General features: G+C 43.2%; 2 protein-coding genes across 2 annotated transcripts; one reads left to right on the plus strand and one right to left on the minus strand.

The window, feature by feature from the left end:
* Positions 1-5,702: 5,702 nt before the first annotated feature.
* LOC129635594 (synapsin-2-like) lies at positions 5,703-43,921 on the minus strand. The gene is made up of 2 exons (XM_055558762.1): positions 43,357-43,921; positions 5,703-8,751 (listed from the first exon to the last, which is right to left on the minus strand). Coding segments are annotated over exons 1-2 (390 nt in total). The 5' UTR covers positions 43,746-43,921; the 3' UTR covers positions 5,703-8,750.
* LOC129635592 (40S ribosomal protein SA) lies at positions 10,158-11,223 on the plus strand. Its single transcript, XM_055558760.1, has one exon. It carries the CDS (start codon positions 10,236-10,238, stop codon positions 11,121-11,123), a length of 888 nt encoding a protein of 295 aa, XP_055414735.1. The 5' UTR covers positions 10,158-10,235; the 3' UTR covers positions 11,124-11,223.
* Positions 43,922-72,089: the final 28,168 nt, after the last annotated feature.

Consider the following 72,089-nt stretch of genomic DNA (forward strand, 5'->3'; position numbering starts at 1 on the left):
TTTGGAGGGAATGATGCTGAAGCTGAAACTCCAGTACTTTGGCCACCTCATGCAAAGAGTTGACTCACTGGAAAAGACTCTGATGCTGGGAGGGATTGGGGGCAGGAGGAGAAGGGGACGACAGAGGATGAGATGGCTGGATGGCATCACTGACTCGATGGATGTGAGTCTGAGTGAACTCCGGGAGTTAGTGATGGACAGGGAGGCCTGGCGTGCTGCGATTCATGGGGTCGCAAAGAGTCGGACATGACTGAGCAACTGATCTGATCTGATGAGAGCATGTAGCTAATATTCATAAACGTTTGCTAAATCTATATACTAAAATGTGTATAATATATATCTCATATAATTGGTGGGAGGATTAAATAAGGATGTGTCAACAATTTTAAAACTGAAACACCTCAAAGGCAAAGAATCATCATCATTAAAAAGTACAACATAAAGAAACAGAATGGAAGAGGAAACCAGCAGAAAGCCAGCCCAAAGGCAGTAACCCGTATGGGAAATAGAGAGTGAACTTCATAAGAAAATATAGAGTGGACAAAAAAGCTTCTTTCGCGGAGAAGTCAAATGAGTATCTGAGAAAGTTTTTGCCTGAAGACATGCTACCCTATCACCTCAGGCCAGATGCTGTTTCAGGGTGTGCTTCAAAAGAGGTTCTCTGCAACTGACCTATTTAAGGTATATTCCTCTGGTTCAGAAAAGATCTCTGGTAAGCCATTTCCAAGTAGGTCAATGAAAAACAAGCCTGAGTGTTCAATTTCAGAGCCCCTGAGATACACTTAAAGTTGGAGAAAAGCTCAGAACTAAAAGTACTCCATAAAATTAAGGAAGTAGACCTTAGGTAAGATCCTTCAGCTCTGACATTTGGGTATCTATTTGTACTAAGGAAACTTACTAGGGCAGCAGCAATGTGAAGAACAGACCACAACCACCCTACACTACAAGACCAGTGGCAGCTCTGCAGAAGAAATGATCAGAGCTTCTGCCTCTTCCAGTGGAAAAGGAAATGGCAACCCACTCCAGTGTTTTTCCTGGAGAATCCCAGGGATGGGGGAGCCTGGGGGGGCTGCCGTCTATGGGATCGCACAGAGTCGGACACGAATGAAGTGACTCAGCAGCAGCAGCAGTGCCTCTTCCAGAGATGTAGAACAATGCAGCAATTCACCTCTCACCATAATACCCTCTGTTTATGTTCCAGTAATAAAAAAGAATATTCTCCACTGAAAGACACCAAGAGTATCTAAAGAAACTGACACTATATATCCCTTTGCCGTAGTCCTATGAGGTCATCTTAAACCCTGGTTCACTCAGAAAACTATAAGTTCTTGCTACAAATACTGTGTAAGATTTACTACTTCCTTTATTCTTATAACCCGAACTGGTTTTATTAAGAGGACACTTAAAGACAGGTGGCTCCATCACCACACATGAAGCACTGGCCTGTGAGTCAAAAGACTGGATTCTTGTCCAGACCACTTATCCTTTTGCTGTTCTCATTCTGGGTCTCTGTTTTCTCTACATTTAAAATTAAGACGTTAGTGAGATAATACAAACCTATGAAATAAGTTCAAACTGGAGCCATCATTTTCAAGGAATCTATATTAAATGAAACTTCAGGATCTGTTAACGTTCTAAGGTTCTTGCAGAGAATTACCATCATTGACAGCCTAAGGACTGGTTTGTTTTCGGATCACATGCCCACTTGGAGCTCTCCAGGGTACTGATTCTACCTCTGGCTTATATCTGCCCTCCGGTCCTCTGCACACAAGCATGTTTCCAAATTGATCAGTCACCTAGGCAGAGGTGTGGAACAAACATATACACTGCCCAATGGGCCCAATGGATGTATGAATAAGCTAAAGAGAAGAATTTCATAATAGAAAATATCACAGAACTGTAAAACAAAATTAGTTCCAAATCATGGTTTTCATTCAGCAAGTTCTAGTCAGTTCACAGGAAGTACTGTACCATCCAATAAAACCCCCAACCCATCTATAGCACTCTGGTACCAGACTAGAACCTAGATCTCTCAAGCTTCAATCCAATCTTCTTCCCACAATTTATCTCTGCTTCTCTTTTGAGCTCCAATGTTAAAATCTCTAAGTTATGCTAAAGCAGTTAAGAATTCAGACTGTCTTCCTTAGAACATACTTAGCACAATGTCCTTACAAACCCTAAGTTTTCAATAAGTTTTTGTTGAATAAATGATAAAGATGGGGCCGTGAACATTTCTTAACTTCAAGTGCCTCCAGTCTCATCTGCATATTCATAAACCCTGACAATCCCATCTTATATAGAACTCAAAAGAATGACACACAAGCTCCTGGAGCTTAAGTCTGCCTGTGATTGCAAAATTAATAAGGCAGCTGACTCCATGACTAACAGAAGACACTACTACGTTGACTGCTGCAATTCTAGTCTAGTGATGATGAACAGGGGTATGGAATTGGATAACCCTGGATTTGAACCCTAGCTATCACACAGATGCTGCCTGACTTGGGCCTATTGCTTACCTAAGCCTTACTTAACTTATTTGTAAAATAGGGGGAATGTAGTGTATACCTTCCGACGACTACTGAAAGGATTAAGTGAAATATATAAAAACACTAAGTAGGCACTTCCTTGGATTGCCCTGTTTACTGTGTAACTGGGACAGTGACTGGCACACAATTAATGCTCAATAAATGTTAGCCATTGTCACCATTATAATAAATCACAAAATTCTATAACTAAAATGAAGACTTTTATTATATGTGAAAAAGTGTCAAAAGTACAAGAAAAAGTTTTTATTTAAAAAAAATAATGAAATCTCATACTCTCTTCATGGGGAAGCAAAACAATGCAAACATTGATTGACTCATTTTTAAAAGGCACAGAGAGGTTAAATCTTTCATTAGGGATCACAGAAAACGCTCGATCCACTAGAGACAAATAATGAGCACTTTGCCTGTAAGTCAGAGCAAAAGGCTGGAATACACAAAGTATGTAACCTGTATGTAATCAGGAACCTAGGAAACGAAAGTATTCTTATACCAAGAATTACTTGCTGATTTATTGAGCCACCTTAAATCTGAATGCCTTACAGCAAAAAAAAAAAAAAAAAAAAAAAAAGCATGTTAATAGCTCTCTTCAAATTAAAGAGAATGTTCACATGCTGCCTCCTTATACTCTACAACAATCAAATGAAAAAGGCATCAGAACTTATCCTCCTGTTTTACAAATGAATGCAACTTATGTCTTAACAAATCCTCCAAATGATTTTGATGCACACTAAAGTTTGAGTGCCACTCTCTCCCTCCATTGCTCCTTTCCTATCATCTTCTGCCTTTCCACTCAACTTGGATTCCATGACCCAGTATTTCAATAGCCTATATTTCCTTTGCCTTTCATCCTCTCTACCTGGTAAAACTTCAAAACCCCTTGCTTGATAAGCTCAATTACCCACCTTCTCCAAATATGTCCCCAAGTTGCTGAGGAATGCCAAAACACCCACATATAACAGAGCAGAAAGGACCTCAACAAAGTCTTCAACTGCCAATAAATCACGTGTTTGTCTGGTCAAAAGACAGTGGTGACTTCCAATCTTATTCATTCCCTTCAAATAGCATCCCTTCCTTCTCCCTTCTGCCATCTCAGTAGATGACCTAGCCTCCTACTTAACAAAGAAAATAGAATCCACCAGATGGATACGTCCTCAACTTCACACCATTCAGTCCACACAGCTTTCTGTATCTTCCCCTCCATCCCTCTGTACATTCTCCTCCATCCCTTCTGTTAAAATAATAAATCGGGTGGACCTCCTCTAATCTAAGACCAAAGCCACCTGCTGGGGGACCTCATTTCCCCTTTCTCTTAAAGGAAACTCACATTTTAAACTACTCTTCTCTCTCAACCAAGTAGGCCCCACCCTGCTGACCTTATGAGATTAGACAACTGTGGGGTCGTTAAGGGGGGGGCACATTCAGGGTGGAACTGTATTCAACATTTTGTAAAAACCTGTAACGAATAATAATCTGGAAAAGAAAATATATGTATAACAATCACTTTGCTGTGATCACACCTGTAATAACACCTAAAACTAATACAAAATTGTAAATCAACTATACTTCAATAAAAAAAACAATCTGGGCAAAAACATTTACTTCTTTCTCTCCATGTTATGTACATTTTCCTTAAGATAATTACACCACATAATTGGTACCTTAGTACTTAAACATGCAGTCATGAAAAAAAGAATAAGGTGGTTCTTTCTGTTCTCACAGTCATAGAATACAATACGCATTCCTGAAGTTCAAACCCATATACCTAACCCCCAGAGTCATCCTCCACTCAGATGTCTCACGGGCACTTGAAACACATGTCAGAAACGTGTCTAAAATAACACTCCTCCTCTCACTCTAAAACCTGTTACTTCAGGCTCCTCCAGTGTTCCTCACCTCTCAGGAAACAGCACCCCATCCACTCGGGTGCCTCATCAGAAACCTATTAGACATACTTGGCCACCTCCCTCTCCTTCATCTCACATCCAATTAATCAAGGCCTGATCATATTATCTAGCAAACATTATACTATTCCACCTCCTTCCATCCCCACTGCCACTGTCTTTGCCCAAGCTACCATCATCTCCCACGTGGGCTTCTGTGAGAGACTTCTAATGGTTTCCCAGGATCCACATTCCCCCTCCTCCAATCTAGTCCCCACTAGACAACTGCTAGGACAGCCATTTCAAAGGGAACACCTAATCACGGCTCTCCTCTACCAAAACTCCGAGAGCATCCCATTTCTATTAGAATCAAGCGCAAAAGCCTTAGCAAAGCCCATAGGCCTCCGCATGATCCGGCCTCTGCGCACTCCAGGCTCTCTTCATGGCGCTCCTCCTGCCCCTTCTACATTCCAATCACACAGGGATGTATTTCTTCAAATTAACCAGGCTCTTTCCCCTTCCCAGATGTTTTTTCCCTCAGAACAGTTTCCTCATTATTTGCCTTGCCAACTCCCCTTCACCCTTCAAGTCTCAATTTTAAATCTAACATCCTCAGTTAAAAAGTGTCCAACTCCTCAGATCCAGTCAAGCCAATTTTAATTCCCCTTGTCCCAGTTTACTGGGTTTTCATTCATTTATTCATTCAACAAATATTTATTAAGCACCTAAAATGTATCAGTTGCTGTGCTAGGTGCAGAGAATGCAATTGTGAAGAATACAGTAGTCTCTTCCCTGATCAAATTTATATACTAGTGGAAAATATAATCATTAAACAAATACTTATTTGATTACAACTGCAATAAATACTATAGAGGAGAAGAACAGGAGTGCTTTAAGCATGAATCAATGTCTAGTAAAATAGTGGAAGGAATTCAGATTCAGGTCTTCTGACTCCAAGTCTAAGCTTTTTTTCCTGCTACATTATGCTTGAAATAGAAGCTTCATTTTTATTTCTAAGCAAATTGATTTTAACTTTTTTCTTAACTCCAACAGATTCAAAGTTCATATAGTTCTGGGAGGCAGCTCTGAGCTCCCTACCACTCAACACGGCAATATTAACTCCATAGGACCCACAAACCAGTTCACTGGGAACACTGTTCTGGAGACTACAGTTGGTTGGGGAGTAAATAACACGTAAAACACAGTGAAGGGTCTGTGCAGAGGTCTATGGGAACACAAAAGACGGAAAGACTGATATGTACAATAACATAAGTGAAAGTGCTCTGTGAAGTGTGAAACATTACTCAAGTGTTATTAGTGGTGGTGTAATGTAATCCCCAAAGGACAAGAAAAAAAACAAAAACAAACCACCCATTCAAATAGAGAAACAGCACTGCCACTTACTTTTTTAACCCAGGAAAAAACCTGAAATATATTTTTCCTCGTTCATTCTTAGCATCTCATTTTAAATAATTTAAATCCAAAATTCTTACTTGCAGCAAAAGGAAAATTTATTTATGCATTTTGCTTTTTATCTACTCTTTTATTGCATCAGAAAAATCTTGAAAGGCTAACAGTCCTAATTTATTATAATCACATCTCAGTCATTAAGCAGTCACTGAAGTTAATATTTAAAAAAAATACTAAAATACTAAATGTGGTAAACTCCCTCTAAACTGCGTTTATAGCAGATTTTGCTACACCACAAGTACTGCCCCCTGGTGGTGCTACAGTGCAAAGACCCTGGAAGGGAAGGGGACTGTGACTCTAGATTACTAAGCATCAGGAGCCCAGGCTGCAAACCTCCAGACCACAGAAACTTTAAGGTATACAATTACAGATTTTTAATTATTCTGGCTTTGCCACTTCTTAGTTGCATGATCTAGAGGTACATTTTTAACCTGTTCATCTTTCAATCTCCTCATTGATAAAGTAGGAATGATTTATATACCTGAAACATTGTAAATAAACTATACTTCAATTTTTAAAAATAAGAGTGATATCTGTACCTATTTTATAGGGTACCTGTGAGAATTAAGCACATAGATGGTCCCCAAATTACGGTGGTTTGACTTACAATTTTTTTATTTTACAATAGTGCAAGAGCAATATACATTCGTCAAACCATACATCAAATTTTGAATTTTGATCTTTTCCCAGGCTAGCAACGTGTGGTAAGACAGTCTCCCATGATGCTGGGCAGCAGCCCTGGGCCACAGCTCCCCAAAACCTGTCAGCCACACAAACACGAGGGTAAACAAATGATGCACTTACAACCATTCTGCACCTAGACTATCATTCTGTTTTTACTTTCAGTATCGTATGCAGTTACATGAGAGATTCAACACTTGATTTTGCCCAACTGTAGGCAAATGTAAGTGTTCTGAGCACACTTAAGGTAGCCTCGGCTCAGCTGTGATGTTCAGGAGGTTAGGTGTATGAAGGGCATTTTCAGCTTACAATACTGTCCATTTGAGCTATTTTTGTCTGTGCTACACTCAGACACTCAGTCATGTCTGACTCTTTGCGACACTATGGACTGTAGCCTGCCAGGCTCCTCTGTCCACGGGATTCTCCCAGGAAGGATACTGGGGTAGAGTGCCATTTTCTCCTTCAGGGGATCTTCCTGACCCAGGGATTGAAACTCCATCTCACTGGTGCCACCTAGGGGCTCAGTTGGTAAAGAATCTGCTTACGATGCAGGAGACCGCCTATGATGCAGGAAAGGCAGGTTCAATCCCTGGGTTGGGAAGATTCCCTGGAGAAGGAAATGGCAACCCACTCCAGTATTCTTGCCTGGGAAATCCTGTGGACAGAGGAGTCTGGTGGGCTACAGTCCATAGCGTCGCAAAGAGTTGGACACGACTTAATGATTAAAACACCGGCAGGCTAAGCTGAGATGTGATTCAGGATGGCAAGTGTATTAAGTGCATTTTCAGCTTACAATATTCTCAACTTATAACAGATTTATAAAAATGTAATTCCATCATAAGCCGAGGAAGATATTTAATATATGTAAAGAAATCAGGGCAGTGGATAGCACACAATTAGAACTCAATAAATACTTGCTCTATTATTCTATCTCTTTCAGCTCTAAAGTTCCATGATTCTGTAAGCCTAATGCCACGGGGTACAATAAAATATAAAAAACTTATTTGAAGGTATTGTGCTTATTCCTCAATAACAGAAATATCTGTAGTTTACAACAAGAACCACGACCACATGGTTCTAATGGGGGATGCAAACTGTTCCTCTGGAAACCTCAGTGCCTCCACATACTTCTATAAAACTAGAGGACCATGACTCAAGATAAAGATTCCTCCTATTTTGAGGGGTTATAATGTTTAACCAAATGTCTTCATTAGATTCCAAATATCTCATATTAATTCCCCTAGTCCTCTCCTCTGAAAGAATGGAAAACAGTTGTTCAAACTGTTTCAACCACAGAGCAAGATAACTACAGACAGTTACTAAATTCTCGGTCATATTTCTGGAAGCCTTTACTTTCCCACAAAGATCTTATTTCAAATCTTTCAGTACCCTAATTATTCATGTAGTGGGAAAGACAGAATGAAACACAATATTCCATCAGGAATCTGAACAAATTTGACTTACAGACTTTGACTCACTCTTTTTTGCCTTTGCTCACATCATTCATGTTCATGCCTTACCTTACCTTTCCTCTCCTCATCTGAACCCTACCTATCCTGTACCATCAAAATTACACTTTTCTTCTGACCCTCTGATTTCATTCCATCATTTGACTTTGTGAGTTTAACAAGACACCATCAGCATCACATCCTAAAAGAGGAAATTAAACCTCAGAGGCTAAAAGATGTGGTCACGTTCACAGATCTGATCAACGACAAGGTTATAACTTTATAAATTCACTGAAACATCAGTGGTCAGATTTAACTACAGGGAAACACAATTTAGTGGCACCAAGAACACCTAGACTCTCAATCTGTATAATTCCAGTGTGAAAAAAAATCTATTTTATTTCAAACAGGTATCAACATAGAAGTAAATCTATCTCTTAATGAGCCCAGTCTACTCATTTTAAAGATACTAAAATACAGGCTCAAAAAAGTTTGTCGAAAGTCACCATTTCAGATGACTTGCAAAAGCAAACTAGGCAAAAACTTTTTTTTACTAATTCACATATATGAAACGTCCAGGTTTTGAGTTCAACAGACTTTAGGGGTTCAAAGGACCTGGTTGCTCTTCTCTCTGTTTTGGTTTCATTCCCAGGCAGAACTTCTCCTGAGGACCCCAATCTTACATCTTCCCAGGTTCATATCCAATATAAAAAGAATACATGCCTTCTGTAAAAAAGAAAAAATTGATCAAAAGTCAGTCATACATGATATTGTACATAGAAAACCCTAAAGATAGTATCAGAAAATTACTAGAGCTAATCAGTGAATTTAGCAAAGTTGCAGGATACAAAATCAACACACAGAAATCACTTGCATTTCTATATACTAACAATGAAAAATCAGAAAGAGAAATTAAGGAATCAATCCCATTCATCATTGCAACAAAAGGAATTAAATATCTAGGAATAAACTTAACCTATGGAGACAAAAGAACTGTACAAAGAAAATTATAAGACACTAATGAAAGAAATCAAAGATGACATAAACAGATGTCCTCCTGGGTAGGAAAAATCAATACTGTGAAAATGACGATACTACCAAATGCAATCTACAGATTCAATGCAATCCCTATCAAATTACCAATGGCATTTTTCACAGAACTAGAATAAAAAATTTCACAATTCATTTGGAAACACAAAAGAACCCGAATAGCCAGAGCAGTCCTGAGAAAGAAGAATGGAGCTGGAAGAATCAACCTTCCTGACTTCAGATTATATTACAAAGCTACAGTCATCAAGACAGTATGGTACTGGCACAAAAACAGAAATATAGACCAACAGAACAAGATAGAAAGCCCAGAAATTAACCCATGCACCTATGGGTACCTTATTTTTGACAAAGGAGGAAAGCATATATAATGGGGCAAAGACAGCTTCTTCAATAAATGGTACTGGGAAAAGTGGAGAGCTACATGTAAAAGAATGAAATTAGAACACTTCGTAACACCTACACAAAGATAAACTCAAAATGGGTTAAAGACCTAAATGTATGACCAGAAACTATAAAACTCTTAGAGGAAAACATAGGCAGAACACTTGATGACATGAATCAAGATCCTCTATGACCCACCTCCTAGAATAAGGGAAATAAAAACAAAAGTAAACAAGTGGGACCTGATTAAACTTAAAAGCTTTTTCACAGCAAAGGAAACTATAAGCAAGGTGAAAAGACTACCCTCAGAATGGGAGAAAATAATAGCAAATGAAACCAGTGACAAAAGATTAATTTCCAAAATATACAAGCAGCTCATACAATTCAATACCAGAAAGACAAACAACCCGATCAAAAAGTTGAAAAAATACCTAACAGACATTTCTCCAAAGAAGACATACAGATGGCTAACAAACACATGAAAAGATGTTCAACATGGCTCATTATTAGAGAAATGCAAATCAAAACTACAAGAGATACCACCTCACACCAGTCAGAACGGCCATTGTCAAAAAGCCTACAAACAATAAATGCTGGAGAGGGTGTGGAAAAAAGGAATGCTCTTGCACTGTTGGTGGGAATGTAAACTGATACAGCCACTATGGAAGGTGGTATGGAGATTCCTTAAAAAACTAGGCATACTTTTCGGCGCTACCCAGAGAGGGGTCCATACGGCGTTGTCCTGAATTCCCATCGTAACTTAAAGGGAAGCTTTCACAATGTCCGGAGCCCTTGATGTCCTGCAAATGAAGGAGGAGGACGTCCTCAAATTCCTTGCAGCAGGAACCCACTTAGGTGGCACCAACCTTGACTTCCAAATGGAACAGTACATCTACAAAAGGAAAAGTGATGGCATCTACATCATAAATCTGAAGAGGACCTGGGAGAAGCTTCTGTTGGCCGCTCGGGCCATCGTCGCCATTGAAAACCCGGCTGATGTCAGTGTCATATCCTCCAGGAATACTGGCCAGCGAGCTGTGCTGAAGTTTGCTGCTGCCACCGGAGCCACTCCTATCGCAGGCCGCTTCACTCCAGGAACCTTCACTAACCAGATCCAGGCCGCGTTCAGGGAGCCAAGGCTTCTGGTGGTCACCGATCCCAGGGCTGACCACCAGCCCCTCACGGAAGCCTCTTACGTGAACCTGCCAACCATTGCTCTGTGCAACACGGACTCTCCTCTGCGCTACGTGGACATTGCCATCCCGTGCAACAACAAGGGAGCACACTCGGTGGGTCTGATGTGGTGGATGCTCGCCCGGGAAGTCCTGCGCATGCGTGGCACCATCTCCCGAGAGCACCCGTGGGAGGTCATGCCGGACCTCTACTTCTACAGAGATCCTGAGGAGATTGAAAAGGAAGAGCAGGCAGCAGCTGAGAAGGCTGTGACCAAGGAGGAGTTTCAGGGTGAATGGACCGCTCCAGCTCCAGAGTTCACGGCTGCTCAGCCTGAGGTGGCAGACTGGTCTGAAGGCGTGCAGGTGCCTTCCGTGCCCATTCAGCAGTTCCCCACTGAAGACTGGAGTGCTCAGCCTTCCACTGAAGACTGGTCTGCAGCCCCCACCGCCCAGGCCACGGAATGGGTAGGAACCACCACCGAGTGGTCGTAAGCTCTTCTTCCAGACACTTGTAGAACTTCCACAAACTTCCACCAAAATGGAAATTTGGTTGATGGAAAATAAACTGTTTCTAAAAAAAAAAAAAAAAAAACTAGGCATAAAACCACCATATGACCCAGCAATGCCACTCCTGGGCATATACCCTGAGGAAACCAAAATTGAAAAAGACACATGTATCCCATTGCTCACTGCAGCACTATTTACAACAGCTAGAACATGGAAGCAACCTAGATGTCCACTGACAAATGAATGGATAAAGAAGTTGTGGTACATATACACAATGGAATATTACTCGGCCATAAAAAGGAATGCGTTTGAGTCAGTTCTAATGAAGTGGATGAACCTTGAATCTATTATACAGAGTGAAGTAAGTCAGAAAGAGAAAGATAAATATTGTATTCTAATGCATATATATGGAATCTAGAAAAATGGTACTGAAGAATTTATTTACAGGGCAGCAATGGAGAAACAGATACAGAGAATAGACTTATGGACATGGGGAGAGGGGAGGAGAGGGTGAGATGTATGGAAAGAGTATCATGGAAACTTACATTACCATATGTAAAATAGACAGCCAACAGGAATTTGCTATATGGCTCAGGAAACTCAAAGAGGGGCTCTGTATCAACCTAGAGGGGTGGGATGGGGACGGAGATAGGAGGGAGGTTCAAAAGGGAGGGGATATATATATATACCTGTGGCTGATTCATGTTGAGGTTTGACACAAAACAACAAAATTCTGTAAAGCAATTATCCTTCAAGTAAAAAATAAATTTTTTAAAAAAGTTAGGCATAGATCCAAACTGAGACCGCTGCCCGTTCTTAAGTAATCTACATCATCAGAAAGAATGCAATCCTCTTATTAGCAAGGCATGAGTCACATATGTATCCTTGGAGCCAGGGGTGAAGTGGGCTATGTCCAAAGCATAAGGCCTGAGTTCTAGGGAGGAGATGGAAAACCTGGGCACTGGTATCTAAAAGAAGGAGAAACAGACACTGGAAGCCAAAACCCACAAGAGTCCACTATAACCATGTAACTAATTACAGTCATATCTGGGAGAAGAACTTGCACTGTGACTCCCAGTTCGGTGTTCTCTCTCATACTATGCAACTCCCCTAGGGGAAGAAACTATAAAAGAGAATCTCAATCACCTTTAAGCCTTGAATTATCTGAAGCTTAAAATGCTTTGCTTTGCTTTTTAAAAGCTATTTTCATGAAAAGACAGCTTCACAAAACTCTCCAAGAAACACTTCTGCTTCATATGGAGGGTTTTGGCATCACTTTTCAAGATGACTTTGGCCTTATGATCTACTTCGCATCTATACCTGGCAAGACTAGCCATATAAAATAGAAAGTAACCTATAAGGTTGAATACTTGGGGAATCAAAAGGGTCCCAACTCAGACCTCTACCTCAATACTTGTTAATATGTTTAAAAAAATTCTACCACCAGATTCAACCAGATTTGGAAGGCCTATCAGGTTACCAGTTTTCCTAGAAAAATATAGACATCCTATGAAGTAAAACACCTTTAATTTACTCACTCAATCAACATTTAATGAATGTGAAGCAAAGAGCTAGGCATTTGGGTACTAGAATGAGCAAAGAAAGTAGTTTGGGAGGCAGACGACTAACGTGGCCATAACACTGTGACAGTGCTACGACAGGCCTCTTATAAAGTGATCTGGAGCAGAGCACAGTGGCACTTCACAAGAGAATTAAGTGACAGCCAGTGGACAGCAAGGCTCAGAGAAGGGAGGAGGCACACAGAAAAATGACGCCACGGGAAAGGAAGACAGAAGGAAGCCAAAGGTGAACTTTGCCTTCCAAAGGTTGGTACTAGAACCTGAAAACTGGGGAGGAGGAAGAAGAGGAAAGCAAAATTCAACTAATCATTAATTAACAGATGTGACAACTAAGGATTCCCAACAGGTAATATGGAAGACATAAAAATGAACGAGACAAGATCCTCATCTTAAGAAACTGTCAATACACCTGGAAGAGTTAGACAGGCACAAATCACATAATAAAAGATAGACAACGATAAGTGTAATAAAATTAAATAGATAAGCTGCTATGGAGTTTCAGATGAAAAAGAGAGAGAGAGAAACAGAGAATATTGGGTAAAGAAGAACCTAAGAAAGATTCAGGAAGGCTGTGTGAATATGTAGGTAAGGAAGTTGGGAGAGTGAGGTTGAAAGTCAGGCCCAGAAGAAAGGTTATATGAGACTTTCAGCCCTCGTTTGATTAATCCACCATTCACATCTTTGACCAATCTAATAAGGATAGACCATCACAGTTCAGTGCCCTGGCACTGTGAGGACCACAAAATAAGCTCCTCAGGCAATCAACAGGAAAAGGAAAAGTACGCAGCTGAAAACAGGATGACAGAATACTTTTAAAACATGAGCTTTCTATTTTACCTTTCAGAGTCTTATTTTCCTGACCATAAAATATGGATAAATCACCCTACCTACATAAAGTTGTTGAAAGATAAAGTAAAGTAACATATTATAGTACCTAGAACTAGCCTGGTATATAAGAGACTTTTTTTCTCCCCTTCTGTATTAGTTTCCTAAGGCTGCTGTAACAAATTAGCACAAACATAATGGCTGAAAACAAGCAAAATTTATTCTCTCATAGTTCTGGAGGCTAAGCCTAAAGTCAAGGTGATGGCAGGGCTATGTTTCCCCTGAAAGTGGAAAGGGCCCACCAGTTGCTTGCTTCTTGCAGCTTCGAGTGGCTGTCAGCAGCCCTCACTGCTCCCTGGCATGCAGCTGCCTTGCTCCAGTCTCTGCTTCTGTCCTCACAGGCCTTTTCCTCCCTGCTCCTCTCTGTGCTCTCTTCTCCTTAGAGAAGTCATTGACTTTAGAGCCCACCCTAAACTAGGATGATTTCATCTCAAGGTCCTTATCTTCTGCAAAGACTTCATTTCCCAAAAAGGTCACATTCTGAAGTGAAGGCTGGATATGAATTTTAGAGAGACCCTGTTCAATTCACTATACCTTTCCTCTTCAGATCTATTTGAGTCTGAAACATAACATCTTCTATAACTGTCTAGTTCACAGGAAGATAGTACTTTCTCATTGCACTCCCATATATTTCCATGGTATTGAATAACGAATATCTACAAACCCCTTAAAGAAAACTGGGATTTTAAGAAAACCTGAGGCAAGTCGGTATTTTCAACAGAAGTAAAAACTTGGACTCCAGTTCTGTCTACCAGTTAGCAACCATGAGATCTTGGAAAAATTATCTCTCTCTTAAGAGTCAATTTCTTCATCTCTAAATGGGAATATCATAAAATTTCTGGAAGAATTAAATGAAATAATAAATGTGAAAGCACTTGTGAACTCTAAAATTATTAATATACAGATACTAATTATTACAAAAATTACAGTGTTCAATAATTTAACAAAATGTATTTATAAGTGCCAGGTACCATCTTAAATACCATGGGGAAGAGGAGGAAACATCCATAGCTTCAAAGGGCTCTCACTCCAACACTCATACACAAATAAACATTATGTAACAATTTATCACTACATTATTTAGAAACTACTATATACGTTTGTTTGTTTATTTCCCCATGGAAAGAAATGCAAAAAAGCAAAATGGCTGTCTGGGGAGGCTTTACAAATAGCTGTGAAAAGAAGAGAAGCAAAAAGCAAAGGAGAAAAAGAAAGATATAAGCATCTGAATGCAGAGTCCAAAGAATAGCAAGAAGAGATAAGAAAGCCTTCCTCAGTGATCAATGCCAAGAAATAGAGGAAAACAACAGAATGGGAAAGACTAGAGATCTCTTCAAGAAAATTAGAGATACCAAGGGGACATTTCATGCAAAGATGGGCTCGATAAAGGACAGAAATGGTATGGACCTAACAGAAGCAGAAGATATTAAGAAGAGATGGCAAGAATACACAGAAGAACTATACAAAAAAGATCTTCATGACAGATAATCACGATGATGTGATCACTCACCTAGAGCCAGACATCCTGGAATGTGAAATCAAGTGGGCCTTAGAAAGCATGACTACGAACAAAGCTAGTGGAGGTGATGGAATTCCAGTTGAGCGCTTTCAAATCCTGAAAGATGATGCTGTGAAAGTGCTGCACTCAATATGCCAGCAAATTTGGAAAACTCAACAGTGGCCACAGGACTGGAAAAGGTCAGTTTTCATTCCAATCCCAAAGAAAGGCAATGCTAAAGAATGCTCAAACTACTGCACAATTGCACTCATCTCACATGCTAGTAAAGTGATGCTCAAAATTCTCCAGGCCAGGCTTCAGCAATACGTGAACTGTGAACTTCCTGATGTTCAAGCTGGTTTTCGAAAAGGCAGAGGAACCAGAGATCAAATTGCCAACATCCTCTGGATCATGGAAAAAGCAAGAGAGTTCCAGAAAAACATCTATTTCTGCTTTATTGACTATGCCAAAGTCTTTGACTGTGTGGATCACAATAAACTGTGGAAAATTCTGAAAGAGATGGGAATCCCAGACCACCTGACCTGCCTCTTGAGAAACCTGTATGCAGCTCAGGAAGCCACAGTTAGAACTGGACATGGAACAACAGACTGGTTCCAAATAGGAAAAGGAGTACGTCAAAGCTGTATATTGTCACACCGCTTATTTAACTTATATGCAGAGTACATCATGAGAAATGCTGGACTGGAAGAAACACAAGCTGGAATCAAGATTGCCGGGAGAAATATCAATAACCTCAGATATGCAGATGATACCACCCTTATGGCAGAAAGTGAAGAGGAACTAAAAAGCCTCTTGATGAAAGTGAAAGTGGAGAGTGAAAAACTTGGCTTAAAGCTCAACATTCAGCAAATGAAGATCATGGCATCCGGTCCCATCGCTTCATGGGAAATAGATGGGGAAACAGTGGAAACAGTGTCAGACTTTATTTTTTGGGGCTCCAAAATCACTTCAGGTGGTGACTGCAGCCATGAAATTAAAAGACGCTTACTCCTTGGAAGGAAAGTTATGACCAACCTAGATAGCATATTCAAAAGCAGAGACGTTACTTTGCCAACAAAGGTCCATCTAGTCAAGGCTATGGTTTTTCCTGTGGTCATGTATGGATGTGAGAGTTGGACTGTGAAGAAGGCTGAGTGCCAAAGAATTGATGCTTTTGAACTGTGGTGTTGGAGAAGACTCTTGAGAGTCCCTTAGTCTTCAAGGAGATCCAACCAGTCCATTCTAAAGGAGATCAGCCCTGGGATTTCTTTGGAGGGAATGATGCTGAAGCTGAAACTCCAGTACTTTGACCACCTCATGCGAAGAGTTGACTCATTGGAAAAGACTCTGATGCTGGGAGGGATTGGGGGCAGGGGGAGAAGGGGACGACAGAGGATGAGATGGCTGGATGGCATCACTGACTTGATGGACGTGGGTCTGGGTGAACTCCATGAGTTGGTGATGGACAGGGAGGCCTGGCGTGCTGCGATTCATGGGGTCGTGAAGCATCCGACATGACTGAGCGACTGAACTGAACTGAACTGATATACGTTTGTTAGAGCACAGAAGACAGTGATCAATGTTAGCCTGAAGGAGGAGGAAACTGAGCTAAGACTTACAGGACAGGTAGGTAGGTTTTAGATAGAGAAGAAGGCCAGATATAATACATCTCAAAGGCTTCCCCAGGTAGCTCAAACAGCAAAGAATCTCCCCGCAATGCGGGAGATGTGGATTCAATCCCTGGGTTGGGAAGATGCCCTGGAGAAGGAAATGGCAACCCACTCCAGTATTCTTGCCTGGAGAATTCCATGGACAGAGGAGCCTGGTGGGCCACAGTCCATGGGGTCGCAAAGAGTCGGACACAACTGACAGACTCACACTTTCACTTTCAAAGGTAGACAGTAAGCCTAGACTTGATGCACAGCGGCAGCTACTGGAGAAACCGGAGTGGAGAGTGCCATGATCAAAGTCGGCTTTTAGGAAAAAAGGCCTGGCAGCATTTGCAATCTAAACTGGCAGGGGAGAGACTAAAGGCAAGGACACTAACTAAAAGGCTGTGGCCCTAATCCAGCACATGTTCATCTTCACTGGTTACTAAAATCGTGACTGGCAGCAAGATCTATCACTTCCAGAAAGCTGCTTACTTCTTAGGCGATAATTCTAAGTCTTTCCCAGGTTTTTTTTTTCCCTATGCTGACCTCACTAAACCAATCATGGACTACATAAGAGCTTCCACTTCACATTTCTCATAATCTCCGGGGAGAAAAAAAGCTCAGAGGACACATGGGCGATTTAATTCAATGTAAAAATCCTCCCTACAGCAACATGGATTGGGGAAGTCATCCACTGCGAGTTACAGCCTCTGCTTAAACACTTCTGTCTAAGAAATGCCCGTTCCACCAAAGCCACTGTCCCTGCAAACAACAGAGGTCAGATACACCAGTTCCTTGACCGAACATGGGGTCTGCCGGGTCCTGGGCAGCTCTTCATCCAGGAAGGTTAGAGTATGCCACTGCTAGAGTTGAAGGAGAAATAACACCATCCTGCCGCTTTTGACAGAGATTCAAGCCATCCCCAGCATACCCAGTAGTGGCTGGCTGCAGGGAGGCAGGTCTGAGTCAGTCTGTCAGGTGATGAAATCCTCGCTCCATCTGCTCTGAGGGAGCTGTCTGCCAAGTTTGGTGCCTGGACACACGAGCTCCCACTCCCACACCCTCCACTTCCTCCCCTGAGAAGGAGAAACAAAATCTGTTTCAAAGCTTCATTTTCTTTTCTTCCCAAAGCTTAGCTCTAAGAAATTACCTTTCAGTTATAAGTCATGGAAGAAAAGAGAGAAACATATATCCCCTAATAACTCCAAATGGGCAAGATGACTATAACATGACATATTAAGCAAAGGCCGCCTGGCATTAGTTCCCTGCTGGGACTTGATTCTCTTCCTTTATTCCTCCATCATTTTCTTTCATCTCCTCCTTTTCTGAAAGAAATATTGGATATATTTTAAAACATGATAAAGTTACTATAAAGTCTACTAATAAAAAGAACACTCATGGATCTATCAGTTGTTTTAAGAAACAGAACTTACCAATATCATTAAAGTTCTATGTCTAACCCTCCTGCCTTACCCTGGCTTCCATCAGAAGTAATCACTATGCAGAATGTCGTGTTTATCATTCTTCTCTCCTGTTCATCAGAACTAGATTAATTTGCCAGTCCAAAGACCTCCTTTCCTACTCTGACATCTACTTTTACTCTTTTCTGTCTGCAGCTACACACTTGCCAGGCAATCCCTCATCAAATTCCAATCATCTTTGGAAGCTGAATCCTCATGAAATCTTAACTCATGGGAATCCAACTGAGAATCTCTGCTGTCAAACACAGACACAAATCTCCCAAATCATCAATCTGTGTCCCAAATCAGCATATTTTATACTTAATTATTCCACACTTTATTGTTATTAACTAAGTATACAATAAGTATTCCAGGCTCCCCCAACACCAGTGCCCACCTGGTTAATGTGGGCATCGCTAGGGACCCAGAGAACCTCACTGAACAGCTTACCTGTCATCCACACTAGAAAACTAACTATTAATACTTAAGGGCAGGAAACCATGTCTTCTTTAAAACTGAGGCTTAAGGGTTAAGGGGAGAAGGCGATGGCACCCCACTCCAGTACTCTTGCCTGGAAAATCCCATGGATGGAGGAGCCTGGTGGGCTGCAGTCCATGGGGTCACGAAGAGTTGCACACGACTGAGCGACTTCACTGTCACTTTTCACTTTCATGCATTGGAGAAGGAAATGGCAACCCACTCCAGTGTTCTTGCCTGGAGAATCCCAGGGACAGGGGAGCCTGGTGGGCTGCCGTCTATGGGGATGCACAGAGTCGGACATGACTGAAGTGACTTAGCAACAGCAAGGGTTAAGGCCTGACCGTTCAGTTCAGTTCAGTCGCTCAGTCCTGTCTGACTCTTTGCAACCCCATGAATCGCAGCACGCCAGGCCTCCCTGTCCATCACCAACTCCCGGAGTTCACTCAGACTCACGTCCATCGAGTCGGTGATGCCATCCAGCCATCTCATCCTCTGTCGTCCCCTTCTCCTCCTGCCCCCAATCCCTCCCAGCATCAGAGTCTTTTCCAATGAGTCAACTCTTTGCATGAGGTGGCCAAAGTATTGGAGTTTCAGCTTTAGCATCACTCCTTCCAAAGAACACCCAGGGCTGATCTCCTTTAGAATGGACTGGTTGGATCTCCTTGCAGTCCAAGGGACTCTCAAGAGTCTTCTCCAACACCACAGTTCAAAAGCATCAATTCTTCGGTGCTCAGCTTTCTTCACAGTCCAACTCTCACATCCATTCATGACTGCTGAAAAAACCATAGCCTTGACTAGACGGACCTTTGTTGGCAAAGTAATGTCTCTGCTTTTCAATATGCTATCTAGGTTGGTCATAACTTTTCTTCCAAGGAGTCAGATCAGATCAGATCAGTCGCTCAGTCATGTCCGACTCTTTGCGACCCCATGAATCACAGCATGCCAGGCCTCCCTGTCCATCACCAACTCCCAGAGTTCACTGAGACTCACGTCCATCAAGTCAGTGATGCCATCCAGCCATCTCATTCTCTGTCGTCCCCTTCTCCTCTTGCCCCCAATCCCTCCCAGCATCAGAGTCTTTTCCAAGGAGTAAGCATCTTTTAATTTGGGAAATACAAATAAAAAACACAATGAGATACCACTTTACACACACTAAGATAGCTAGAATAAGAATTTTTAAAAGAACAATAACAATGTTGTTGAGGAGGTGGGAAAAAAATGGAACCATCACACATTACTGATGGGAATGTAAAACAGCACAGCAGCTTTGGAAAACAGTTTGGCAGTCCCTCAAAAAGTTAAACATAGAGTCATTCCTATTCCACTTCTGGGAATACACATAAGAAAAGTGAAAACATGTTCATAACAACTCATACACAAATGTGTATAGCAGCATTATCACAACAGCACAGAAGTGGAAACAACCCAAATATCCATTAACTGATGAATGGGTAAATAAAATGTGGTACATCCATACAACAGAATATTACAGAAAGGAACAGAGGAATAAAATTCTATAAAAAGGAACTAAGTACTACTAAGTGCTATTTACTTAGTTCCTTTTTATGTCCATTCTGCAATGCAGATAAACCTTGAAAACATAATGTTAAGTGAAAGAAGCTAGACATAGAAGAAGAAAAGGTCACACTATTGTGTAATTCTAGACATTTACATAAAATATCCAGAACAGGCAAATTCATAGAGACAAAAAGTAGATAATCAGTTGTCTGGGGCTGGAGGAAGGGAGCAAGGGGAATGGAATGACTGCTAAGGCATACAGGTCATTTTCTTTTTGGAGTGATGAAGACTGTGGAATTAGACAGTGGTGACTGTTATACAATCTCATAAGTACACTAAGGTCAACTAACTGTACACTTTAGAAAGGTGAATTATATGGTATGCAAATTATATCTCGGTTGTTTTCAAGTCCCAGCTACATATCCTATCAATTTCTTGCTCCCTACTCTGCCTCACACTGGATATCCTCTAAACTTATCACTGGTCACAGCAAACCCAAAGTGAGGAAAGTATTAGAACAGCTTATAATTCTTTACTCTCTATATTTTATAAATGCTACTCTTTTGATTAGCCTTTAGTGTTGATTTTCCAAAGCCGTTCCTCTGGCTCTAATGCCTAAACCCTCCTCCCTAAAATTTTTCCATCAAGCTACAAAATTCCTATGACTCTATTAGCACAACCATTCTGCTTTCAGAGTCATGAAATGGAAAAAAAAGAAAAAAACATGAGTTTTGAATTCAGACAAAGATTCAAATCTTCACTTATCACTTTCCAGCTATATACAACTTTGGGGAAATTACTTAACTATCTGCTCATATGCAAAATGTTGGTAAGCCCTCTTTTTAGGTGTAAGCAGTCAATGAGACAATGTACGTAAAGTGCCTGCTCCATGCAACTTTTCAGTCACTGTCAGCTCGCTCCTCCTCATTGTTCTGCAAAATGGATGAAGCTGAAACTGCCCCCAAATGGGCAGATATGTGTCCCAATCTGAAATCTGTCCTCAACCAGGATAGGATTCATATGAGATTTAGGGACATCTCAAGGTCACAAATGAGAAAAAGGGGCGAGTGGGTGAGATGCCCCTCCTACATGTTTAATCAGAAACCTGATTCCCGATCCAATGCAATTCATAGGCTCATTATATCAGGCTCTGAGGCTCTCCAAGCAGGAAGACAGCCGTCTGACAGGAGAATGAAAAGGCATGGTGCTCCAATTACCACAAATGGAATGCATTACAAATAAACATATGTTTCCAGGGACAGAATCAGGAGATCCATTACGGAGAAGAGCTGTGAAGTCTGAGCCACAAGCCTGACTCTAGCTTTTCACATAGGAGGTAAAATGACAATCTTGCCACTTCCACTCTTGATGATGAATGTAAATGGTAAGGACACTAATGAGTTTATTACAGTGTGGAAAGTCGCTGCCCACAAGCACAGCTTCCCCCACCCCTACCCTTTCGTTTTATACAAGTATGACACATATATACCCAGTGCTGCTGCTACTGCTGCTAAGTCACTTCAGTGGTGTCCGACTCTGTGCGACCCCATAGATGGCAGCCCACCAGGCTCCCCTGTCCCTGGGATTCTCCAGGCAAGAATACTGGAGTGGGTTGCCATTTCCTTCTCCAATGCATGAAGGTGAAAAGTGAAAGTGAAGTAGCTCAGTCCCGTCCGACTCTGAGCGACCCCATGGACTGCAGCCTACTGGGCTCCTCCGTCCACGGGATTTTCCAGGCAAGAGGACTGGAGTGGGGTGCCATCGCCTTCTCCGATATAACCAGTACTCCTAGCCAATTAAGAAGAAATTAATGCAGATCAGCAAGGTTGCCTCTAATCAAAGTCACTTCTGAGTATGTGAGCATCATCATTGCCATAGCTACCATGCAAAACCACTGCTGTGTGGATCAGGGGTCCTGAGACTAAAGGAGCCCCAGATTAATGAACAGTGCTAATTTAAGTGACATCCACACTTCATTAGTCCTCAAATGTTCAAGTCCCTTCACCAAGAGGTCTCGTCACCTGGCTTTCCTCCTTCTTTCTCTTTCCATCATATACAACCACTACACCAAGAACACAACACTTCTAAAAGAGCAGTGTTTTTCCATGCCTTCCTGCCTCATTTCTCTGCCTGAAATGGCTTCTCTCTCCAGTCTCCTAATCCACCTAGAGAAGCTCTACTCTTCCTTTAAGTCCAGCTCAGATGCCTCCTCTTTGATTAATCCTTCCACAACCTACCACCCTGGGCAAAACTCATTATATCTGCCCCACTCCCTTACAGTGGTCAGAGAAGAGCATGAAGGCTTGTATGTGTGTGTGTTTGTGTATGTAAAGGGTGAAAATTTTGCTCGTTTCAGTTTTGCCACTTATAATCTTTCATAAGGTTTTCACAAAGTGATACACTGACTTAATAGATATCATCTAGTCTGGTGGATTTCAAGCATGTACTTTCATACAATCTTCCACCTTACCTAAAATCTCAGGAGGAAGCTCAATATATACACAACAAAAGTAAAACCAGAGCTGCTCTTTTTAATCACATACAGAGAAGTCTAAGTATCTTCTGCTTGAGTCTTTCCGCAGTAAGCCCTGAGGATGACCCATGTAACCACCAACCACAATCCAATCTCCTTTCTAATGAATTAGGAAACCTGGATCAAGAGCAGGTGACATTCAAGAGCATACAATTTAGTATTAGGGTCAGTATTAGTATTTAGTAGTTGGTACTTTGTACTATATCTCCTGCCTTCTAGCTCTTTCTATTATATGTCATGTCCATCTTCCTAGTCTTGGGAGGGGAAAGCTACATGAAGAAAACTGGTGAGAGAGAGAAGTAAGAGGCTTGGCTAGCATTAAAAATTCCATGGGAGCTTCTTCCGTCATCCTGCTAGCTGGAGGACGTGTCAGAATAATAACTACCCTGAGACAGTCTTAATGACTGGCTGCTAAGAGCTTCAGTGGGGAAGCAGAGAGGGCACAAGGCAGGGGGGTGCCTGGTTGGGAGGCTGCTGTTCACAGGGTCAGCTAAGTCTAAGTCTCAGAAGGGGACTATGTATATGAGGGGACTTTGGGGTCATCAGCAAGAGCCCCCTTTTGCACCAAAAAACCGAAAACGCCTCGCTGACAAACTGCAGTTTTATGTGATGTGACTGTTTGGATTCAAGCAGATCTAGGTTGGATTCTGGAAGTAATTATGAGCTGCCTGACCTGTGAGTCTGTTTTCTGGCCTGAAACATCAATGCAATAACACTGAGCTCACAGTGTACATGCGAATTATCTTGATTAAACGAGACAATGTAAGTAAAAGCACTGAGGCAGTATCTGGTATGAGGCAGGCCCTCAACAACCAGCACACTTGGCTCTCTGTACCTGAGATACTGCATCCACAGATTCAACCAACTGGGGTTCAAAAATATTTGGGAAAAAAATTCCAGAAAGTTCCCCCAAAAAAGCAAAATTTGAATTTGCCATGCAACAGCTATATACATAGCATTTACATTATATTGGACTTCCCTGGTAGCTCAGATGGCAAAGAATCTGCCTGCAATGCAGGAGACCCAGGTTCAATCTCTGGGTTGGGAAGATCCTCTGGAGAACAGCATGGCAACCCACTCCAGTATTCAAGGTATTGTAAGTAATCTAGAGATGATTTAAGGTATACAAGAGGATGGGCATAGTTTGTACGGAAAATACTGCACCATTATTATACAAGGGACTTGAGTATTCATAGATGTGTGGGGAAGGGGTTCTGGAACCAATCCCCTGAGGATGCGAAGGGAGGACTGCAGTCGCTTTCTTCCTTTATGCTAGACTCAGCCCTCTCTGTTCAAGTTTCTTATAATTTAAGAGCCTCTGACATTTAAAATACTACGTGCATGAGTGTTAAGTCGCTTCAGTCATGTCCAACTCCCTGCGACCCCATGGACTTTAACCCACCAGGCTCCTTTGTCCATGGGATTCTCCAGGCAAGAACACTGGAGTGAGTTGCCAAGCCCTCCTCCACTATATCTTCCTGACCCCAGAATTGAACCCACGTCTCTTACATCTCTTACACTCTCAGGCAGGTTCTTTACCACTAGCACCACCTGGGAAACCCCTTAAAATATTACAATGCTGAGTTATTATGGACTGAATGTTTGTTTCCCTTGCCACGATCCCTATGTTGAAGCCCCAATCCCCAGTGTGATGGTATTTGGAAGTGGGGCGTTTGGGGGGTAATTAGGTTTAGATGAATTTATAAGAGTGGAGACTCTGTGATAGAATTGGTGCCCTCATAAGGAGTTGATGAGATCAGAGCTGTCTCTCCACCATGTGAAGGTAAAGCAAGCAGGTGGCATCAACAAGCCAAGAAGAGGACTTTCAACAGAACTTGATCATGCTGGCAACCTGATCTGGGACTTCTAGCCTCACAACTGTGAGAAAGAAATAACTGCTCATTAAACCAGCCTATGGTATGTATTGCAGCATCCCAAGCTGACCAAGACACAGGAACTGGTGAGGGACTCTGACATACTGCTAAAAGCAGTGTAAACCAGTAAACTCTGTAAAATGCTAAACTATTTGGTAGTATCTACTAAAGCTGAACTTGCATATGCCCTATAATCCAGCAGATTATGCTTGTGGGTAGGAAACAAGAGCTTACATTTATCAGAAGACATGCAAAGGAATTTCTCATAGCAATGTGATTCATAACTTGAATAAATTCATTATTCAGCCTCAAACTGGGAACAACTTATGTGTCCATCAATAGCAGAATGGATAAATAAATTGTGATATATTCATACAATGAAACACAAATGAGCACTGAAAGAGAATGAACTAATGTTCCATACCAGAAAACAGAAAAATCTCAAAAACATAATGTTAAACAAAAGAAGCCAGACAAAAAAGAGTTAGTACCACTTGATTCTGTTTATAGAAATCTCAAAACCAGGCAACATTAACTTATACTAAAGGAAGCCAAAATAGTGGTTACCTGTTGGGGAGGGAGAAGTAATGACTGAAGGGGTTATAGAGGCTTGAAAGTGAAAGTGTTAGTCGCTCAGTCATGTCTGACTCTTTGTGACCCTGTGGACTGTAGCCCGCCAGGCTCCTCTGTCCATGGAATTCTCCAGGCAAGAATACTGGAGTGGGTTACCATTCCCTTCTCCAGGGCATCTTCCCAATCCAGGGATTGAACTCTCGCACTGCAGGCAGATTCTTTTCTGTCTAAGCCGGGACTGGGGCTTATAGAGGCTTAGAGGGTGCTGGTTATGTTGTGTATCTTAACTTGGCTCAGACTTTATACTTTGTAAAAACTCATTGAACTATTATTATTCATGCACTTTTATACTTCAATTTTTAAAAAAGTTTACAGGGAAACAAACCTCTGGGAGAGATAACAGGTGGAAGGTCATAACATCCCAGAGTTCCTTCAGCTTGGGACCACACTCTCTGACATCCTGTATTGACCCCTTCTTTTCCACTACCATAGTCCTGTTAGAAGCCTTCAGTGTCTCACCAATGGACAGCCAAAGCATGCACTAAGTTGGTATCCAGCCCTGTCCAAGTTCTTCCTCCTCCCCATTTTCTACACCATCCCCAGATAAATGGGCTTCCCAGGCGGCACAGCAGTAAAGAATCTGTGTGCTAACGCAGGACACGCAAGAGATGTTGGTTTGATCCCTGGGCTGGGAAGATCTCCTGGAGTAGGAATTGGCAACTCACTCCAGTATTTTTGCCTGGAAAATCCTATGGACAGAGGAGCCTGGCAGGCTACAGTCCATGGGGCCACAGAATCAGACATGACTGAGCAACTAAGCAGGCATCCCAGATAAACCTTCCTAAGCACAGCACTGATTGAATTACTCTCCTGTTTCAAAACTTTCACTGTTCTCTACCGACCATGTCTAAGCTTTGTATTCAAGGTCCTCCTTGCTGGATCCTAATCTACTAATCCAGAATCGGCTCATGATTCCTCCACACCTTAACCCGCTGCCTCAATCAAATCACTTACCGCCTCTGAACACAGCCATGCTCAGGTTGTTTTATCCTCCCCTTTTGCTATGCTTCGTGCTCTCAGAAAAGGACTTGGGCAGAGAGAAACTAATCATTTGGTCAAAAGCATTTGACAAAAAGCTTAACAAAGTCTATTCAGTCCCTAAAGTTACCCAACCCCATCCTCCATTCTTTCTCACTATTATAATGGGGTGGGGTGGTGGGGGAATAATACTTTAGAAACTTCCATTTTATCTTCAAATGATAAAGACTGACTGTAAAATATGAAGATGAAATCTAGCTCCTGGCACAAAAATAAAAGTAACTTTATCCCTCTACTCCTTGGTTTCCTACATGATGGTGATGACAACAATGATTTTTTTATTCACATAGCACGTCAGAGTTTACAAAGCACTTTTATAACTTACTTTATTTAAATAAAGTTGCACAAAAAACCTGGAAAGTAAATATCCTCATCTGCATTTATACATATGGACACCAAAGTTCAGGTTATCACTAACGTTACCTTCCTATCCTCACATTCCTGGGATTCTCTACAATAAATGAGGTTTATTCCTGACAACCACCTACCACTCTTCTCAGCATCTCTCTCACTCCCTCTCCACATGTGCATCACTGATTATCCATTTTTCATTCCACCTCTACAGAGTGTTGCTCTCTTGTATTGTGGTTATAATCTCCAATACGTTCCTGAGACCACCACACTCATCCTCCTATAGGTATTCATAAATTCCTAGAGGCATCCAAGATTAGAAAGTCTTTGAGATCCAAAGAATGAATTTTAAATGGTAAAGATGTGAGAATGATATTGAGAAGGAGACTATCCCAGGAAATTCATATTCCTTCAACAATTTTTTTTTTTTTTTTTTGAGGCCTCGTATTGGCCAGGCTGCTAAATGCTGAGGCAAAGAATAAAACATGACTCTTGCCTTGAAGGAGCTCACAGTCCATTGTAGACCCCACAGGTGTCAGGTCTACACCAAGTACTGATTCTAGCTCAAAGAATCTGACTCTTAATGCTACAACCACAGAAGTTTTTTGTCAAATTAGAGCAAATCCCCAGCAGACATTCTACCACTGTCATCCATTCCTCTTCATTGACAATGAATGTCCCATTCAAAATCAAACCATCAAGTTAGCAAATCAACCAGTAAAATGCCAAGAATCCCAGAGCAATTGTCTCACATATTTATCAACAAACATTAGGGGAAACATTCAACTCATCTGTACTCATAGAAATATTTGATAAAATATTCAAATACTGCTTGTATATCTATTAACACTTAAAAGCGTAATACTGTGTGCAGAAAAGTGAGGTGAATATAGTTGATGGACTGCAAACTGGAAAAACCTTTTATAGGAAACAATATGGCAATATCTACCAAAAGCTACATATATCATCATAATCTTTTTTTTTTAGCAACACTCACAAGGCATAGCCCCAGGCTCCCAGGGGCATTCAAAGTGTCAGTGATCAGTGTGTCCTGCAATTCGCATTAATTCTGGCAACTAGCTGTGTTTTACATTGAGATTTGAGCCAAGAGATCCAATGCTGAGTCGTATTATAATATTCAATCAAATAGTTAATTTCCTGAAAAATGAAAATGCCTGTGGTATTACTATGTAATAATGTTGAAAAATTGGAAGTCAACACAGTTCTCTAATAGAAACATAACTGAGAAATTTATGATACAACAGTTCTTAAAATATATATAATTATTAAGACTATGTAACCATATATAAAAATTATTTATAAGTAGAAAAACAAAATATGAAATTACAGCTAAATAACAATCACAATTCTATAAAAATATGCTTGTATTTAGACAAATATTGGAAGAGAATATAAAAATGTAACAGCTGCTCTATTGCTATGGTGAAATTATGATAGAAACATGTTCTATTTAAAACTTTGCTTAATCATGTTGATATGCATACTTTATTAACACTGCTTGTTTAATTGACTACTTTCCCAAATAAACTATAAGCTTTATGAAGACAGGACAATGTCACTTGTGTTCAGCATTATAGCACTAGTTCCTTATTTCATGAAAGAATTAATGAGATAAACGGGAAACCTCAAACTAATCCCCAAGAAGGGGTGAAGAAGTGGGTAATTAAAAACGAAACAAGGTGGAATTCCATGGTGATCCCGTGGTTTGGGCTTCATGCTTTCACCGTGGAGAGTTTCTGGGAAATCTAAGATCCCAAAAGCACAAGGCCAAAACCAAACAAACAGAAGGGTGGTCTCTATGCCTGTTTTTAAGCTCTAACTATGGGGAAAACCAAATAATCTCACTGAAGAATCTCTGGAAAGCCTCTCTTCCCTCAAGGCCACTGCCAAGACCTTTGCTGTTGAAGGGTCTAGAGAAAGGCACAGGGTTCTGCTAAGCGGACACAGAAGCAGGATGCTTCGCACATTCGGGGAAAAGGCAGAGTCAGAAGGGACAGGAGCTTCATATTCTTTGCCTCCAAACTCGCTGCTCTTGACTCGCAGAACTTTACACATGACTCCAGCTGGAACTGAGGTGAGGAAGAGTGGGTGTAGCTCTGGCTAAGAAATAAATTTCCAGATACAAAAGGAAAATAAGAAGCTTTAAAGGAATTGAGCTCTGGAGTGAACATTCTCTTTCCTGACAACTTAAAAGCAGTCTGAAATATACCAGAGGCACCAGAAGGACTCTAAGTCATCAGAGTATTATAAGCATTAACAAAAAACACGTAGGGAAAGGAGACAATCTTTAAGTTATTTTTCAACCAACCTACGCAGCACCTGTCACAGACCATACAGGCTCTTTTCAGCTTAGGCAATCTTTCATCCGTCCTTGGTGCTTTGAAGCAAGAGCATCGTAACTGACTAATGCAGAGCTCAGAAAGTTTAGCTGCGTGGAGAAAGGGACACTGAGCAAGGAGAGAAGGGTGCGGAGAAAGAAGAATCTAGATTTTAGATACAGCTCTACTTGTTTCATGTTATAACTTTAAATAAACCACACTCTCTCTGAGCATTGGTTTCCTAATCAAAATAGGCAACCATATCAACTTACCTCACAAGGTTAAGGTGACAATTAAATGAGACGATATATGCAAGTTGACGTATGTAATACGTTATACATTTTTACTTAAACATAGGCCTTATTACAGAATCACAAATGCTACAATTTCCTTCCAGGGTGAAAGTTAAGGTCAGTGCATTTTTCAGCCTGATCTGACTGTATAAGTCATCCAGGGGCTACAGGAAAATTGATCTCACCCCTCTTTGCCAAGTCATGATAATTTTTTCTTTTAAGAAGTAGACTTGCCATGTGAGTGGGTGGCAATAAAGTATGATTCTCGTTTTCCTCCTATCTTAATGTTAAAATTGCACTGTTCATTACTTAGGGTTACAGAAGATTTTTCTATTTTCCAGATCCTTCTAGGAAAATGCAAAAACCTGTAAAAAGGGATTGTCAATAACCACTAACAACTCATATTGAACAAAGATTAATTCAGCCTGCTGAAAATGAAAAGCTCAGAAATAAGGAAGCCAACAACAACTTGGCCAGGAATCTCTGGATTTCAAAGAAGTTCCTATCAGCAACCACCATTGTCTTCAACCTCCAAAATGTGTTGGTCGCTCAGTCATGTCCTACTCTTTGTGACCCATGGACTGTAGCCTGCCAGGCTCCTCTGCCCATATGGGATTCTCCAAGCAAGACTAGAGTGGGTTGCCATGCCCTCCTCCAGGGGATCTTCCCGACCCAGGGATTGAACCTGGGTCTCCTGCATTGCAGGCAGATTCTTTACCATCTAAGCCACCAGGGAAGCCCCAAATTTCCCCCCAATTTCCATATGTCAGCATCTAAACATCTCTCAGACTATCTTCTTACTGAAAAACAAGACCTCATTCCCAAATTTGTTTTAGAAAATATGTTCACCACTGGAATGGGTCCTAGGCCACAGGAGGCCATGGACAAAGAATGAAAGGCATCAGTGGAGGGGGAAGGTGCAGAAACGTGGAGAAACAGAATTAACCGTTTCCACAGTTCCCACTAGAATCAGCAGCCCTGACACTTGCGAAAAAACTATTTTTCCCCTAAATTCTTACTCCTAATTAAATAGAAAAATTGCCCACGACAATACTTGTGTGTGTGTGCTCAGTCACTCAGTCATGTTCAACTGTTTCCACACCCATGGACGGTAATTCACCAGGCTCCTCTGTCCATGGGATTCTCCAGGCAAGAATGCTGGAGTGGGTTGCTGTTTCCTTCTCTAGGGGATCTTCCTGACCCAGGGATCAAACCTATGTCTCGTGTGCCTCCTGCACTGGCAGGTGGATTCTTTACCACTTGGCCACCTGGGAATCCCATGACAATACTTAGAAGGAAATTAAGTGTGGAATTCTTCCTCATATCTACTCTTAGTCCCACCTGTTGCTACAGTTTCAATATGTATATATTTAAATCTGTTGTGGATGTTACTGTTTGAAATCTGTCCACAGGACAATCCTATGAAGAAAGCAGAGCAGGTTTTATGACTCCAGTTTTAAGGATGAGGAAACTGACAGTCAGAGAATAGCAGCTTGCTATGGCTAAATTAAACCCAGACCTTCTGACTACAAATCTCCAAAGCTGTTCAGAACATCATGGTGCTTCTTGAGGTCTTTTGGCTCCAACCTCACCAGAGAAGATAAATACCAGCCCCAACCTTTCTGTGACCATCTTTAATGGCACTGTTCACTGGTTTTTCCTGTCAAATATATACAAATATATATACATTCAGGAAATGAACTATTTGATTGAATATTATAATACGACTCAGCATTGGATCTCTTGGCTCAAATCTCAATGTAAAACACAGCTAGTTGCCAGAATTAATGCGAATTGCAGGACACACTGATCACTGACACTTTGAATGCCCCTGGGAGCCTGGGGCTATGCCTTGTGAGTGTTGCTAAAAAAAAAAAGATTATGATGATACATGTAGCTTTTGGTAGATATTGCCATATTGTTTCCTATAAAAGGTTTTTCCAGTTTGCAGTCCATCAACTATATTCACCTCACTTTTCTGCACACAGTATTACGCTTTTAAGTGTTAATAGATATACAAGCAGTATACAATCACAGTTTCTGCAAGAGAACCCCAAGGTAGCACTAAAGGGAAATCATTAATCTAAATACTCATGGCAAACAAAGTTTAACAAATGGCTGGAATAACTAATAATATTGTTCACTTAAATCAAGTTTCTAACTAAATTAGTTAACCAGCTAGCTCTATGGCACCTGCAGGAAATCCAGGAAGCCCACAGAAAAATACACAAGATCCAAAGACAGAGACCTGGGTGGTAGTCCTGACTGTACCACTTCCTGGCTATTTGACTTTGGGTAACCTTCCCACCTTAATTCCTTCATAGGTAAATTAAAATAACATTAATTACTGCCCCACAAATACTACCATGCACACATGCTAAGTTGCCTCTCTTGTGTCCGACCAGCTCTCTGCAACCCCAAGGATGCTAACCCACCAGGCTCCTCTGTCCATGGGATTCACCACGCAAGAATACTGGAGTAGGTAGCCATGCCCTCCTCCAGGGGATCTTCCTGACCCAGGGATCAAACCTGTGTCTCTTACGTCTCCTGCATTGACAGGTGAGTTCTTTCCACTAGTGCTGTCTGGGAAGCCCAAAGACTACTGTATGGAGAATTAAATGAGACAATGAATGTGACAGTCCTTAAAGTATCATTTCTACAACTGAGCCATCTCAAAAACAACTTACCCCAAGACTGTTTCAAAACATTAGTAATCAGTGTTTTCTCAACTATGTGCAACAAACTACTCCAACCAAAATGAAGGAATATTCATTTAGGTTTGTCCTATTTTTCAAAATTATTTTTAGTATCACAGAAACCTGTCTACAAATGATCTTACTTGACTCGAAGGCTCCTATAAATACTCATATGTAAGCTGCTGCCTCAAAGCTGCTATGAAAATCTGCTTGTCAGGATGGAACATTTATTGAACATTTCCCAGGTCCTAGTCACATTAAGCATTTTTGAGAGTTTATGTCAACTGATTCTCATAAGAACGCTTTGAAATATAATTTCCTCTTTATAGTTGAAGAAACTGAAGTTCAAAGAGAACAAGACCTTGCTCAACATAAAACACATGTCTGTGACACTGAGGAAAAGAAACACCAACGTGTTCGATGCCAAGGAGAAATTTGGAACATTGTTATCTAGTGATTACAGAACATAGTCTAAAGAGTTGAACTGCTGCTGCTGCTGCTAAGTCGCTTCAGTTGTGTCCGACTCTGTGCGACCCCATAGATGGCAGCCCACCAGGCTCCCCCGTCCCTGGGATTCTCCAGGCAAGAAGACTGGAGTGGGTTGCCATTTCCTTCTCCAATGCCTGAAAGTGAAAAGTGAAAGCGAAGTCGCTCAGTTGTGTCCGACTCTTAGCAAACTTATGGACTGCAGCCCACCAGGCTCCTCCGTCCATGGGATTTTCCAGGCTAGAGTACTGGAGTGGGGTGCCACTGCCTTCTCTGAAGAGTTGAACTACCTGGGTTCAAATCTCAAATTCACTATGAGTTTCCTCATTTGTAAAATTAGGTTAACAACAGTAATCTGTTTCATAACTTAGTAAATGAGTTAATACATTTACTTAGAACACCTTGAGATTTCCCTGGTGGTCCAGAGGTTAAGATTCTGTGCTCCCAATGCAGTGGGCACGGGTTCAATGCCTGGTTGGGAAACTAAGATCCTGCGTGACCCACAGTGCAATCAGAAATAATAAATAAAGAGCAGATGTGCATATGCTGCTGCTGTTTAGTCACTAAGTCATGTCTGACTCTTTGCAACCCCACAGATTGTAGCCCACCAGGCTCCTCTGTACATGGGATTTCCCAGGCAAGAATACTGGAGTGGGGTGTCATTTCCTTCTCCAGGAGATCTTCCCAACCCAGGGATCGAACCCCCATCTCCTGCATTGGCAGGGGATTCTTTACCACTGAGCCACCTGGGAAGCCCCATATGTACACACACACACATATAACACCACCTGGAAAGCCCAAATACTACTGTATGGAACATTAAATGAGACATGGATGTGACAGTCCTCTAAGTATAAAGTGTCTCTACAAATAAGCCATCTCAAAAATAACTTTCTGTATAAAAGAACCCCTATCACATTGTATACCCAATACATTAGATATTATTGTTATCATTTCTCCTGTCATCATTTCACCCTGCTTATCCAAACCTCCCTTCCTCTTTTCCCTGTCCTGAAACATATATGCTGACTAGCCAGAAGTTCTCTTACACACATTTTACGCATTACTGCTGTTGTAATTTTGCTTTCTCTTCCTTTTAACTATAACGCCTCTCTCCTTCCTTATGAATACAAATCTCACTCAGCCTTCAAAGCCTAGGTCAGACCTAGCCCTTCTGTGACATATTTTTTGACTTTACCAGCCCACAGTGATTTCTTCCTTCTCTGAACAACTCTTTATACCATCAAACAATCTCACCTTTAGAAATCAAATTTCTAAAGGACTCTGAAGATAAATGATTTAGCTCTAATCCCTAATTTCTGAAATAGAAAAGGAGGCTTCAACAGTTAAACTGCCTGTGGTGAAACAAAAAGTTACATGGCAGAGGAGAGATGTGAATCCAGATATTTTAAATGTTTGCAATGATCTTTCCACTATACAATGCTAATTTTGTCTTCCCTAAGATTCTGTACAAGTTCTCAAAAGTGAAAGCATGCATTATATAATTTATCTAATTCCAAGTTTTCACTTATTTTGTAGTCTTCATGGAAACTAACAAACTGGAGTTATTAGCTCTTCGCTAATTGATTAGCAGATCAATCTTTCATTGCTGTCCTTTTCCTCAGGAATTAAAATGTTAGTAAACCTAGGACTCTACAGAACTTAAATTCTCATCATCAGCTATGCCTCAGGATGTGATAGGACTGAAGAGGGAATTATATCCATAGGTGTCCCAAGAGGCACATCACAGGGTCCGACGACAGAAGATTCATTCTATATCACTAAAACTTGGAGGTATAAAATAAAACACAGTCTTAAGCTGTGTTATTATTAATATTAGGGCCCCTCCAAGGATTCAAGTCCACAATAGAGAGAGGGGATTTCCAGTTTACTCCCACAAAGCCCAAGCCTCCTTTTGTAGATTAAATCAGGCTCAAGTTACTTCATAAAGTTGTTAGGTCCCCTAAACAAGAACTAGATACACACAATGTCCTGGAAAGGGATTAAAGCTGGGCTTGGGAGGAGTAGAATGGAAGAAAGGTCTTAGACAGAAAGAAAGAAAAAAGAAAGGCATCTTCATGCCCAGGCTGAGAGAGCAGAAGAGGCAGAGAGCACAATAGCTATTCTCCAGAAGGGAAGGAAGAGCAAGCATGGGGTGTTCATGCGCATCAAAAAACAACGAGCTGGAGAGCTGAATAGCTATTTAATATTTGGCAAGCAACTACTTTTATGAGCCTGTTTGTTCATCATCATGAAGATAAAATGAGACAATGGGTATGAATATGTTGTGCAAACTGTGCAACACAGTGCACCCAGCAGGGATCAAGAAATAAATGCAGTTAGCCAACACTTCAACATATGTATTCAAATGTTCTTCTATATATCAGGGAGAGAGAAATTCAACCACAAGTCCCCATTATTGAGGAGGAAACATACACAGTGGGCATTACAGGATCAACCCCTTTTTGGGGGGGTGGGATTTCAACATTCAGAAAACTAAGATCATGGTATCTGGTCCCATCACTTCATGGGAAATAGACGGGGAAACAGTGGAAACAGTGTCAGACTTTATTTTGGGGGGCTCCAAAATCACTGCAGATGATGACTGCAGCCATGAAATTAAAAGACGCTTACTCCTTGGAAGGAAAGTTATGACCAACCTGGATAGCATATTCAAAAGTAGAGACATTACTTTGCCAACAAAAGTCTGTCTAGTCAAGGCTATGGTTTTTCCAGTGGCCATGTATGGATGTGAGAGTTGGACTGTGAAGAAGGCTGAGTGCCGAAGAATGGATGCTTTTGAACTGTGGTGTTGGAGAAGACTCTTGAGAGTCCCTTGGTCTGCAAGGAGATCCAAACAGTCCATTCTAAAGGAGATCAGTCCTGGGTGTTCTTTGGAAGGAGTGATGCTAAAGCTGAAACCCCAGTACTTTGGCCACCTCATGCGAAGAGTTGACTCATTGGAAAAGACTCTGATGCTGGGAGGGATTGGGGGCAGGGGGAGAAGGGGACAACAGAGGATGAGATGGCTGGATGGCATCACCAACTCGATGGACGTGAGTTTGAGTGAATTCCGGGAGTTGGTGATGGACAGGGAGGCCTGGCATGCTGCGATTCATGGGGTCGCAAAGAGTCGGACACGACTGAGCGACTGAACCAAACTGAACCACATGGTAGCAATGCTGTAAGAAAGGGGTACTGAAAGGGGAGTACTTGAAGATGAGCTTTTCATCCAAGGACATGTGAGCCATATACTGACCTATGCCTCCTCTTTCAAAAGTTTGCAAGCATTACCACATAGAACAAATCATAGAGCCAAAGTCTTTGAAAGGAAAATGCACAAAAATGATAACATGGAACTAACGCAGCACTGTAAAGGATCTTGGAGAATGTCTGTGTCCATGTTCTCATTTGACAGGGTTTAGAGAATCAAACTCCAAAGATGCAAAGTGGTTTAACTAAGAATACACAGTGGCACGTTTTAAAATAACTTTTTACTTATGTCTTTACTGGCTGTGCGGGGTCTTTGTTGGTGCTTGGGCTTTCCTCTAGTTGCACTGAGTGGGGGGCTACTCTCTAGTTGCGGTGCACAGGATTCTCACTGTGGTGCTTCTCTTGCTGCTGAGCACAGGCCCTAGGACTTCAGTAGTTGTGGTTTCCGGGTTCTAGAGCAGAGCCTCAGTGCTGCTTAGTCACTCAGTCGTGTCTGACTCTTAGCAACTCCAAGGACTGTAGCCTGCCAGGCTCCTCTGTCCATGGGATTTCCCAGGCAAAAATACTGGAGTTGGGTGCCATTTCCTTCTCCATCAGGCTCGACAGTGGCACATTTTTAACGAGTAGTGGTACAAACACCTCTAACCACAACATTATTCTTCTGTGTTCCTACAGTATCTTATCCATACTAATTACCATGCTATACTAAAATCCTACTTAAATGTCTGTCCTCTCCCCTTCTGGACTGGAAGATCTCAGTGGACAAGGCCTATGCCCAACTTAATCTTATATTCCCAGCACCTGGCTTGTGTTTAAACACTCAAGTGAACTGAACATATCCCAGTTAACTCTTTTGTAAATTTGAGGGGAAGGTATGAGATTCTGGGAAACTTGCTATTTTGGCCTCCATTCCGAACTTGGGTACAAAAAGACAGTAAACAGTCTTAGGCAGACAAGGACACTAAGGTAAAAATGCGTCCCTGGGAGCAAGGTCATCCTAATACTACAGTCCTACTAACTTTATTATACTGTTGGAGTTTGATGAGTAGGCTCTAAGAGTCTCCTTCAATCATTTTACAATGACCTTTGCTGAAACAACAATAACACAAATGAGATAGTGAAATTATTGGTGGAGATACAGTGCAATATTATGCTCAAGTGGTTCTTTTTGAAGCATTCACAACTCCACAATAACTCCTTAAAAGAAGAAGACACAACAGAATTTTCACAGAGTAAAAGGGTTAAATTTAAGGAATCTACTGATAGAGTAATTAAAGAGTGAGAAGATGAGAATTCTGGTCTCCATTCTCCCACTAACCTCTTATTTGACCTTGGGCAAACCATTCCATTTCTCTGGGCTTAGAAGAAAGACTTAGAAGTTCTAGATCCTAGTTCTCAGTAAACTTGAACAAGCCACTTTGCCTCTTCAGATCCACATTTCCCTCATTTATAAAATAATCTGGATGATATAACAGCTCTAAAAACTTAGGATTCTAAGCTATAGGCTACTGTTGCTATGAACAATAAAATTCTATGGAATCAGTATGTTTGTATTAGAAACAGGACATATCGATAAAACATTTGGCAGAGAGAAGCCTCAGACCTCACTTGAGCTTCCCACCCCAAGTTTCAATTCAAATATTTCTCTAGAATTACACACAAGCACTGGTCCAGGCTACTGTACTTTGAATTCCCCTATTCTTAATGAAATGCCCAAAGACCGACCAGAGAAGAATGGAAACACGTGCTTCCCAGATCACACATCAAGCTGGTCTCATGGTGGTCTCCCTCTTTTCTACTGGTGCTCTTTGCTTACGCCATCCACTGTCTGGACTGAGCCAACTTGTCTCTTTTGATTTAAATCCTTTGAAGCTCAGTTCAAATCTCACTATTTCCATTCTAGCCCACATCCATCTCTCCCTCTTTCAAACATCCACAATACAATACACCGTTGTGGTGGAAATTAAATGACATTTGTAAAGAACGTGGCACCACACATGACATACAGCAGTGGCTCAAAAAAGGATCGGAGTTGGCGCTCCACCACACCTTTAGCACTAATCACATAACCTTTAATTCAGTGCTTGTGAATCACCTGGAGGTCTTATTCAAATGCAAATTACGATTCTGTAGGCGTCAAGTGGGACCTGATAATCTGTAGTTCAAAAAGCTCCTGCTTAAGAAGGGTTCTGTGCCCATCAGTCTTTAGACAAGTTCATTGCCTAACCATTGTCTATTTGTGCCTTTTAATTAATATTGCTGTGTATTAAAGAATAAGCAAGTCCTAATGCCCAAAGTATATTAAAAGTAGAGGTAGTGTGTGTGTGTGTATATGTATATGTATATATAAGGCCTGTGTGTGTGTGTGTGTCTTAGTCACTCAGTCGTGTGCGACTCTGTGACTCCAGAGACTGTAGCCTGAGAGGCTTCTCTGTCCATGGGATTCTCCAGACAAGAATACTGGAGTGGGTTGCCATTTCCTTCTCCAGGGGATCTTCCTGATCCAGGGATCAAATCCATGTCTCTACATCTCCTGCATTGCCAGGTGGGTTCTTTACCATCTGAGCCATCAGGGAAGCCTATATAATGTATAATATATATATTTTAGAAAATTTATGAATTTTTGCCTAGCTAAAACAATTTATGACATTTTGATTCCACTTGTTTTACTTAGTATGAATAGAATGCTAGATTTCTAATTTATATTCACATAAAACTTTGATATAGTTCTATGTATTTTGGCATTTAGTATTACCGATAAAAGTAAAGAAAATTTATTCTCTTAGTGATTGAAAAAAATTCGAATGAGGCTTGAAACTTCCAACCCAATTCTGAGAATATAAAGAAATACTATGCTGTAAAAAAAGAAAAAAATCCAGGAAATTAAAAAGTGATACAGTATTATTAACTCAAGTACACATTTTGTTCAAATTTCACAAAATTTTATGCTAGTGTCCATTATTTGTTTTCATGCCCTATTCAAGACTCCATACTGTATTCAATTGCTTTGAGCAGCTTCAGTTGCATGCAACAAATTCTGATAAATTCTCTTTTCATTTTTATTCTATTACAAATAGTTTCTAATTTTCCTTGTTATGGCTTCTTAGATACACCCATCATTTAAAAGTAGACATTTAATTCCAAATACATGGGATTTTGTTTAAAGTATCTTTAATACTAATTTCTCATTTTGATACTAATTTCTCATTTAACTGCTTTCTTCTCTGCAATTACCCTCTGTTTTTTTCAGTCTTTTATTGAGACATGTGATGGCTAAGTTGTGCATTGTGCTTGAAAATATGTGGATTATTTTCAAATATCTTTTGATATTGATTTCTAACACAATTCCATAGTGATAAGAAAACAGACTCCATATGATTTTAATACGTTTAGACCATGAAACTTTTGCACCTTGTTTTGTGTCCCCAGATATGTTCCAGTGTCTCCCAGTTTACAGTCTATGGGAATTTACATAGAAATTGTAAGTTCCTACAAATTCTGTTGTTGTGTAAAAATTGTATACATCTAATTATGTTGAATTGGTTCATAGTGCTTTTCAGGTCTACTATATCCTTCTGTTTCTCTGTATATTCATTCTATTAATTTTTGAGTGTTTGATACTGAAACTTCAACTAAAATCTTACATTTATCTACTTAAAAAAATAATTGTAATACATAGTGGAATCTTCTGTATTTTCCAAGTCTCCTGTAAATGCGTTATCATACTTTCATAATTAAAAAAATTAAAAACAACAACAAAGACAAAAGTAGAAGTAGTAAGTTCAGTTCAGTTCAGTCGCTCAGTCATGTCCAACTCTTTGTGACCCCATGAATCGCAGCACGCCAGGCCTCCCTGTCCATCACCAGCTCCCGGAGTCTACCCAAACCCATGTCCATCGAGGTAGTAAAATGATCCCTTAATAAATTTAAAAATAAAAAGAAAAGCTCCTGTTGATGCCACCTCTGTTGATCCAAGAACCATAGTTCTAATAGGAGGGGAAGTTTCTGGAAACTTTTAAAAATGTATTTATCTTGTCTATTTACCCAGACAGAAAGATCTTAGAAGAGAGGTACTATGTCTCATTTTTCTTAGCATATATATCCTATACAGAGGTGTTCAATAAACATCTGTGGATTTACCAATCTGCAGTCTCTAGATACTCTAGATAATCCCTAGAACACCTATACCATCCTGATTTTCAAATTCAAACACTGAGACATTTGATGTTGAAAAAGCACTTGGCCACTGGAATTAGTTTCACAGGAACAGAGGCAGCAAAGAATCTGAGAGAAAACTTACCTCATAACCAGTGAGAATATAATACACAGAAAAAATAATATATACAATTAGATGCTTGTTCCTTGTTTAAGCACAAAGGTCATTAAAATGCAGTCTTAACTGGACTTCAAATTCAGGTACAAACTGTGAAAGACAACACGCATTTTCAGGCATGTGTGTGTGCGTGCGTGTGTGTGTGTGTATACACACAATATACATATATATTATTATATATTAATACAGCTATTATCATATAATAGTAATTTCTTAAAATAAATTATTATAAATTATAGTAATAATTAACTAAAAAGGTATATAATGAGCTTGATATCACTTTTTAGTGGAACAGAAACATTTTTCAATGATTCTTTAATGTGCAATTAATCTCAAGGCCTCAGGCACCCAATGAAAACACATTTCAAGCAAAAAAGAGAGAGAGAGAGAAACACCCTCCAATTTTCCCACCAACCTGGTTAGTGATAAGATCCCCAAATTCCATTGCCCACAATTATGCTATAGAAATTCAAAAGAATCGGCTGTGTATCAAGGCTGCCTATTTTAAGCCCCTCTTTAGATTTCCAATTATTGAAATACTTGTTAAAACTCCATAATTCAAATGGGACCAAAATTCTTAAATTTTACAGGGAGGCTATACTTTGACTTCCTATTCAAGCACCAAGAAAATAATATCAGGCATGTATGACACTTGGCTCACAGAATACTAAGTAGGTAGCTTAAACTGTGAGACAAATTTACTAAAATCAACCTTTAGAACAAAAAATACCTTTTGAAGTCACTGAGCTTGTCATAAACAGGCATCTGCTTCTTAACTCATAGAAACTTTTCAATAAAACGACTCAGCAATATTTAACTGAGATGTTTTTAACAAACACAGACACCTTAAAAGAAGACAGACTCTGCAAGTCTGAGAACTGCTGTTAAGCACAGAAACACAGAAGCACAGAACTGTTGTCAAGCACTAGATTCAAACTGGGTTTATGAGTTTTAATAAATCAACATTATTACCTCAGAGAAAACAGTTAGGAGTCAGTCCATAGGAAAATGGCCTCTACTACTTTCATCAGAAGTCTAGTCTCCAGGGCAAGGTAAATTTTGTGGTTCATGCCAGGCAAGTAGTCTTCCTAGAGAATAACACTACCCAAGGAGAGTTTCAAATCTCAAGCCACTGAAGCAGTTATAAACACATACCCATACAAATGAGTATCTTCCTACCTGTGGGTACCTAACTGGTAATTAGACCCAAAACAAATGCCTTCAACAGGGTAGGAGAGCAGGAGCGTGTACAGGAGGATCAGATTCTTGCATAAAAAATGAAGCACTGATTTCATTCTCGTTTCTCCCCTCCTTTTCCTGGCCTTTCTTCAGGACTCATCCTTTGTGAAGCTTTCTCCAATGACTTTAATTCTCACTAATCATTACATCTATTGAATGCCTGAAACATTAGTCTCAACTAATTATTCTAGATTCCTTTTTGTTAACTGTTTTATGTTTCCGTTTTGTCTCTCAAATTAGAGTCTGAGTTCCCTGTAAGGTACACTGCCTAGCCTCTAGAGGGAGCTAATTATTAATATTACTAATAATAAAATAATAATAATAGGAGGTAATATAACGGAGTGGCAATAATGGAGTCAAATAGGCCTAAGCTCAAATTCTAGTCCTACCATTTGAATGTGAACACATTACTTACTTTCTCTAAGCCTCAGTTTGGTGGTAAGAATTTGACAAGAGATCTATTTGAACGCCTAGTACAAGGTTTGTCATATAACAATGCTCAAAAAGCTTAGCTACCTTTCCTTCCCATTTAATAAGCACTTGTTGATTTTGAACTGAGTTAGAGTAATTCTCATAGGGAACTGCCAATGGCACCATTGTACACTCTCTTACCTTCCCCATTACACTCTTCCTTGTGTCTTTGTCATTTCCTTACAAAGGTCCCTTTAGATTTTCTACTCTGCTGTCCTGACTATTTAGAATGGCCTTTACCGGCCAGCAAGAGGGCTTCTCCACATCTACATCTCACTTTCATCACCCATACGCCAGCACTCTCTCCTTGTAGGTCTCCCAGTAAGAAAATGATAGAGAAAACCAGAGAAGTCAGAAGAGGAAATGGAGATAAATAGCTCAGTGGTCCCTCTGTGCCTGCCTCTTGGGAGGAAAGACTTAGGTCTAGTCTCCAACCCCAACTCTAGTGAGGAAAGGAAAAACCACCAACAAACATGCCAAAAAAACCCAAAATGAAACCCTTTCCATGGTCCAGAAGAAAAAGCAACCCCTTTCCCTCACCTCTTCATTTCTTCAAGCCCTTCACCAGTCAATTCCACTATCACCTCCCACCCCAACCGTGCGCCCCTGGGTCAATTTCCTCCTCCATAAATTAGAACCTCTTTTAACGAATTTGTCTTAAACAGACCTCATTCGTGCTTTTATCAACTAGAGGTCACATAGTGCCCCAACCTTCACCATTCCAAGTTGGAATATCCCTTTTAAAAAATAGAAAAGAATAAACGAAGAAAAAACTGTTTAAGTTCCCCATCTACTGCATTAAGGCAGATCTCTTTTTATTTGTGATCCTTTAATGATCCAGAATATTTTACCTCGGTCATCATCCTTTCGACTAGAAAAAGCCACCATCACTTCCACCCCAAAACACTAATACCCCCTTCCAAAAAAGATTTTATTAAGCCACATATCCCGACCCCCCCCCCCCCCACACACACACACATACACACTCACACACCTGGGGCTGCACAAAATACAAGAATCGTACTATTCTTAAACGACTTCCCCGTGCTGTACAGGTCCGTGTATACCTGGGCTCCCACGTCTGTGATCTGGTCAACCTTGATGTCAATACTGACATCAGCCTTCAACCGAACAGGTGAAAAATTACCTTTGCCCTCTCCACCTCACCACCCCGCCCCTCAAAATACCTATTTTAATCCCTTACTCGCCCCCCACCCCCCGGCTTCATAAAGCAGAACCCATTTTATTGGCCTTAAATGTCCCTCCGGGGCTTCGGGACCCTTTTCACCTCAGCTTTTGATGTATAGAGGCAGAAAAGTCTGTCCCCTCCGCGACCCCTCAGAAAGAATAAAAAAAAAAACGAACTACTTCTTACGACTCTTCCCTATTGGATAAAGTAGCTCCAGCATATTAGGAGGGACTGAGTCAACTGAGGGGCTGTTTTACCTCAGACTTCACCTTTCGAGGCCGAGCAGTGCCTCCCGCCCCCTCCGCACGCGCGCTCGCAGGACCTGTCCTCACCGCGGGCCCCCAGACCCTGGTTTTCGTCGCCGTGACACCTCCCCGGGCCCCGGAGCAGCTTCCGCGCGGCCCCCGCGCCCCCAGCCCGGAGCCCCTGGCGGCGGCGGCGGCGGCCGGGCACCTACCAGTCGGTGTGCGGCTCGTCGACCACCAACAGCACCTTGGCCTTCCTGGCGGCGGCGGGCGCGGGCGCGGGCGCGTCCACCAGGCCCGCCGAGGCTGCGGTCTGCTTCACCGCCTGGGACAGCGAGCTGAAGAAGCTGCTGCCCACCGACGGCGCCGGGGTCGGCTGCGGCGCGGGCTGCGGCGCGGGCGCCTGGGCGGGCGGCGGCCTCCGCTCGGGGCCGGGTGAGGCGGCCGGGGGCGCCGACGAGGCCGAGGCCGCGCCTGGGCCGGGGGGCGGCGGCGGCGGCGGCTGCTGGGGCTCCGGCCGCTGCAGGTCGGTCATGTAGCCATTGGGCAGGTTGGCGATGAAGCTGCTGTCCGACAGCCGGCGCCGCAGGAAGTTCATCATCTGGCTGAGAGGCTGGGGGCGCGCGGGGCGGCGGGGCCGGGCGGCGCAGAGGGCGAGACGCAGGCGGCGGAGAGGGGCTGAGGCGGCTGAGGCGGCTGAGGTGGCCCAAGCTCAGTCCGCGGCGCGAGAGCCCAGCAGACAGCCGGGGAGGACTGGGCCAGGCGGGCGGGGCGGCGCGAGGCTCAGCGCCAGGGAGCGGGCGGGGCCGGGGGCGGGGCCACGGATCGCCTCGCCCCGCCCCTCTCCGCAGAGCCGGCACCGCCCCCGACTCTCCGCCAATGCCGCTGGCGGGGAGCCTCCCGTCTGCGGGGTCTGGGGACTTGGGGTCTGCGGGGTCTGGGGACTCGAGGTCCGGGGAATGCCAGGGCTCCTGCGACCTGGGCGCGGCTCTGTGGGGAGGGCGTGGAAGCCAGTCCTGCTCCCCAAGAAGTGGGTAAGGGGAACCGAGAGCCCTTACCCCTTTTTTGACTGGGGGAGAAAAGAACCGTGTCCCACCCGAGATGGAGGCTAGGGAAACTGTCCCCATTGGGAGCGAAGAGAAATTTCAGCTTCCCCACCCTGAGGTGAGAGAGGAGCCATTCCTCTCGCGCGCGCGGACACACACATGCACACACACACACACACACACACACACACACACACATACAAAGGCGGGAATGAGAAAGAAAAGAACTACCTCCCTTCCCAAAGCAGGGGAAAAGTGCCATCTCCCCAACCCCCAGGTGAGGGAGAAAGGAATAATCCGCCCCCAGTAACACACACACACACACACACACACACGCATACACCCTATAGTGAGAAGAAAAAGAACTATCCCTTGCTCAATGCTGGGAGAGAAAGTCACCCCCCACCACACACCCTAAGGTGACAAGACCTCGTGAGGAAGCCAAGGGTCATCTCCTCCACTTTGGGAAGTAAGGGGGTGGGGGATAGGCTCTCTGCACCCATCTTAGAAGGGTGTGTGAGATGCACTTTCAGCACCTGCACCTTAGAGATGCCTCACCCTAGAGCACGTATCCTCTCTTCCTTCTCTTCCATAAGAGACAGAAAAGGTGAGAGGCTGGAGATGCCCCTCCCCCAGGAGGAGCCCCCCAAAGTGAGACATCTAAGACTCCCCCACCCCTTCTCTATCCTTGCTAACAGATGTTGGTACATCCTGTGTTGTGCCAAGAAAGTCTCCTGTTAAAGATCCATGTCTTTTTTCCAGTTCATTTATTGGCCAGATCTGCCTTGACCTCGGTGGAGTTTTTCTGATTAAGGCCTTCTCATCACATTCCCTAAATTTTGTATGCCCCCCACCCCCAGACCTTTGTTTTCACCTCTCAGGAGATATACTTAATCCCCACATTGAATTGGAGCAGGCCACGGCAGATACACATTATATTCAGACCACTCCGAGTGATGTGTGACCTTTGGCAAAATCAGACCTCCCAGCCTATTTTCCTCAGCTAGTAAAAGGAGATCACGCTTTACAAAAGTGTCACACAGAGCCAGTGAGATCATGTATGTAAAGCACCTGGCACACAGTAAGTATTCCAGGAGTGGTGGCCGGATTCTTACTCTTATTGGAACTCAGTGCTCAGTAAGTTAAGTATATACTGGACTGAATGGAATCACTGAGCAGCTTGGCACTAATGTTGGCAGGCAGTCTTTGCTTCCTACATCCCAGCTGGCACTCAGCTTGAGAGCTGGAGATGCACAGTCCAGCCCTGAGCCAGAGACCCAGTGATGCCCGAGATGTCTTCGGTCAACTGTAGTAATACAGCGGTCCTCCCGTCTCCTCCCTGGCTTTCCTGATAGCTCAGTTGGTAAAGAATCCGCCTGCAATGTTGAAGACCTGGGTTTGATTCCTGGGTAGGGAAGATCTGCTGGAGAAGGGATAGGCTACCCACTCCAGTATTCTGGCCTGGAGAATTCCATGGACAGTATAGCCCATGGGGTCGCAAAGAGTCGGACACAACTGAGCAACTTTCACCCATCTCCCTAATGACGTGATTAGAAAGTGGCCCCTGTTTGTGAGTTCACTGTCCGTGTGGGCTAGAGGAAAGAGTAGGGAGGATCAATTGCCACAATAAGATGTGAGAAACACTGTCATACAACAAGGGATTCATTCTGCCTGTGAGGCTTAGGGATGGCTTCTCAGAGGAGGTGGCATTTGTGATGGGTCTCGAGGCAGCTGTAAGAGTTTACCAGCAGAGAAGTGGAGAAAGCATGCAGACAGGGAAGTCCTAGAGGAATGCGCCTTGATGACTCCTCCAGGAAACCTTTCCTCAGTCCCCACGTTGGGCTGTTTCATTGCCTGTGCTTGGATTCATCAGAGTCCCTGAAGAAATGATAACAGAATATTCTGATGACTAGAATATAAGCATCTCAAGGATAGGATTGGGTCGTGGTCATCTTTGGACCCCAGCATCAAGCACACTGCCTGATACATAGCAAGGACTCTGCTGTTTTACAATCCAGCTGTACCCAACTTAGTTCTTGAGTCTGTTGGAGAATAAAACTAGTAAGTCACTAATATGTTAAGTAAATAAACTCTGATTAATATATTGTCCTTCCTAGAAGTACTGTTTTAGAAAGTGAGGGGAATCTTTTCAAAGGCATGAATCTCTAATCTGGGATTTCAGACACTGCATCACTTTTTGTGTGTGTGTGTGGATGAGTGGGTTATATTTCTTTTCATATTAAACTAAGTAATTCCCCCTAACCATTAAGCTTGTAGTGCATATATAATATTCAAAAATCAACAGGTTAACAAACATGCTTTGAGAACCTGATACACACAAAGCATGATACTAGGCACTGGAGGGTAGAGGAGATTCAAGGATGAAGAAAATACAAGTTGAGCCCATAAGGAGACAACTTTGAAACAGGTGAACACATAACTAACAATAGCAGAGAAGCCTGTGTGTGACCTTTCAATATTCGTTCAAAGGACTGATGCTGAAGCCCCAAAACTGACCACCTGATGCGAAGAGCCAACTCACTGGAAAAGACCCTGATGCTGGGAAAGACTAAGGGCAGAAGGAGAAGGGGATAACAGAGGATAAAATGGTTGGATGGCATTACTACCTTAATGGACATGTGTTTGAACAAACTCCAAGGGATGGGGAAGTACAGGAAAGCCTAGTGTGCTACAGTCCACAGGGTTGCAAACAGTTGGATGTGACCTACCAACTGAACAACAACAACAGCTGTGTGTGACTAGAAAGTGGAGCAGGCAGTGAGTGTCAAAGGAGCCAGAGGAAGAGGAGATCTCTGGGGTAGAAGAGATTTCACAGGGGAGGGCTTAAAAAGTGGGTAGAATTCAGATAACCAGGACAGACTGGAGGAGACAATCAAGACAGAGCAGATGGCAAGAGCAAAGTCAGGGATGACGCACTGGGTAAGTCATAAGAATGTATAGATCTATTCCTTGGTGGCAAAGACCTTCCCTGTATTAACATTGTACTCCTTAAGCCTTAGAATAGCACCTGGCATGTGGAATGTACTCAAATGTCTGTAGAGGTGCTCTGAGGGGCTGTAGTTATGCATATATTTATTTTGTTAGTGTCTATCCAGCTATTTAAAAAATTTTTTAATATATTTATTTATTATTTGGCTATGCCATGTCTGTGGCACTTGGGATCTTCTGTCTTCTTTGTGGCATGCAGAATCTTTAGCTGTGGCATGTAAACTCATAGGTGAGGCATGTGGGATCTAGTTCCCTGAGCAGGGATCGAACCCAGGCCCCCTGCATGGGGACCACAGAGTCTTAGCCACTAGACCACCAGGGAAGTCCCTATCTAGCTACTTCTTTAGATGGCAATCCCAGTGAGGAATTCTGTCTCCTAGTTCTCTTAGAATGATCTGCAAAGCCTCATATAATATCCAACACACAGGAAGTTTCCCAGTCTTGAGTGCTAGACCAAAATGTTCCCAGAGAATTGCTTACCTAGAGAGTTCTTCACTGATACAATAGAGGCCCACAAGACCAGTAAAAATATTTATCAAACATTCCAACTCATTCACAATTATCTTCTGGTTGGTTTTAATAAGATATTACTCTTGCAGAAGAACAGACTATTTTCTTATGATTGGGCATGGGAGGTTATTAATCAGTTGAATAAGGTCAGAAGATTTTCATTTGTTGGCACAACTGTAAATTGTATTTGCTTAAACCAACATCTTCTGTGTTCCTCTGAGTCCTTGCCAAGAAGTGTCTTTGCAGCGTGCAAAGATGCTGCATTATAAATGGGCTGGGATTTTTCATGAGCTGTAATTCAAAGTTTTCCCTTATCCTAACCTGTGGATCTAGGATCCCGATGCAAAGAGAACACAGCGCTCTTCATCTGTCTTGTATGTTAGTCGCTCAGTCACGTCTGACTCTTCGAAACCCCGTGGATTGGAGCCCACCAGGCTCCTCTGTCCACGGGATTCTCCACGCAAGCATACCAGAGTGGGTTGCCATTTCCTTCTCCAGGGGATCTGCCCAACCCAGGAATTGAACCCAGGTTTCCAGTATTGGCAGGCAGTCTCTTGACCATCTGAGCTACCAGTGCCTTTTCTCTGGAACTGAAGGAGGAGCAGGAGTAGGAAATGCTGTAAAATAGAAAATTCTGGTGCACTTAGGCCCTTTTCTACCTATCTTCCTCTGAAACCAACCTGCACCATTCTTCGTCTGCAGGGGGAAGGCATTTCTCCCAGAGCAATTGGTGAGGAAGGCAGGAGGTGGTGGGGTGTCTCCCCCATCTTTCTTAATCATTCAGGGATTGACTAAACCAACTGTCAGAATCTTGGATGTCTCTTCCAAGCCTGGAAGCCTAGGACTCTTTGAGGTCCTTCCCTGTGTAATCTTTATCTTCCTACTGAATTGTAAACACAAGCAAACATCTGGCGACTGCAGATGAAAAGAATCCTGCTAAAATCAGGAACCAATTTAAATGCTTTACTGCCTCTTGAATTTCTCTCTTCCCCTTGAGCAACAGTGCAGTGGAGAAGGCTCACAGGCAGCCAGGCTGGCTACAGGAGCGTTCTGCAGGCAGAGCTCAAAAAACTGAGCTTAAAGGCAAACCTTGGTGCACTGTCTCAGTTCCTCCCAAACACGGAAGTTTGTTGGAACATAGGTATTATCCTTGTCCCTCCCTCATGCCTTAGGATCTGGGACCCCATTCAGACCCAGCTGCCCTAAGGCGAGGTAGACTTTGGGTTCAGAAAGTGTAATAGGTCCTTGTCCTGGCTCTGTCACTCACTGGCTTTGCAATTTCCAACAAGCTTCTCAGCAACCTGGGCCTCTTACGTAAACCGGAAGGAACAGGTCTTCCTTGGGCCTCTCATGAGATAACATGGGAAAACTTTGAAGGTGACAAAGCTTTACTGGAAGAGGCATCACGATTGCCTCCCGTACTATCTTGTGACCTGTCATTTGGAGAACCTGATTGAACTGAGGGTTTGTCATCTGTATTCCGGTAGGCCATCGTGACCATCAGCCCCGTGAATGCCCTTCTCCTCCACCCTGGCGCAGAAGACAGCCATGTCCGCATCTTTGAATTCTCTGAAGGTGGCACGTTGCCTGGGCCACTTTGCTGTATTTAAGAATCTCACAAATATAAGTTCAACTCCTAAACCTGCCTCATGGTAGCTGTGTCCTGAAGAAGTCACTCTCAGCCTCAGTCTCCTGATCTGTAGAAGAATGGCAATAATTATCACAATGACCTTGAAGGACTATTTGGAGGCCTAAATAAGATCAAGTATGTGAGTGTATGATATCAGCTGTAAAGCACTGTGCAAATATTAGCTATTAATATTTCTGATGCCAGGGGAATCATAGAACTTGCCACCAGCACAACTAAAATGCAAAATAAGACCTCTTCTCATACATACGTATCACCACATCACACACCCAAGGGAATTCATAGAAGACACAAGGTTCACCTCTGCAGCTACTCCCGGGCTGAGTTATAGCTGCCAAAATAAAGGTAACAAGCACTTTAACTAATGACTTTGCCTTTCTGGATGACCTTGAAGAAGGAACTTCACTTCTGTCTCCAGGCTTCTATTTCCTGGGCTGGAAAAGATGAAGGAGAGGGAACTAAGCTGGGTGATCCCCAAGGTCTGGTGCTGTGAGATTTCTGGGCGGGGCCCCACAGGGGGAAGTAAGCACCTGACGTCACCAGGCTGAGCCGGGGAACACAGGGACAGAGGCTAAACACTGGCAGATGGCTTTAGGAAGAGAGAGAAGCTGGGGCGCCCAGAAGCAACACAGGTGGCATGAATTCTAATTCCAAGTCTGCCCCTGACTTAAGGGAGTCAGAGATGGTCCCCTCGCCAAGTCTCCACTTCTCTGACAGTACTGGGGACATAATACTCACTGCAACTGGTTAGATGCTGACCGGATACCAGAAACTGTCCATGCGTCCCCTCATTTAACCCCTCATAGTGGTGTTAAATATCCCCCTTTTGCCAATGAAGCAATTAGACTTCAGAGAGGGTACGCCAACTAACGTGAGCTCTTAGAACTAAAAAGTTACAAAGCTGTAAGTCAAATCTGGTTGTGTGCAAGGCCCATGAGATTCTGCATTAGGGTGTATCGACAGGCGTCTTTAGAAGGGTGGCATTCAGCAGCAGCTTGCCTATTAAGCACATTTATTGGAAGCCATAGAAAAAATAATAGGCCTCTTGGACTCTCCTCAGCTTCCCTGCCATCTCCCTTTGCCCAAATTCTTGCAGATATAGGAGGCTCAGAATCCTGTATAAACAAGCTGGCCTCAAGCAAGAAGAATCTAGTTGATGAGACACCCCTCCCCCCCATACACCCCACTCCTACTCCCACCAAGCTTGGACCACAGCTCCCCACAGAGCAGCTCTGGCCTCTTGTGGGATGCGAGTGTATTGGCTGTTGCCATGGTGATAGAGGAACATTTCTGTTTCTGTCACGCAGGAGCAGGACAGAGTGGGTTTTTCCCTGCCTGGGAAACTCAGAGAATTCATCAGAGGTTGTTTTGTAGCAGCATCTGCACACCACTTCACAGATAAGTAAAAGAGCATTCCTTCCACTTAGCATTTAACCCCATCCCAGGGACAGAGCTGAGCCTTCTGTACCAAGTCCGCACAGGAGGCAACCCCCTCTCTCTACCTCTGGTACAGTTGTTCTTCAAGGAGGTGGCTTCCAGGTGGTAGGATGAGATATTTACAAGAGGCCAGTAAATAGCTGTTTACAGAAATAGTGGGAAGTTCTTGACTCCCCATCCTGCTCCACCACTCCTGGACCAAGTGGTTTATCCTTTGCCTCAGCCACCTATTAGCCAGGCAGCCTCCTGCAATTTCTTTAGTAAGGCTCAGTTTTTTTATCTGTAAAGTGGGGTTAATCATTCTTTGCTGAGTTACTGAAGAAAATTAAGAGATCATGTATAAAATGTGCCCAATACAGTGTCTGGCACATGGTAAGTACATGTTATAATAGCAATTATTTCTTAAAAAAAAAAAAAAGAGTGTAATGAAACTTATGTTCCGGTTTGGAAACAGACTAATATTTGAATCCGTGGCTTATCACTTAATAGCTGTGTGATATTCTGCAGTCAATTTTTTTTTGAGTCTCCCATTTCTTGAAGAGGTCAGGATGAGATTCATAGACTCTGTGAAGATTTTATTTTGAAAGTATGGTTATAATATCTCTGCCGAGAACCTGAGGATTTGGGCCAGAAAAAAAAAAGACATCCTCTTCTTTACTGGTGAGATGGCATGAGGCATTAATGGCTTTACTCCTTAATGTAAATATCTGTACATTGAGAAGAACGTTTGCCACCCGACCCTGACACCACCTTGTATGAGTTCCTGCATGGCTGTCCCCAGGGAAAGGTTCCTCAGTGCCAGGGCCAGCTCTGAGCAGATGGCCCCATTTCTTCTTCTCTTGAAAACAACCAGCTCCAGGGATTGGAGAATAACAGAGTCATAGTCCAAGGTCAAACACTTGACTGTCGTTTTCATGAGTATGATTCAGCCTGAAAGCCCATCGGCATTCTCTCTCCATCCTCTCCCTTTCACTGTGAACATCTGCAGGATGCTGCCAGGACTAGAGGCCTTCTCAAGGGCTGAAGACACCTGGCTGGCTTGCTTGTCTCCCATTCCTGATCAGGAGTCAGTCAGTATTTCTATTTCTTGGTTTTTATCTTCTCTCTACACTGCCACTGTCAAGAGAATGTCTTTTCTCATCTCCAAAATAGCATCTGGTCCATTTGAAGCAGGCTAGCAGCAGGCTGTCTGCCAGCACCCTCATTTCTTGGAAGATGGAAGGCATTCCCTATCCAATTATCTAAAAGTCCCCTTGCCTGGTGATTCAGCCAAACCCTTCATCAAGAGCCAGTCCTGGGTATCCCAAAGTCACCTTGAATGGATAGATTGTAATTCAAAACTTCACACATTGCCTTGAATTCTTACACCTCAAAGAATCACAGAGTCATTTAAACAAATGAGGGAAAAGAGGCTCAGAGAGGGGAAGGGACTTCCCCAAGGTCACACAGCCCATCACAGAAGAGCTGAGATTCAGACTCTAATTCCCAGCTCTAGGAGGAAGTATTGAACACTCACCTGCCAATTGCTTTTCCTGCAAGCCACAGTGAGTGCTTTGGAAAGTGCTCAAGTATATTAGAGAGCGTGACAGCCAAGGGCTTCAGAGAATAAGCTCCTCTGTCATGTATAGTGTGCACCCCAAGCCTGTGCTCAAGCTGGTCCCTCTGTTTGGGATATGCTTCCTCAGGCCTGGTGGAACAACCATAGGCTTTGCAGAAGACGGAGCTGTTCTGGAATCCTTTATGATCTCAGACAATTTATACAATCTCTCTGAGGTTTTCTTCCTCTGTAAAGTAGGATTGTCTGCCTCACAGTTTTGTCAAGGATTCCAGCTAAAAGGGCCTAGTGAGGTACCCGGCAGTTAGCAAGAGCTAGTGAGTATAACCAGCCCTTCCCAATGAGCTCAGACACTGCCGTCTCTATGAAGCCCTCCCTGACTACACCTCCCTCCTCCCTGCCCTAACATTCATTCAATTTTTTTCTTTCATCATTCAACAAATATTTGAAATACATAAAGAATTCAATCACAGTACTCAGCACACAGAACTGTAAGTATTGGGTCATCGTGTTCTGTTTCCCTCATTCGACTGGGAGCTTTCTGAGGGTAAAGATTTCAACTGAGTCATTTCTGAATCCGGAATGCCTAGTTCAGGGCCTAGGAGGAAGGGAAAGGGAAAAGAAAGAAAAAGAAAAGACAGAAGTAAAAGAAAATAAGGCACAGGTCTGCTTAGGACCACGTGCTCGCCCGAAACGCCTGTCCCCGTGTCCACGCAGACAGGAAAGGCACCTGGTCCCCCCAGCCTCTCTGAGAGCCCTTCCCGGTTCCTCCATCCTCCATCGACAGGAGCCAGCAACAGGATGAGAATATCAATGACCGCCTGAGTAGGAGGCCTCGGATGAGCCCGGCATTCAGAGAGTGGGGACGGCGGCGGCGCGAAGGCGCAGCTGCAGAAAGGAAAATTCCGTCTGTGCCGCCGCTGGGGACAGACAGCCGTCCCAGGCCTGGAAACGGCGCGTGGGGGCTGCAGGCGGCGCCCCGCCCACCTCCTCTACCTGCACTGCATCCTCGGCGACCGCTTGGCGCGGGCGCCGCAGGTGGGGGAGGCAGCCAGCATCTCTCCTGGAAGGCTGGAGGCTCGCTCACGTTGGGTGGAGTGTGCTGAGCCCCAGAGCTGGCGCTGGGAGCCCCGAGCCCTGGGCAAAAGCGTCAGAGAGAGGAGAGGAAGAGGAGGGCAGGGTCTTCTTTCTCGCTGCTCCCCAGGCAGTGCCCCAGATGCTGGTGGTTTAGTCGCTCCAGTCGTGTCTGACCCTTTGCGGCCCCCAGCACTACAGGCCCTCTGTCGATTCTCCAGGCTAGAATACTGGAGTGGGTTGCCATTTCCTTCTCCGGGGGAAATCTTCCTGACCCAGGGATGGAAGCTGCCTCTCCTGCATTGCAGGCAGACTTTCCTGCATTGTAAACGCATTCCTTACCTCTGCAGCACCCTAGAGAAGCCCCCAGGCAGTGCCCCTGCCCACCACCAAATCATCCCCGGAACTTCTAAAACATTTCATTTTAATCCCACATCCTTTCTCCACAAAGGGTCAAGCCACTGGGTACCCCGGCACCCATGTTTCTCCACACTGCCTGACAAGCTCATCTCCCTTGAGCATCCTTGATAGGCTGTACGGCCGTACAGTATTTAACTTCTTTCTGGTCCCCAGACAAGTCATGATTTGTCATACCTCTGTGCCTTTGCTGACACTATTCTTCCTTCCAGGAATGCGCTCTGCCCATCCTTTGCTGTATGGGGTTAGTTGCCCAGACGCACACCATGACACCGGGATTTGAGCACAAATGACAACCCACTCCAGTATTCCTGCCTGGAGAGTCCCATGGACAGAGGACCCTGAAGGGCTATGGTCCATGGGATCACAGTCGAACACGACTGAAGCGACTTAGCATGTAAGCAGGCAGTTTGCTGAAGAGGCGATCCCAGGAAGGGATCCAGTGGGGACTTGGACAAGTAGGACAGAAAGGGAAGGAAGCAGAGAAGATGTGTGTTAGAGAGCAAGTTACCCTTTGAGCAACTGGGGCCCAATCCACTGAGCAGTATTGTAGAACACATTTTGGAACTGTCCCACTAGGTGGGTGAGAATTAGGGCATTTATCCCACACCAGATTGCTTGAGCACTGCTCCTGGGAACAGTAACTGCCACCGACACCCCTTTCCCACCCCTGACATCCTGCCCTGGGCAAGAGCCAGGCCCAGCCCCCACCAGTGCTAGCTCTCAGGTAAAGCCCAGAGGTCCTAGTACCCTTTGCTACCTTTGCTGAACTGGTTAACTACTCCTCACCTTTTAAGGCCTAGCTCAAAAACCAAAAGCCTAGCTCTAAAGTCAGACTTCCGCTGTTGCTGTTTAGTCGCTCAGTCCTGTCTGACTCTTTTGGGACCCCCTGGACTGTAGTCCACCAGTCTCCTCTGTCCAGGGGATTTCCCAGGCAATAATACTGGAGTGGGTTGCCATTTCCTTCTCTAGGGGATCTTCCCGACCCAGGGATGAACCCACATCTCCTGCTTGGCAGATGGATTCTTTACCACTGAGCCTCGTGGGTATGTATGAATGTGAGAGTTGGACTATAAAGGAAGCTGAGCACTGAAGAATTGATGCTTTTGAACTGTGGTGTTGGAGAAGACTCTTGAGAGTCCCTTGGACTGCAAGGAGATCCAACCAGTCCATCCTGAAGGAAATCAATCCTGAATATTCATTGGAAGGACTGGTGCTGAAGCTGAAATTCCAATACTTTAGCCACCTGACGGGAAGAACCAACTCATTTGAAAAGACTCTGATGCTGGGAAAGATTGAAGGTGGGAGGAGAAAGGGATGACAGAGGATGAGATGGTTGGATGGCATCACCAACGCGATGGACTTGAGTTTGAGTAGGCTCCGGGAGTTGGTGATGGACAGGGAAGCCTGGCGTGCTGCAGTCCGTGGGGTCACAGAGAGTCGGACACGACTGAGCAACTGAACTGAACTGAACTGAGCCACGTGGGAAGCCCAAATCCAAGTAAATTCCACAACCCCCTCCTCTACAGTCCTGTGGCATGTTGAACATAAGTCTATTGAATATTTGTCCTTATTCATTAGAGTGACTTTCTGCCTATCTTCCCTACTGGATGGTGGGACTTGTAGCTTTATTCATTTCCATGTCCTCAAATCCCAGCACCAGATGGCACATAGATAATAGATGTTCATTAAATACCAGTGATGGTCAAGAATACTAAAGAACATTGATGAATTCCAGTACCAGACTGATTCAATTTTCCTGGGAGGACACCTGACACCCTATCACCTTTTGTGATTTGAGGAAAAAATAGGGTGGCATCTTTAGAACATGTAATATTGAATACTGCCTCAGTTTCCTCCAAGTGATCAATTGTTAGGATACCAGAGATAAGTTTATCCAAACAGTTTCAGACTGAAGCAACATAAACTTTACTTTGCTATCTTCTTCTCTGTCCCAGAGGATGAAAAGGCATTGAATTCATACACATTGTAATTGTTTATGACATACATAGCATCATCAACCTATTTGAATACCCATGGCACCCATCCTAAAGGCACTTAGCTGTATGGGTAGGGCATTCCCTCTGCTAGAACCCTCAGAATCCAAAGGGTCTGGGTCTTGTCTATAGGCTGGTGGAAGGAACTGGAACCTGAGTTGGCAACAACTGGAGTTGTTGCTGAGTTCCAACAACTGGAACCCAAGTCAGATGTGAAGTTTCCCAAGATAACTTGCAGCAATACTGCCAGAGTGGAGACTTACAACTGTAGCTAAAATGACATCTAGTTAGGAAATATGATGGAAGGGAAAAAGATATTTATAATAGCAATAAAAATGTACATTGTCCATCCACTCAATATGCCAGCAAATTTGGAAAACTCAGCAGTGGCCACAGGATGGGAAAAGGTCAGTTTTCTTTCCAATCCCAAAGAAAGGCAATGCCAAAGAATGCTCAAACTACCATACAATTGCATTCATCTCACACGCTAGTAAAGTAATGCTCAAAATTCTCCAAGCCAGGCTTCAGCAGTAAATGAGCTGTGAACTTCCAGATGTTCAAGCTGGATTTAGAAAAGGCAAAGGAACCAGAGATCAAATTGCCAACATCCATTGGATCGTTGAAAAAGCAAGAGAGTTCCAGAAAAACATCTACTTCTGCTTTATTGACTATGCAAGCCTTTGACTGTGTGGATCACAAAAAACTGTGGAAAATTCTTAAAGAGAAGGGAATACCAGACCACCTGACCTGCCTCTTGGGAAATCTGTATGCAGGTCAGGAAGCAACAGTTAGAACTGGACATGGAACAACAGACTGGTTCCAAATAAGGAAAGGAGTACGTCAAAGCTGTATATTGTCACCCTGCTTATTTAACTTATATGCAGAGTACATCATGAGAAACACTGGGCTGGAATCAAGATTGCCGGGAGAAATATCAATAACCTCAGATATGCAGATGACACCACCCTTATGGCAGAAAGTGAAGAAGAACTAAAGAGCCTCTTGATGAAAGTGAAAAAGGAGAGTGAAAAACTGGCTTAAAACTCAGCATTCAGAAAACTAAGATCATGCATCCGGTCCCATCACTCCATGGCAAATAGATGGGGAAACGATGGAAACAGTTGCAGACTTTTTTTGAGGGGGCTCCAAAATCACTGCAGCTGGTAATGGTAGCCATGAAATTAAAAGATGCTTGCTCCTTGGAAGAAAAGTTATGACCAACCTAGACAGCATATTAGAAAGCAGAGACATTAGTTTGTCAACAAAGGTCCATCTAGTCAAACCTGTGGTTTTTCCAGTAGTCATTTATTGATGCAAGAGTTGGGCTATAAAGAAAGCTGAGCACCGAAGAATTGATGCTTTTGAATTGTGATGTTGGAGAAGATTCTTGAGCGTCCCGTGGACTTCAAGGAGATCCAACCAGTCCATCTTAAAGGAAATGAGTCCTGACTATTCATTGGAAGGACTGGTGCTGAAGCTGGAACTCCAATACTTTGGCCACCTGATGCAAAGAACTGACTTATTTGAAAAGACCCTGATGCTGGGAAAGATTGAAGGCAGGAGGAAAAGGGGACGACAGAGGATGAGATGGTTGGATGGCATCACCGACTCAATGGACATGGGTTTGAGTAAACTCCTGGAGTTGGTGATAGACAGGGAGGCCTGGAGTGCTGCATTCCACGGGGTCACAAAAAGTCAGACACAACTGAACAACTGAACTGAACTGATCCATCCATTAACTTAACAAGATGCATGAAAACTCTATTTGAAAAATTAACATTCCTGAGGGACATCAAAGAACGCTTTAAACAAGAAAGTTAATCTTTATTCATTTATATATTTATTCATTTATCTGACTGCATCAGGTCTTGGTTGTGGCCCGTGGCATCTTAGTTGTGTCACTGTGATGCCTGGGCTCCACAGTTGTGGCACACAGGCTTAGTTGCTCTGTGGCCTGGGAGGTCTTAGTTCCTTGACCAGGAATTGAACCCAGGTGCCCTGCACTGCAAAGCAGACTCTCAACCACTGGACTGCCAGGAAAGTCCCAGAAAGTTACATCTTTTTCTTAAATAGGATGACTCAATGCATAAAGAAGTCATTTCTCCCTAAATTAATCTGTAAATTTAGTGCAATTCCAATAGAAAAAAAACCAACAGTTTTTGGGGTGCTAGAGATGGGGAGAACTAGAGAGATGAGTTCTGAAATTCACATGGAAAAGTAAACAATCAGGAACAGCCAGGAGAATTCTGAAAGGAAGAGTAGAAAAAAAGGGACTGGGTCTCCCAACTATTAAAACATGATATTAAGCTGCAGTAATTTAAACAGTGTGGTACTTGCATCAGGAGACAAGCATATCCATAACATGGAGCTCAATTGAGAGATCTAGCCCAGAATAAATGTGGCATTTCAAATCGGTGAGGAACAAAGGTTATTCAGTAAACATTGTTGGAATAACTGGCTTGTTATTATGAAAACCTTAAATTGAATCCATATCTCATTACAGCAAAAAGTTTTCAGATGGATCAAACCCAGAACAGTAATAGAAGAAAACGAAGGGAATTTTGTTTTATAATCTTGGGGTGAGGTGTAGCTGTCTGAGAATGGCATATCCCAGTCATAAAATTTAAAAATTGACAGATTTGACTGCCACAATGTTTCTCCATGGGAAAAAACCTTCACATTTTCAAAAGGCAAAAGAGAAACTGGGAAAAATACTGGCAATTCATACCACAGGCGTAGGACTAGTTCCCTTCATATATTAGAAGCTTCTATAACACATTGCAATAAGGAAAAAAACAATCCTATAGCGAAGGTGGTAATAGACATGAAAGAAAGAAAATACAAATGACTTCTAAACCTCATCATAATAAGAGGCTGGGTAATGGGGAAACAACACTTGTATGCTCTTTTGTATCTCTAAATTTTGTACCATTTGGCTATATTACCCAGTTTAAAAAAAAAAAACTGAGCTCAAAAAAAAAGGGGGACAAACAAAAACTGTTTTAAAATAATACTCAATAAGACTCTGGGTACTAGTTAAAAGGACCACTGTGAGCACCAAAGTCTTATGTGGGAAAATGAGTAATAAAGTTGATAACTGAGAGAGTTTAAATTAAAAGCAAGGGTGGAGGGGGGGTATAGTAGGGTGCTCAATCTGGACTTGAACTTGGTATTCAAGGTCCAGATCTGTTTTGTGCTAGCTGTGTGACTTTGGCAGTTGACTTCATCCTATGACCTTCAGTTTTCTCCTCTGTGAAATGGGAACAATCACAGATTTTCTGAGGTTCAAAGAGGAAGTGCACAATAAATGCTCAGGGCAATGTCTGGCATACAGCAGATGCACGAAGGGCACTTTGCATGTACTCAGAGGAGAGTGGATGTGACAGCTTAGTTAGTGGTTGCCTAGAATCAGGATAAGTACAGAGTGCTAGATCTCTGACTCCTTCAACTTGTCTGCTGTTGGGCTATGTCTGCACGCCACTGACCGTCACAAAGTCACCTTTTATCTCAGAAGATCCAAATACCCCAAATCCCTTTCTGTAGTTATTTTCTTTATTTCCCTAAGCCTCTGATATCCACGAATTACAGATTTCTGTTGACCTACGCAGTGTTCGCTGGCCCTGAGTTCTCCTGGGAAATTCCATTAAGGCTCCAGGGACACTAATCTATCATTGTGGCTCAACTCCACTCATGGTAAGAATTCAGTGTGTGCATTTTACCCTGTGCGTCGGCCATTCTACCCCAGGACTTTTCAATAAGACCATCCCACCCACTCATCATATTCCTGCCAGACCTTAAAAGCAAGCTATAAATGGTGACTGACATGTCAGGCAATCCCACAGTGCTCTCTGGTCTATCTGCCTCCCAGGTCTGAACCCCTGGCTCCATTCCCAGATTTCGATCCCTGCCTCTGGCTCCTTCTAGATTTTTGTATCTTGTGTCTCCCCTGGCATTTAGACCTCAGGGTTCCTAAATTATTTGTTATCTGAATAGCCGGTATAGTTGTTAAGTACCTCCATCACTGCCCCTGCCCAAGGGGAACCCAGATAAGGCTAGTGGAATTGGGAAGAAGATACAAATTTGCCTCTAACTCCTTCCCACGCCATCCCAGGGCCCTTGGCCCAGCTTAATGACGCTGTTATCCTCTGGGCATTTTCCATAAGGCTTCTCTCTGCGTTGACAATCGTCAGCACCCTTAAGACACCAGCTGATTAGGTTTATGAATGCTTCTTTCCAACCCCTTTTGCTAAAGAGTTCTGATTTTGGATTTTCCAAAAAGTTCTGAAAACCTGCAATGTCTTCAAGACCCTATGGAAATTTTTTATTGTATTATCATCTGGTATCCTCTTCTCCAACCTTTTCTTGGAGAAAAAATCCAATAATCCATAATCCATCCACATGGCCACCATGCGTTCACATGACTCACTCTCTTGACCACAGTTCGTTGATTTACCTGGCTCAAGCCAAGTCAACTAGTCTTTCTCCCGGAGATTAAAAATAAAGAAAGAAAGAAACTGAATTAAAGAACAATAGTCTTTATGGTGGGTAGAAATTCTAAGGTGAAATACAAGACTTACCCCCAACCTTTTTATTATTTACGTTAGTTCATCTTTTGAAAAGTGTGTACCAAGTGGGATAGACATAGAAGAGATTCCTTAGGGAAACACCTATGGAGGATAGTGGGTGGGTGGGGGAGGGGGGGTGAGCAGGAGCAGGACAGGGAGAGCCTGGACTGTAGTGCAGGCCTGACGTATGAAAAGAGCCAGGGAAGGAGAGATGACTGGTTAGGAAAGTCTCTGGCTACAGCACAGTTCTAAGAATGTTTGGGCCAGGCCTATGGGGAGTCACTAAGCCAAAGTTGCCCAATAGAGTATTGGTCCAATATTGACCACCACCCCCCACCTGCTCAGTTATTGCCTAGAAACAGTCTAGGGGAACGTGGCCTCAGCAAAATGCAATTTTGGGTCCAGGGGTGAACATCGAGGCCTTTCAGTCACCCCTGCTTCCCACAGCAGGCTCTCCTGAAGGAGTCTCTCCATCTAGTCCTTTGAGAAGCAGCACATATTTAACAAATTAAATGTTCTAGGAATTTAGCAGGCAAGTTACCAATGACAAACCTAGACAGCATTTTTAAAAGCAGAGACATCACTTTTCTGACAAAGGTCCATCTAGTCAAAGCTATGGTTTTTCCAGTAGTCATGTATGGATGTAGGAGCTGAACCATAAAGAAAGCTGATCACTGAAGAATTGATGCTTTTGAACTGTCGTTTTGGAGAAGACTCTTGAAAGTCCCTTGGACTGCAAGGAGAGCAAACCAGTCAATCCTGAAGGAAATCAACCCAGACTATTCATTGGAAGGACTGTTGCTGAAGCTGAAGTTCCAATACTTTGGCCACCTGATGCAAAGAGCCGACTCATTGCAAAGACCCTAATGCTGGGAAAGATTGAGGGCAGGAGGAGAAGGGGGCAAACAGAGGATGAGATGGTTGGATGGCATCGTCGACTCAATGGACATGAATTTGAGCAAACTCCAGGAGACAGTGAAGGAAAAGGAAGCCTGGCGTGCTGCAGTCCATGAGGTCTCAGAGGGAAAGACATGACTGAACAACTGAACAACAATACAAGTTTCTTAGAGTCATCCTCTTCCCACTCTGTGTCATCCATGAAAAAGCACTCATTGTCTCTCTTTTAAAACCTGAAGTTCTCTTTCAATGTGTTCTTTAAAGTTATGCTCTGATAAATTTGTATCTCTAACTGGAAGCTCTCTGGCTGGAAAAACATTTTCTTGGTTAACAACTTCCAAACTAGCTGTTAGAAAATGTGGTAATTGGAGAAAAAATGAGTTTGAGGCATTTATGCAGTCACACCATTACATAAACTGTTTCTTTCTCCTGCTGCTTCACCCAGAGGTGAGAAAGGACCCTTCCAAGAAAAGGACCTTAGCAGGGGGCTTCTCTGGCCAAACAGGACAGAAGGACAACTGAGTCTGCTCCACTAACGACCACAAAGCAGGAGAGGGAAATGAACCGGAGGAGCTATTGTGAGTTGAGAACTCTCTAGAAGGACAAAATGGCAACCCACTCCAGTGTTGTTGCCTGGAAAATCCCATGGACAGAGTAGCCTGGGGTCACAAAGAATTGGACACGACTGAGTGACTGAGCTTGCCTCATGCTTAATGGAGGTGAGAGGGTTGGATGGCATCACTGACTCAATGGACATGAGTTTGAGTAAACTCTGGGAGTTGGTGATGGATAAGGAGGCCTGGCCTGCTGCAGTCCATGGGGTCGCAAAGAGCGACTGAACTGAACTGAATGTCAACCTTGTTTGACTCCTATCCAGAGTGGAGAAGCTTTTGGAGGAATCCAGGAGAGATTCCGAATGCTTCAAAAATATGTCTATTCAGCAGCCAAATCAATTCTCAAATGACCCTTGCTCCCTTGCCCCACCTGACAGCAAGTCTTCAAAGTAAAGTCCGGTGGGAGCAGGGTGGAGTGACTTGCTCAAGGTCACAAGAACAACTAAGTCTCCTATTCAGGCTCTTTGATGCTGTGCTCCACATCCGCGTTGTATCTATAAGTGATCTTAGTGTGAGAAATCGGGTCTGCTCAGTGTCGTCTTTATCCGCCTTCAAAAAAAGAATGTATCATGAACCCTAAGTGTCCCCCTTTAGTCGAAAGCAGTTCTTTAGCATAGTAGTTAGAGAGATTTGCCATCTGGATCCTCAGACCCTACCTCCTTTTTTTTCATGCTTTTCCTCATTCTTCTTTCTCTTGTCCCAGGACTCATGTCAGTCAGCTCCTCTTCTCTCTCCTGGTTCCCTCTCTCCAATTAAAATCTGCTCTCAGGAAAGCGTGCACACACCGGCACTGGAATGCTTGAGCAGCTGCATTTTAAGAAAAACAGGAGAATGGCTTAAAGTAGAGGAATTAATGGTAGGACCTCAGAGATCATCTAATGGAGAGGAAATCTTATCTTGGAGAAAACATAGTCTTCCCAGGGCTCTCAAAGTCATACCAGTAGGGAATCACCTATGCGTTACAAACAGATCAATTTCACCAGCTTTATAGATGTGGGCCCGTTTCAGTAAAAGGCATTTGGTGCATGAGAAACCACACCGAACCAGGAATCGTCCGAAACTTTGCTTTCTTCATGCGTAAGCATTGGAGATTGTATCTTACAATGTCCCCTTGACATGTTAGAATTTAGTGGTAGATTTTTAAAGATCACGGCTCTCCAGATAGACTTGGATTAGGGTGTCATGTCTATCACTTACCATTTGGAAGAACTTGTCAAGTCACTAAACCTCTCTAAGCCTTATTTGCCCCTTCTGTATAATGGGAATTAAACATATCTGTGTCAGAGGACTTCCCTGGCAATCCAGTGGTTAAGATTTCACCTTCCAATGCAGCGGGTGAGGGTTGGATCCCGGGTCAAGGAGATAAGATCCCACATGCCTTGTAGCCAAAAGAGAAAAAAAAAAAAAACACATAAGTAATATTTTACCAAATTCAATAAAGACTTTAAAAATTATCCACCCCCCCAAAAAAATGTCAAAATATTACCTGCCTCACAGTATTGTGAGAAATTCAACAAATTGTGTGGTCCATGAAAGGATTCAATAAATATTAGTTATGATAATCATTGGGCTTCCCTGGTAGCTCAACTGGTAAAGAATCCACCTGCAATGCAGGAGATCCCAGTTCGATTCCTGGGTCAGGAAGATCCTCTGGAGAAAGGATAGGTTATCCACTACAGTATTCTTGGGCTTCCCTGCTGGCTCAGCTGGTAAAGAACCTGCCTGCAGTGCAGGAGACCTGGGTTCGATCCCTTGGTTGGGAAGATCCCCTGGAGAAGGGAAAGGCTACCCACTCCAGTATTTTGGCCTGGAGAATTCCATGGACTGCACAGTCCATGGGGTCGCAAAGACATTGCCTCTCTTTCCTTACAGGGTGATCAATTCTTCTTCAGCCAGCCATCTGTCACCTGATAGTTGGATATACTTTCACTAACACTTGGGGATGAAATTTCCTTTAGTTTCAGTGAATTCTCTAACCTGAGAGAGAAATTTATGCTCAAGACAACTGAAAGTCTACTGAGAACATGGAAAATAGTTCCTTTCTTAAACAAATGGAGCTTTAGTATTCTAATTTTTCACCCTAGCATTTATGAGTCACTGAAATTAATTGGGTTCAGTATTGAAAGAAGCACATTATCCTCCTCATGTTTTCATAATCAGCTCCCTGGAAAGTATTTTTAAAGCGAAATCAATATGTCACACCTGGTCAGCATTGTAACATAATTAGTTCTTTAATTAACAAGGGGGCAGAAAAATATCACATTTTATGTAGTCTTCTTGGGAATAAGGTTGGATTCTAGCAGCTCAAAAGTTTGAGATAATTCAGCATGAACCACACTCAAGAAACTATTCAACAGAAAAGTTTGCATATATTTTATTCATCAAAAGCTAGCATGTTTTGGGTCTTCCCTGGTGGTCCAGTGGTTAAGACTCAGTGCTTCCAATTCAGGGGGTGCAGATCCCCCATGCCGTGGGGCACAGCCAAAAAAAATTAACATGTTTATCATATTTTAAAATGCCTCCTCTTACCTGAGCTCCCTACAGTATCGTGGATTTCTTTTCTATATCTTCTCTTTAATTCACAAGTAAATGCAGTTTCTATATAAGAAATTAACATCAGCAAAAAGAAAAGAGGATCCCCCAATCCACCATGGCTGGAGCCAATGTTATTCCTAGAGTCAATAGATTTAATTTAAGTCAGTAGGAGTCAGACCCCTATCATTGAGTTCCTAGAGTCCTGACTAACACAGGAAAGAAGTGTAGCTGGGGAATCTGAAGCCATTCTCTCTCTCACTTTCTCTTTCTCCAAAGGCCCATTCATCTCTGTGTCTTTCTGCATGTCTGCCTCATTCTTTTCCATCTTTATGTGTAAAACGAAGATCATGGCATCCGGTCCCATCACTTCATGGGAAATAGATGGGGAAACAGTGTCAGATTTTATTTTTGGGGGCTCCAAAATCACTGCAGATGGTGACTGCAGCCACGAAATTAAAAGACGCTTATTCCTTGGAAGGAAAGTTATGACCAACCTAGATAGCATATTGCAAAGCAGAGACATTACTTTGCCAACAAAGGTCTGTCTAGTCAAGGCTATGGTTTTTCCTGTGGTCATGTAAGGATGTGAGAGTTGGACTGTGAAGAAGGCTGAGTGCCAAAGAATTGATGATTTTGAACTGTGGTGTTGGAGAAGACTCTTGAGAGTCCCTTGGACTGCAAGGAGATCCAACCAGGCCATCCTGAAGGAGATCAGCCCTGGCACTTCTTTGGAGGGAATGATGCTGAAGCTGAAGCTCCAGTACTTTGGCCACCTCATGCGAAGAGTTGACTCACTGGAAAAGACTCTGATGCTGGGAGGGATTGGGGGCAGGAGGAGAAGGAGACGACAGAGGATGAGATGGCTGGATGGCATCACTGACTTGATGGATGTGAGTCTGAGTGAACTCCGGGAGTTGGTGATGGACAGGGAGGCCTGGCGTGCTGCAATTCATGGGGTCGCAAAGAGTCGGACACAACTGAGCGACTGATCTGAACTGAACTGATGACCATTAAGGTGGAGAAGGAAATGACAACCCACTCCAGTATTCTTGCCTAGGAAATCCCACAGACAGAGGAGCCTGGTGGGCTGCAGTCCATGGGGTTACAAAAGAGTCGGACATGACTTAGCGACTAAACAGACACACATGACTATTAAGCACCTCCCCCTCAACTCCCTAGTTTATATGTCTTCATTTGAGTGGCCAGCGGACACTAGCAAGGATCCAAATCCAATCCCCAAATTTTCTGGGAGAGAGAATGAGTCACCCAGCTTGTCCAATCCCGATCCAGTCAGCTAAGGCTCGGGGGCCAGCGGGGGCAGGGGGTTTGGCAATTTATATGACTTTCTAAGACCAGTTTCTTCACTGGTAAAATGAGGGTCATAGCAGGACCTCCCTGTAAGTTTATCAGGGGGACAAAACGAGATCGCACAGGTGAAGTTCTAAGCATAATACCTGAAAGTCTTCATTGTTTAGTCATGTCTGATTCTTTGCGACCCCCATGGACTGTAGCCCACCAGGCTCCTCTATTCATGGAATTCTCCACGCAAGAATCCTGGACTGGGTAGCCATTCCCTTCTCCAGAGGATCGTCCCAATCCAGGGATCAAATCTGGATCTCCTGCATTGCAGATGGATTCTTTACTGTCTGAGCCACCAGAGAAGCCCAGGATAATACCCAGTGTGTAGCCAATATATGATAAATGTAAGCCGTGAAAATGCTGTTTCATTGGTTAATGATGATGCTCCCGCTCTGTCTCAGTCTCCTTAGATTCTGCCTGAAGTCAGGGTGATGCTGAGGCCACGGCGGGTGACAGAGATCTCAGCTGTGGATATGAGAAGGATTGAGGCAGGAAGCCAGACAGGCGATTACAGTGGTACAGGATTCCACCCGGGAGGCAGCCTCTGAATGTGCTGAGAGAGTGAGAGCGAATGCTTGAAATTCAGCCAAAACTCTCCTCCCTCCAGCCTAGAGAGGCCCATTGAAATAAGCTCTTCTTCCCAAACTGATGCTGCTGCCTTCTGAGAAATTCTCAATCAGCTCAGCCCTAACACCTGGTTTTCCCCTGGGCTTGTCTATACCAACAAGCAGAGTAAAGAACACAAAGGATCTCAACAGTAGTGTCTGAAGCACTATCTCACTGAAGCCTCCCAACAACCCCCTGAGATAGGAATTGATATTATTATCATTCCTTTCTCATAAAGAGAACACAAAGGCTCAAAGGGGTTTTGTAGGTTGCCCACACCATAAAATTCACCCTAAGCATACAATTAAGTGGGTTTTAGAATCTTCACATAATTGTAAAACCGTCACTACTGCCTAACTCCAGAACAGTTTTATCATTTGTAAATCCTTTGTTGATCCTTTCACTCCAGACAGTAGTTTTGGGTGATGGGTTCCTTGTTTTTCTTTGCCCTCAAAGCTAGGGTGGGGCTTTCCAGGTGGTGCAGTGGTAAAGAATCCACCTGCCAACGCAGGAGATGCGGGTAGGATCCCTGGGTTGAGAAGATCCCCTGGAGAAAGAAATGGCAATCTACTCCAGTGTCCTTGCCTGGGAAATCCCATGGACCGAGGAGCCTGGTGGGCTACAGTCCATGGGATCAGAAAGACTTGGACACAACTGAGCGTGCATAAACACACACACACACACACACACACACACACACACACACACACAGCTAGAGTGACCCCTTCATCCTGGTTTGTCTGGGAGCTTGTTAGCTTAATACTGAAAGTCTCACCTCCCAGAACCTTCTTAATCCTGGGTGTTCACCTTCCCTGCAGGATACGTTGTCAATGTCATGCCTGTAACCCTTTCCACTTGGGTGTGTACCAGCTGCCTTTCCCCTGCCAGTGCCTGCATCTCTTTGACTATAGCCTTTCTCGACAGCCTTGAAAGTCTGGTCGGCTCGCAACAGCAGGATGGGATTAAACCCTGCTCTACAAGAGCAGCCCTGATGGCAACTGGAATATCAATACCCCAGCTCTGTCACCTCTTGGGTGGGACACTTCTGGAGGTGAGAGTTTTGCACTTACTCCTATGGTTTCCCTAGCAAGCTCAGCTCCATTCACCTATGTGGTACCTGGCTTGATAACATGCCTTTGATTGCCCTCCTCCCCTTGTTTGTTTCACTTCTCCATTCTTGAATCTATCTCAGAGTCCGCTTGTAGTCAAATTCAAACTAAGACAGCTCCCCTTCCAAATCCTTGAAATAGACAACTGATGCTCTCTCAAATATCTGTAAAATGTTATGCAAATGGAACTTCCAATCCCTTCTGCTAAACAGATTGCTGCCCAAAAACACCTCCCACCCCAAATTAGGAATTCTGCAACTGCTACCACTTTGCTGGACAGATCTTGATAACCTCCACCCTCAGTGGTAGAAGAACCCATCTGCCAATGCAGGAGCTGCAGGAGACGTGGGTTAGACCCCTGGATCAGGAAGATCCCCTGGAGAAGGAAATGTCAATCCACCCCAGTATCTGAGCCTGGAGAATTCCATGGACAGAGGAACCTAACAGGCTATATAGTCCATGGCGTCACAAAGAGTTGGACACAACTGAGCACGCACACGTGCACACTCGGTATACACAGTCCCTGAAGCTCAGCCCACCTTCAGCCTTTAAATTCCTCCTTTGGGACCAGGGAAGACCTTTACTCCAGAGAGGAAACTTTTTAGTCGTTGTTGGCGGGGCTCCATCGAATGGCACAGAATTGGATCAGCACTTTTTATTCCTGTCTATTTTCAATGTCAGTTCCTCTTGGCATACAGGATCACGCCCCTGCCTATCAGTGGAGAGGGCTGTCTGAACCTTTTAAGAAATAATGTATCACAAACTAACTGCAGTGTAAATGCAGAGCAGAGAAAAGCAGAATTTGGAATGCAGGAAGCTAGAGCAAAGAGAACCCCAAGAGCAAGTGAGTCTGATGGGAAACACAGCGAGAGACCCTCCCCACCAAGTGCCTAAGAGCTGTTCCCACAGACTTGTGCTTGAGATCCCAGCAACAGAGAGTTTTGCCAGATTGTATTTTCCAAAGATGGCTACACCAATATGTGTCCATCCCACACGCTCTTATAATATGACGTTGATATTCCTGCATTGGGAAGTGAATGGACCTTGGGTACTGCTTCAACCAGTGGGATTAGGCAGAAAAGACACTGTAGGAACTGCAAGACTAGACCATAAAAGGCAGTGAGCTCAGGGACTTCCCTGGTGGTCCAGTGGCTAAAACTGCACTCCTAATGCAGGGGGCCTGGGTTCAATCCCTGGTCAGGAAACTTGATCCAAGATGCTACAATGAAAGATTCCACATGCCACAACTAAGCAGCAGTCAAAATAATATTTTGGTACAGCCAAAATAATATATATATATATATATTTTTTTATTATATGAAAAGAAAAAAAAAAGGCAATAAATTCTGTCTGGCTCTCTTTTTGGGTTACTTGCCCTGGAAACTGAGTTACCAAATTGAGAGGAAGTTTAGGACACGTGGAGAAGCCATGAGGGGTGTTTCCAGCGGACACAGCTCCAACCACAGATGCATAAGTGAAAGTCTTCATTTTGCCCCCAACCTTTGAGTCTCGCAGCTGAGGACCAAGACATTGTGGAATGGAGTCAAGATTTCTCCTTTCTGCCCTGTCTGGGTTCCTGACACACAGAGCTTGTGAGAGATAATAAATGACTGCTGTTGTATTAATATCAAGCCACCAGTCTCAGGGTAATTTGTTACATAGCAGCAGATTACAAATATAGGAATGAAACCCTCCGTTGCAGCAGAGAGCAATCTCTGTAAGTGCAAACACACCCAGATGGAGAAACATATGACCCTAGGCATAGTCATCCACACTTCAGCATGAATCACCCGTATTTTGGCACCACCATCCTTATGAGGAAAGAGACAAGATGAAAAGTCTTAGGAAATGAGAGAGAGGACCTGGGAAACTGAAGAGACAGAAGTGGAGATGGGGCATTTGTATTAACAGGAAGAGATCTGAACTTAAAGCTCGACAGGATTGGGTTCTCATCCCATGCCCCTTTCTGATAGAATTTCCTCTGGTGTACAGAAGTAGCTCTGATCTGGACACGGCCTCAGTTCCCCAAACACTTACACTTATCTGTCTCCCAAGATTGCTGGGAAAAGCAAGTAAGACCACTGTTACGAAGACAAATTGTTTATGTAATTAAGAAACTTGCAGGGTGTGGTGGAGCACGTAGGACTGGGCAGATCAGGGTTCTAGCTCAGGTTTGGCAGGAACTCACTCTGCAGCCCTTGACAAAATAACTCCCGTCCACCCTGTAACCCCCCAAAATGCCAGTGTAACGTCCACTTCTAGACCCAAGTGCTCCTGCTGTAAAAAGGCCTAGAGCCGTCAGTGCCAGTGGAGGATAGCAGAGTCTCCCTCACCCGGCCCGGTAACAAGGAAAGGTCAAGGTCAAGTCAAGGTCAACGCGACATAAATGCAGCAAGGTGAGAAGCCAGTTATAGCAGGGTTAAAGGGGTCCAAGCTGAGTCCTGTTGTCTAAACATTCTCAGCTCTGAGAATGAGATGCAAATGGGGATGTAACTGGTAACTAGTCACAGGATCAGCCACAGGATCAGTATCAAGTGCTATTTAGGAGCTTAAACTCTGGAGCCAGAATACCTGAGTTCCAAATGCCAGCCCTACTGGCCATTAGCTATAGCAGTCTTGGCTGTGTTACTTAACCTTTCTATACCTCCATTTTATCATCTGTAAAATGGAGCTGATCATTACTTATAACACCTTGTTAATGGGATGGACGTGTGCAGGAAGAGTTCTTTCACACCTGGGAAGTTGGCTCTTGGTGAAGCAATTCTGGCTCATGTTTCCTAAACTGAAGAAAATGGTTACAGGGCAATTTTAGAAGGTAACTTCACAGGCCCTTCAACATAAAAATCAATGTCCCCTCTACTCCCACTAAAATCGCTTTTCAATGCTCTCTTGATCTTTCTGACTATACCAAAGAGAAAGTGTCAGGTTGGAGCTAATAAGTCTTAACACCTCTCTGGCTCCTGCTAATTTGCTAATCCCCCTCCAGAGATGCCAAGTGCAGGGCCTGGAGTTCAGAGCCCTCCCAGGCAAAAGCTTCTAGCTACAATTCAATGATATTTTGCTACTGTTATGTGTATTTTTACAGTTACTTACTTTTTACGTGAGTGATTCTGACTTTACATTTACAGTTCTCTTTTCTTGAACCTCCAATACTTTGGCCACCTGATGTAAAGAGCCGACTCATTGGAAAAGACCCTGATGCTGGGAAAGATTGAGGGCAGGAGGAGAAGGGGGCGACAGAGGATGAGATGGTTGCATGGCATCGCCGACTCAATGGACCTGAAGTTGAGCAAACTTTGGGAGATGGTGAAGGTCGGAAAAGCCTGGTGTGCTGCAGTCCATGGGGTCACAAACAATCAGACATGAGTTAGCCACTGAACAATAAAAGTTCTCTTTTAAAGTAAATGTTGTCTTTAAGTTTCTTTTCAATATTAAACATATTATGGTATATACCTTCTTCTATATGGAAAAAAATCCTGAAGGTGGGAAGCATGGTATTAGGCTGCATGAGCAGACATGGCCTCTCCAGGGAATTACATGGATCTACTGACAACTAAAGCTCATGTCTGAGGGACTTTCCTAGTGGCCCAGTGTTAAGACTCTGCGCTTCCAGTGCAGGGGACTGGGGTTCAATCCCTGGTCAGGGAACTAGAGACCACATGCCACAACTAAAAGATGTTGCAATGGAGATCATGCATGCAGCAATTAAAATCCGGTGCAGCCAAATAAATTTAAAAATCAATCAATCACATGTCCTAAGTTGCGTCCCCATAGTCCCCTGTTCTGTTTCCAGAACTCCAGGGCCTCATGCCGCTCTTTAGTCCTTTAGTTAGTTGGTACAAACTCTGGATAATTTGGCAAGTATATCCCCTGGTGGGGAACAAAATGAAATTGTTAGTCACTCAGTCATGTCCAATTCTTTGCGACCCCGTGGACTGTAGCCTGCCAGACTCCTCTGTTCATGGGATTCTCCAGGCAAGAATACTGAAGTGACTTACCAGTCCCTTCTCCAGGGGATCTTCCTGACCTAGGGATGGAACCTAGGTCTCCTGCATTGCAGGACAATTCTTTATCATTTGAGCTACCAGGGAAGCCCCCCTATATGTTGGCAATTCCATTTCTATGAATTTAATAAAAATAACCATTGATGTGCTCAAAGATACATGGTTGAGAATATTTGTGACCACATTATTCAGGACAGGGAGAAACTGAAAACCATCTAAAGGGCCAACAATAGAGGACCAGCTTTGCATATGATAGTATTTTCACAAAACAGGCTGATCTAAGAACAGAAAGATGGCAAACACTCTGCACAAGGTAGATATTATTATTAGTAGCTCTACTTTACAGAAGAAGAAACTGCAGCACAGAGAAATTAATTATCTTGCCGAAGGTCACACAGCTCGTAAGGGGTAGAGCTGACACTGAACACAGGCCTCTTAGATCCAGAGTCCATGTTCTTTCCCACTAGCCTGTGGTCCTGTCTCTGAAGCTGACATTGTAGACGAACATTTATTGACGTGGGAGATTCTTCCCCAATATATGTGTAAGCTAAAAAGCAGGTGGG

The sequence above is a fragment of the Bubalus kerabau genome, chromosome 20 (genome assembly GCF_029407905.1).
Source record: "Bubalus kerabau isolate K-KA32 ecotype Philippines breed swamp buffalo chromosome 20, PCC_UOA_SB_1v2, whole genome shotgun sequence".
Taxonomy (NCBI): domain Eukaryota; kingdom Metazoa; phylum Chordata; class Mammalia; order Artiodactyla; family Bovidae; genus Bubalus; species Bubalus kerabau.

Excerpts from the sequence above, each read along its gene's own strand:
- LOC129635594 (XM_055558762.1), bottom strand. The coding sequence starts at position 43,745 with ATGATGAACTTCCTGCGGCGCCGGCTGTCGGACAGCAGCTTCATCGCC.
- LOC129635592 (XM_055558760.1), top strand. The coding sequence starts at position 10,236 with ATGTCCGGAGCCCTTGATGTCCTGCAAATGAAGGAGGAGGACGTCCTC.